This window comes from Apium graveolens, chromosome 5, assembly GCF_009905375.1.
Source record: "Apium graveolens cultivar Ventura chromosome 5, ASM990537v1, whole genome shotgun sequence".
NCBI lineage: Eukaryota > Viridiplantae > Streptophyta > Magnoliopsida > Apiales > Apiaceae > Apium > Apium graveolens.
This window is the reverse complement of record NC_133651.1, coordinates 21014827-21086915: the sequence shown is the minus strand read 5'-3', so window position 1 is coordinate 21086915 and position 72089 is coordinate 21014827. Positions and strand designations below refer to the sequence as shown.

General features: G+C 35.1%; 4 protein-coding genes across 9 annotated transcripts; 3 read left to right on the top strand and 1 right to left on the bottom strand.

The window, feature by feature from the left end:
- The first annotated feature begins 19657 nt into the window (after positions 1–19657).
- On the top strand, positions 19658–23797 carry LOC141661397 (putative methyltransferase PMT2). The gene is made up of 7 exons (XM_074468399.1): positions 19658–19842; positions 20026–20677; positions 20989–21199; positions 21665–21953; positions 22227–22601; positions 22914–22991; positions 23244–23797. Exons 2-7 carry the CDS (start codon positions 20036–20038, stop codon positions 23476–23478), a joined length of 1830 nt encoding a protein of 609 aa, XP_074324500.1. The 5' UTR covers positions 19658–19842; positions 20026–20035; the 3' UTR covers positions 23479–23797.
- Positions 23798–24571: 774 nt separating this feature from the next.
- Positions 24572–28265, top strand: LOC141661420 (uncharacterized). 5 transcript variants are annotated; one of them, XM_074468431.1, is made up of 5 exons: positions 24572–24955; positions 25131–25794; positions 25929–25993; positions 26738–27049; positions 27194–28265. In XM_074468431.1, the coding sequence occupies exons 4-5, from the start codon at positions 26767–26769 to the stop codon at positions 27670–27672; spliced, it is 762 nt and encodes a 253-aa protein (XP_074324532.1). In that variant the 5' UTR covers positions 24572–24955; positions 25131–25794; positions 25929–25993; positions 26738–26766; the 3' UTR covers positions 27673–28265. The 5 variants fall into 5 exon arrangements, with proteins under 5 accessions (XP_074324532.1, XP_074324530.1, XP_074324529.1 ...); XM_074468429.1 differs by having other exon boundaries at positions 25131–25219; positions 25593–25794; positions 26738–28264; XM_074468428.1 differs by having other exon boundaries at positions 25131–25219; positions 25526–25794; positions 26738–28264.
- Positions 28266–29542: 1277 nt separating this feature from the next.
- Positions 29543–34229, top strand: LOC141723621 (NAP1-related protein 2-like). The gene is made up of 10 exons (XM_074525470.1): positions 29543–29814; positions 30942–31064; positions 31205–31255; positions 31358–31429; positions 31520–31633; positions 31711–31772; positions 32309–32369; positions 32480–32536; positions 32623–32658; positions 33993–34229. The coding sequence occupies exons 1-10, from the start codon at positions 29695–29697 to the stop codon at positions 34071–34073; spliced, it is 777 nt and encodes a 258-aa protein (XP_074381571.1). The 5' UTR covers positions 29543–29694; the 3' UTR covers positions 34074–34229.
- Positions 34230–34752: 523 nt separating this feature from the next.
- LOC141723620 (microtubule-associated protein RP/EB family member 1A-like) lies at positions 34753–39802 on the bottom strand. Of its 2 annotated transcripts, none has more exons than XM_074525468.1 (8): positions 39528–39802; positions 38135–38203; positions 37944–38030; positions 37694–37800; positions 37469–37605; positions 37307–37383; positions 35755–35868; positions 34753–35123 (listed from the first exon to the last, which is right to left on the bottom strand). In XM_074525468.1, the coding sequence occupies exons 1-8, from the start codon at positions 39633–39635 to the stop codon at positions 34980–34982; spliced, it is 843 nt and encodes a 280-aa protein (XP_074381569.1). In that variant the 5' UTR covers positions 39636–39802; the 3' UTR covers positions 34753–34979. The 2 variants fall into 2 exon arrangements, with proteins under 2 accessions (XP_074381569.1, XP_074381570.1); XM_074525469.1 differs by lacking the exon at positions 39528–39802 and adding an exon at positions 38760–38909.
- Between the last annotated feature and the right edge of the window lie 32287 nt (positions 39803–72089).

Sequence of the window (72089 nt, the reverse complement as noted above, 5' to 3'; positions counted from 1 at the left end):
CCCTTATGTTAGGATGAAGTTGTAGAGCGCAAGATGCTCGGACCCGCAGTAGTCCAAAGGACCAGGGATATAATAGATCTAATCAGAGGACGACTGGTAGTAGCCAGGAAGGACATAAGAAGTATGTCGATTTGACACGAAAGGACAAGAATAGGAAGGAGGCAACCTTGTATTGTTAAAAGTATTCCTTTGAAAAGAATTAATGAGATTCGGAAAGAAAGGAAAGCTAAGTCCACCAATTGTTGGACCCTTGGATATATTAAGAAGTATTGGGAAGTTAGCATATGAGCTAGCCTTACCCCAGAACATGTAGCAAGTCATAACGTGTTTCACGTATCAATGTTAAGGAAGTGTAATTCGGATGCCAGATAAATAGGGGCATAGGAGCGCATAGACATACAACCAGATGTAACCTATATGGAGCAACCAGGAAGGGTATAGATTAAGAAGGAACGAGTGCTTAGGAGAAGGGTTATCAAACTAGTAAGAGTTTGATGGTAGAACCACAATGTGGGAAAATTGACTTGAGAGTTAGAAAGTGCAATACTAAGAAAGTATCCCTATTCATTTCTATCTGATTCCGGGACGGAATCCTTTTAAGGAGGGGAGACTGTAATAACCCCAATTTTTGGGAATTTTTTTTTTGAAACCCTTATGAATAGTGTTTTTGCTGATTGAGAAATTTTTTTTCATGCCACACTATGTAGGGGTTCTGATATGGATATTCTGAGGTTTTATTAGTACTCTATATGGTATATAAGTGTATGCAAAGATCGTCAGAATCCAATTACGAACACTTTGATTTTTCCCGGAAATACACTAGATACGGAGAGAATTGAGTATAAGGTAACAGGATAAAAAGGATTTAAATTAAAGGATTATAATAGAGGATCATAAAAAGGAATATAATGTATTGAGAAAGGTTAAGGGAACCTAAGTAATAAGATCCCGGGTATGATCCCTCAAACGATAAATGAAAACGAAAGTTAAGCGAACCGTATAACAGATCAGCGGTCATTAGGCAAACAATTAGAAGCTAATCAAAGAGATTAGAAGGGATGATGACATAGCAATGTGACATAAGCATGACATAAGGAGAAGGAGATGTGGTTGATTTAAAACCACACAAAGTCAAGGCTAGAAAAGTAATTAACCAAAAACAAGACAAAAAGCAACCAACCAAGCCAAAACATTTCATTTTCATCAAAAAACACAAAACCCCCATTTTCTTCTTCAAGCTCTCGGCCTCTTTTCTTAAAAAATGAAAGTCCAAGCTCCTCCACTTACTATTTAGCAAGGTAATTATCCTAGCTTCTCCTAGTTAAGTTACATACTTCTTATAAGTTTAAGCTTCTAATTCCAAGCCAATCTTTTTCTATAAATCAAGAAAGAAGATGGTGAATAGTACTTTCTTGCAATTAATTTTTGTGTTCTTGATTTCTTTGAAAGAACAAGCTTGTAGGAGGTTAGATTAAGGCTTCCATGGGCATTCCAAGGATCTTTTATGGATTAAAAGCTTCAAGGAAGGTATAACTCTTCATGATCTTAGCTTTAAGTTTTGTTGTTTAGATTTCCTAATGTTTAGATGAAGGGTTAGGGTAATGGGTGTGTAATCATGTTAAAGCTTGTTATGAGTATTTTAGTTGGTGAGAGGCATGATTATTGTGTGTTTAGAGATTGGTTGATTTTGTGATATTTTTGGAGTTGGAAATCTTGGTTAATTAGTCAATGAACTTAAGTAAAACTCTTAGTTCATAATTGAGAAATAAGTATGAATTGGTAACATTTATTTGATGGGGCTGTTGGAGTGTGTTTTGGATGGATGTTGATGGTATGATTGATTTGGGGTTGAATTGTGGTTGGTTTTGAATGGTTTAAATTTGGGAAATCACGTAAACATAGCCGTCGTAACGTCCGATTTTCTTTAGACTGTTTTTGTGCATAACATTAGGACCCGAGAACCCCCTGATATATTATGACCATTGCCATGTCTAGATAGCTCGTTTTACGAGCTTCGTTTTGATATGTGGTTCGTTCGATTCCGATGCACGGTTTAGGAGAAACGATCGTTTAAGTAACGGCGTTTCGCGAACGAAACTTTTCCCCTCGCCTTACTTTGAAACATAGGTTAAAGACCAAAAAGGGTTAATTAATGTATGAAACAATTATGATAAGAGTGTTAGGCAGTTGGTAAGACACTCGCGAAGGAATCGCCTTAAAACTCGTAAAGGTTAAATTATTAAAAATGGTGGAGCCGAGGGTACCCGAGTGACTTAGAAGAATCAATAAGCGCAAAACAAGCGTTAGAGTCTAAGTTAGTTAAAGTATTGATTTACAAGTGACTTTGGTTTAATTCCAACTTACTTGTTGTTTATAGGTTACCAGACTCGTCCCGAGCCATTCATAACCCCCAGTCGCTCAGGCAAGTTTTCTACCCGTTATACTGTTGTGGTGATGTATATGTGTATATGCATTATCTTGTGATAGTGCATGATTGTTATTAGCAAATTTTGCGATATATTGGAGCATGCTGATATGGTATATATGCATGTCTGTTTCATAATCTGGTTATCTATCTGTTGATTTCAATGTTTATAGTTGCATAATACCTATGCTAGAAATAAGCAAGTAGTTGCGTATACCCTTAGTATAGGGGATAAAAGGTGAACATATTTATAAACCGGGAGTCGATGTTCCCGAGTATATTATATATATATACATATATTTATATATATATATATATGGTTATAGTTTTTAAAACTATTGATCGAATAAGGTTTATTCAATACCTTTATTTTACTTAATTGAATATTAATTCGAGTATTCATTCGAGGGATTATGACTCAGTTCATTTTATTATTTGAATATTATTTGAATATTCATTCGAGGGCTTATGACTCAGTTTATATTATTATTGAATATTACTTGGATATTCATTTGAGGATGTATGACTCCTTTATTTTATGAATATTATTTATAGTATTCATTCGAGGTATTATGACTCCGCTTATTACTTAATAATATTCTTTATTGTATTAAAGAATAAGGTGTCGATAATCAAACTTATTTTTGATTATTCAAATAAAGAAATTACTTTCGTATAAGTATATCTTTGATTATTTGCTATTCATTCGAGTATAAGTTTTCCAACTTCTACCTCCATTATTCTTTATGGGAATATTATTTAAATAATAATATTCAGATATTTCTTTCATATTGGGACTGATTTATTTCATAAATCGGCATTACTCCAAACATTCTTAAAAATGTTTTCGAGTCTTCAAAATGAATTTAAAAAGGGTAGAGCGGATCCCAAAACTTGTTTTCAAATTCAAGATCTTCCATTTTAAGGGGACTTGAATACTCGCTCAAAAATCTAAGGGATCCGGCTCTATGGTGTATTTTATATTCGCAACAAGGTTGCAGTTTTAGTTAATGAATTGATTACTTACCCAAGGTTCGGGAAGTAAGTCCATCTATTGAGTCGGCATAAGCAACATGGGCTCAGTGGGAGTCCATGATAGTGTAAGTGGCTCAGTGGGAGTCCATCAAATGCATAAATGGCTGAGTGGCAGTCCAGCATAAGGTCCTATTGCGACCAGGGTGATGACCAGTGGGGAATTCGTCCATCTACTAGTAGAAAAGGTTACTTATTGGTATCTTTGCCTGATCAGCAAGATATCAGGTTTATGCCAAAATTCTTTCCTTTCCAAATTTATTGGATATTGCAATTCTGTTCATACTTCACATGACAGAGGTTTTCAGGAAATGTATAAAGGAAAATGTATATGTGGATATATATTTAGATATATATATATCAGAACTTAATGAAGTATATCATAACTTCATTTCCTTTAATAATATTTTAAAGATTTAATCTATTCAAATCTTGTCTTGTAGTCTCATCTATGTGATGAACTGTTGAAAGCTCATTATACTTTGAACAATGGTAGTTCAAGTAGCTTTATAAATGATATAAGTGTAGTGAAGTATTTGGTAACTTCATCTTTTAAACTTATATCTAGTTAATAATTGTCTTATGAATGACAAAGATTTTCAGAAAAACGTTGAGACAAGGTTAGATATATGAGATCACCTTGCAACGATATTTTTTATACAGTTATACACTGGAACTCTGTGTGTATTATGCATGGAAGAGGACTTCCAAGATTTTGAAAAGTATATATGTATATATACTAAATATTTTGCGACTTCATCACATTAAGATATCAACTTGGTTCATTTCTTTTGACCAAGACTTTCATGAGTACTATGAGAAGGCTCATATACTATTAATCATTATACATATTATTTTGGTGGGCTTGCTGCTCACCCTTGCTTTCTTCTTTCATCACACAACAACAGATAGAAAATATGAACAGGACTAAGCTCCCAATTCGCTGGCGGATAGGAAATATTCCGCAGTTTCCTGTAGGCGTGGATGTCGCTGTAGCTGAGGTAGGAACTACCAATAGGCTAGGTTTTCAACTTATGATGTACCAGACTTATGTATATTTATGAATTATAATAATGGCAAAGAAAATGTAAATTTATTCAGAAAACCTTTTAAGGTGTATTGGCAGATAATTGTGGAATAAAATGACTTGTGATTATTTTTGGATGTTCATCTCTGAGACTATAACGTGTGGTGTGTGTGTTTATTGTGGGGTCACAGTACAGAATAGTTGATTTATTATTAAGATTGGGTGTTATTAGGGGAAATGGAACTCGTGACAACCCGGATCCCCGACCCCGGATCTGGGGGTGTTACAGAGCTTCTAAGAAAATTACTTCAGGCACAACCAAGTTTTGAACATCAATATCAGCACTTGTGCCTGGATCAACAGGAGATACAGATGGTGTGATGATCTTTTCAGAAACAGCTTCCTTAGATGGAGTTGATGAAGAAGAAGTAACTTTAGCAAATTCCTTTTCTTGTGAGATCAGAGATTCCTGATCCCCTTCCTTAGTTGCTTCCTCTTCATCATCTGAAACTGGCCTATTTGCCCTCTATTTCTTGTATCTCTTTGTAGATTTGGATTCCTTGAGAGTTTCAGGAACTGTCATTCTTCTAAGCCTCTTGAGAAGCCTAGATCCCCCAATTCCAGAATCCTTCTGCGAAGTCTCTTTCTCAGCTTCATCAATAACAGGTTCTGAAGAAGGAACCTGTTCCTCAGTATCAGATTCATCTCTCAAAGTAATCTTTCTTTTCTTCTGAAGTGTTTTAGGAACAGTCTTTGTCCTCTTTGATTTGGAAGATGAAGGCTTCACAGTAGGTGCTGATGATGAGGGTTGAACTGTCTGTGAAGTGGAGAGATAGGATTTGATATATTGTCTGAGGGTTCGTTGAGTAGAATGAGTGGTAGGTGTTGATGGTTGTTGTGATTTTTGGGAGGTTGTTGTTGGTTGGACATCAGAATAAACAGATCTATAAGTATCAGGATCAGCATTTACTAAGATCTGTTTTACAGACTGAGGAATCTGTAAAGGTCTAACCACCGATTTCTTAGTGTCAGCATTTACCAGGTCATTAAAGTAGCGTTTTGCAATTTTAAAAGGTGGAGTTGAGGAACTGACTAATTGAGGTTCATCAGTACAAAAAATATATATAAGTTGACAGAATCTAGCAAAGTACACAACATTCCTATCCTCTGTCATCCTATCCCCAATAAAACCAATTATACCAGTTGCAAAATCAAAATGAGTTTGGTTTATAATAGCATACCCGATGTGCTGACTCAAAATTGGGATAGCATCAAAATTCGAACATTTGTTCCCAAAAGCTTTAGTGATGCAGTCGAAGAAGAAGCTCCATTCTCTTCTGATATGAGCCCGTTTCAACTGCCCAAGTTTTGCCAAACTCTGTTCATACCCCAAATTGGCCATTAACTCCTGAAGAGCTGATTCCTCTGGAATTGAAAAGGTACATCCTTTTGGGAGATGTAGAGCCTTGCGTATTGTACCAGGAGTGACTGCATATGAAGAATCACCCACTTCGAAAACAATACTAGGAGTGCCATGTCTACCACCATCATCAAAGTGCCCAGTCCGCCAAAATGTTAGAACTTGTTGGCTTGAAAAGACTGAAGGCTGGGTCAATGCATACCCAATCTCACTGTGTGCAAGAAGATCTTGCACAAAATGCAATTCAGATGGAGCTTCAACATGATCAAGAATTGCAACATAGTTATTTGGAACAAACTTAGCTCCATCAATGATTAAATCCTTAGGTGCCATGTGAAAAATTGAGATTTAAGCGTGCCTATTAGGTGTTTGATAAAATGTCTGTATGAAAAACCAACGTGAGAAGAAGAAAGAGAGTAAAAGCAAGGAGAGAAAAAAAATATGAAGGGAAATAAAAGATTAAAAAAAATCTTCTATCTTTCTTACTTATACTCTAAAAAAATGTTACCGTTGGACACCTGTCAGACATGCAGTAATAACGGATAGTTACTGGGCTCGAGAAAACAGTAATCATTACTTACCCACTTGCCGTTTTTCAAGGAAAACCCGTTCCACTTACCCAGATATTCCATTAATCAAGGTGAAACAGTTTTAATTCAAAATGAAACCGTTCCCACTTATTTAATTATTTTTCACTGCATCATTAAGATTCTGAAAATAAATCAAGTGAAAATGACCAAGATAAATCAGATGAGTAAGTACTGATAAAGGAAAATCAGAACTTAAATTAAAACAGAAGTTATATGGTCATCAGAATATGACTATGTATCAGGATTTATCAATGCATTACAAAAGAACTTAGAGACAAAATCTTGAAACAAAAACAAATTTCATTAATATATCAAGTGAATACATTCATGAAATTGAAATTACATCAGAATTTATACAAGATTTCCCTAAGCTGCTAAACCTAACATCAACAGCCTTAGTCCTAGCTCAAGAAGCAGGGCAAGGCTGATGATGAAGAAAAACAGGAAGAAGAAAATAAATCATTTCTTCTTCCTACTCTCGACAAACAGAATGGCGAGTCGAATGATTCGCTCTTGCTGGCGAAGAGCTTCCAGCCTTTCCTCCTCCAATCGCTCCAGATGGCGATGGTAATCCATATAGAAGAACAGGAGGTGGGTGAGTACCTCCTGTGGGACAGAGTCCCATATCTCATCAGGAATGGCAGTGACGTGCCATTCCTGCTGCCAATCGGCACAGCTTAGCTCCATATTGAATGTTTCGTAGTTCAAAAACATGTTGTATCTGACCATGATGTTTTTGAAAGAAAAAGGATGAAGGTAAGATGAGTTTGTGAGAAAGGATTTGATGGGAAGGCTGATGTGAAGTGGTTGCTTATATAGGCAAGAGAATGCCAGGAGACGCATAGAAATTTAATGCTGACAGGTAGAATTAATTCTACCTCGTCTCCCCAGACTTGGAAAAAGAAAAACATTCATTGGAAAGAGAAAACATGGTTTAATGCACACAAGAAGCAATTAAAAGTTGACTGTTCAAGTACGAATACCATTAACCCTAACCATAGTGACTATTAATCTTCCACTTCAACATATTCTAGTTTGAACCGAGAATGTTATCAAATTTTATCCACAGATAAGTCAAGTAAAGAATTAGACTGTAATATCAGAACTTAGACTTATATCAGAACTTAACAGTCATCAGAACATAATTTCTTAACTCGAAAAAGGAATGCCTATCTTAGTAAGTCCTCATACAAGTTCTGAGTTATATTCTTCAGAACTTAATCATCAGAACATGCAACCAGAACTTGTCCTCATAATTCGTGCAAAGTGACACAATGACTATTTATCTAAAACAACATAGATCACCACAGTAATTTTCATCATTCATATGGAGTGATTAGTGTGTGCATTAAGCTAAATGTCAGACAAAGAGTAAAGTCTGATTCACTTCAGTACATCTTAGAAATAAGGCATAACTAAAACTTTGCTAAAGAGCTGTCATTATTCTGAAACCTACTGTTGAATAAGTTCATGCTTGAGTCCACCTCAACTATTTTGTGCTAATTTTATGCATCTTTTTAAATTCCATTTCACAGTGGCTTCTCAGTGTAAGTGAGTCACGACTGCTTATCAGAATTTATGCTATTATCAGAGTATTTCTCCAGTAATCATAGAGTGTGAAAAGTCATCAAGAAAATATTTTGCTTTTTTAATGCATATTTACTTAATACCAGCAATGCACTTGGGTCGTCCCTTCCACATTTTTACTCTAGATCTCAAAGGAGTACCTGATTTTATTCTTTGATCCTTTTGCTTTTTCTTTTGATAAGTGAGGTTTATCAGCACTTAGTGCATTCAGCAGATTTACTAGTATCAGAACTTAACAGATGAGTAGCATTATTCTAACTTGTGACTTAGTAATAAGATAAACAAAGTAAACTCAACTAAGCTCAATTATCAGAATTTGCTTGTGTCAATAGATTTCCACACAAATAATTACTTCTTACATGAGATCATTTGTTTATTGAAGACTACTAGGTCAGCATCTAGCACAGTTATCCTCATAGGATTGAATAGTTACTTAAACAGACATATCACTTATCAGAGTTTAGAAACATATATCAGACAACAGTCAGTACTTAAACACATTTGTCAATTAAGCACAGAATACACAAAGAGATTAAATTCTGTAAATACTGATCATAAAGTCTGATGCAACAGAACAAAACTAAGCAGATTTAGAAAAAGAACCTGAAACCATTCCAAGTTCATTTACCAATCTTGTAAAGGTAGCTTCACACAATGGTTTTGTGAAGATATCTGCTAGTTGTTGATCTGTTGGAACAAAGTACAACTCCACTGTACCTTCATCTACATGTTCCCTGATGAAGTGGTACCTGATGCTGATGTGCTTTGTCATAGAGTGTTGAACTGGATTACCTGTCATAGCAATAGCACTTTGATTATCACAGTAAATAGGGATTTTGAAATATGTTAACCCATAATCCAGTAACTGATTCTTCATCCAAAGAATCTGTGCACAGCAGCTTCCTGCAGCAATATACTCTGCTTCTGCAGTTGATGTGGAAATTGACTTTTGTTTTTTGCTGAACCAAGAAACTAATCTGCCTCCAAGAAATTGGCAGCTTCCACTTGTGCTTTTCCTGTCAATTTTGTAACCTGCAAAATCTGCATCTGAGTAACCTATTAGTTTAAAATCTGATTCTCTAGGATACCACAATCCCAGATCAGCTGTTCCTTTAAGATACTTAAAAATTCTTTTCACAGCTGTTAAGTGAGGTTCTCTTGGATCTGCTTGAAATCTTACACAAAGACAAGTAGCATACATGATATCAGGTCTACTAGCAGTTAGATAGAGTAGAGAGCCAATCATACCTCTGTAATTAGTAATATCTACTGATTTACCAGTATCCTTATCCAGTTTTGTTGCAGTGGCCATGGGAGTGGATGCACTTGAACAATCTTGCATTCCAAATTTCTTCAGCAAATTTCTGGTGTACTTAGTTTGACATATAAAAGTGCCTTCTTCATTCTGCTTGACTTGAAGGCCCAGAAAATAGCTAAGTTCCCCCATCATACTCATCTGATAGCTTGACTGCATCAGTTTGGCAAACTTCTTGCAAAGTCTGTCATTTGTAGACCCAAAAATGATATCATCAACATAAATCTGGACAAGAAGTAAGTCCTTTCCATGGTTGAGGTAGAACAATGTTTTGTCTATTGTTCCTCTGTTGAATCCACTTTCCAGAAGAAACTGAGCTAAAGTCTCATACCATGCTCTAGGAGCTTGCTTAAGTCCATTAAGTGCTTTATCAAGCCTATAGACATAATCTGGATGTTTGGAGTCTACAAAGCCTGGAGGTTGTTCAACATATACTTCCTCCTCCAATTCTCCATTGAGAAAAGTACTTTTCACATCCATTTGAAAGACAGTAAACTTTTTGTGAGCAGCATAAGCCAAAAATATCCTTATGGCTTCTAACCTAGCAACTGGTGCAAATGTTTCATCATAATCAATTCCCTCCTGTTGAGAATATCCTTTTGCAACCAGCCTTGCCTTATTCCTTGTAATTATGCAATCACTGTCAGTTTTGTTTCTGAATACCCACTTTGTACCAACAACAGATCTATTCTTTGGTTTTGGCACTAGGGTCTGTTTCTTTCAAATTCATTTAACTCTTCCTGCATTGCTTGCACCCAATCAGCATCTGGAAGAGCTTCTTCCACTTTCATTGGCTCAGTCTGAGAAAGAAAAGAATTGTAAAGACATTCGTTTGAAGTACCTGTTCTAGTTCTGACACCTGCATCAGGATTTCCAATTATCAAATCAGGTGTATGTGATTTTGTCCACTACCTTGCAGATGGAAGGTTTTCTCTAGAACTAGATGCTCCCCCATGATCCATGCTGTCTTCATTTTCATTTTCTGATGCTCCCCCTGAAACTATGCTCTCTGAGTTGGATTCTTCAGAATTTAGATTTTCAGCACTGTCAGAACTTGGCTTATCAGAACTTGACGAATCAGAACTTGAAGATCCAGACGTATGCTCTGAAGTTTCTTGAGATATGGTAAGATCTTGAGTATGCTCCCCCTGCACATGTGCATCTTCCTTTGGCGTAGTCACCACATTTTCAATAACATCAGAGTTTAATCCATCAGAATTTACAGTATCAGGACTTAGACTGTCAGGATTTTCAGCCTCAGAATTTGAGTCTTCATTTTCAAATCTCAGCTGATCATGGTCAATAAAATCTTCAAGACCAGTAATCTTCTTGTCATCAAAGGAGACATTGATAGATTCCATGACCACTTTTGTTCTCAAATTATAGACTCTGAAGGCTTTTGTGGAAAGTGGATATCCAACAAAGATTCCTTCATCAACTTTTAGATCAAACTTTGATAGCTGTTCAGGATGAGTCTTGAGAACAAAACACTTGCATCCAAATACATGAAAGTACTTCAGATTTGGCTTCTTTTTCTTCACCATCTCATATGGTGTTTTTCCTTGCTTGTTAATGAGTGTTGCATTTTGAGTAAAACAAGCAGTCTGCACAGCTTCAGCCCAGAAATAGGTTGGAAGCTTTGCTTCTTCAAGCATTGTACGTGCAGCTTCAATGAGAGTTCTATTCTTCCTTTCAACAACTCCATTTTGCTGTGGAGTTCCAGGAGTAGAAAATTCCTACTTTATTCTATGGTTTTTGCAAAACTCTTCCATTATCAAATTCTTGAAATCAGTGCCATTATCACTCCTTAAGGTTTTCACAGAATTTTTGACCAATTTATCCAGATATTTGACATGATCAATCAAGATAGATGCAGTTTCACTTTTTGTGTGCAAGAAATACACCCATGTGTATCTAGTGAACTCATCTACTATGACCAATGCATATTTCTTCTTTGCAATAGACATGACATTTACTGGACCAAATAGATCAACATGTAGTAGATGATAAGGCTCAAGAATTGATGATTCAGTCTTGCTCTTGAATGAAGATTTTCTTTATTTGGCCTTCTGACAAGAATCACAAAGGCCATCAGGAGCAAATACTGACTTTGGTAGTCCTCTCACAAGATCTTTCTTGACCAGTTCATTTATATTGTTGAAATTTAAATGAGAGAGTTTCTTGTGCCAATTCCAGCTTTCTTCAATTGATGCTCTACTCATCAGATAGATTGTAGAACCATCAGTACTTGTTGAGAGCTTAGCTTCATAAATGTTACCATGCCTGTATCCTTTCAGAACAACTTTGCCATTAGATTTACTCACAACTTCACAGTATTCTTCAAAGAAATCAATATGCTAACCTCTGTCACAGATTTGACTTATCCTCAGAAGATTGTGTTTAAGTCCTGAGACCAGAGCTACTTCTTTAATGATGACATTCCCAAGATTGATATTGCCATATCCCAATGTTTTTCCAATGTTGCCATCTCCATAAGAAACACTTGGGCCAGCTTTCTCCACAAAGTCTGATAGCAGGGCCTTATTTCCAGTCATATGTCCTGAACATCCACTGTCCAGAACTAGAATATTTTTTCTGTTGCCCTGCAATCACAAAGACCACTAATTATTAGTTTTAAGGACCCATACTTGCTTGGATCCTTTGGCCTTATTAAGTTTGTTAACATTTGCAGCAGATTTAGCATCAGAGTTTATGTTAACATTTTTCTTATCAGAACTTACACTATCAGACTTTGAATCAGAATTTATACTAGAAGGAACAATGGAAACTTTCTTCAAAGAAGGTTTTAATTGATAACAATCATAGTACAAACTATGATATTCCTTACAAGTATAAATGGAATGCCATAAACTACCACAATGAAAACAAGGATTTTGTGGTTTATATCTAACAGACTGACTCTTAACTCCTGATTTTGAAGGTAAGGAGTTAATGTTCTTATTCTTCCTGCAAAAAGAAGCCAGATGGTTAGAACTTCCACAGTTATAATATGTTTTCCTAGGAGCATCAGGAACAGTTTATAATCATTGGTTTTATTCACACCTTCCTTTCCATTCCTATTTTTCCTAGGTGATTTTACCTTGTTTGCATTCTTAACATCTTTCAGCTTATGCTTAAGCTGCTTCTTAGTCATTAAGCCTATGTTTACTTCAGCTGTCTTTTCCTGTTTTAGTTTGTCAGAAGTTAATCCCTCTCTAACTTCTGATTTATCATTATCAGACTTTTCAGTTACAAACTTAACAGGTTTTAACTTTGGCTTTTGCTTAACAACAAGCTTAATTTCTACAGTTCCTTTATCATTCTTATCCTCTCCATAACCTAAGCCCTCTTTCCAATTTTCACTACTTAGCAAATTTTGAGTTGTTCTGCCAGAGTTAGTCCAAGTCCTGATTATCTCTCTTTCCTTTTCTAAATCAGTTTTTAGAGATTCATTCATTTTTAGCACTTCATCCCTAACATAAAGAGCATCATCTCTATCCTTCTGAGTTTGATGGAACATAACTAACTCTTTTTCTAAGAAATCATTTCTTTTCTTAAAAGCAAGATTTTCAGAAGTTAATCTTTCACATGTTAAAGTTTGATCTCTATAACTAACAAACATGGTTTTAAGATATCTTCTCAACTCATTATTATCATCAGTATGAAAAGCATAAGTAGTCTGAGGTACCTTTGTTTCAACAGCTTTAGAACTGCTCTCAGCACTTTCTTTATCAGCATTTGCCATCAATGCATAGTTCTCCTCACTTTCAGAGTCTGAGGTGTCTGTCCAGCTTTTCTGCTTTGTGACAAGAGCCTTGCCTTTGTCACCCTTTACCTTCTTGCAATCAGGAGATATGTGGCCTTTCTCACCACAGTTATAGCATTTGACATTGGTATAATCTCCTCTATCAGACTTTCCTCCTCTGCCTTCAGATCTTCTAAAATTCTTCTTATCAGAACTTATGCCTTTCCTGGAAAACTTCTTTCCCTTCCTGAACTTCCTGTATGCAATCTTTGTGATCCCTTTCACCATAAGAGCACACAGCTTCATCATCTCCTCATCAGCATCAGTCTCAGGCAAGCTTTCAGAATCTGAGTCATCATCACTTTCAGAACTTGATGACTCGGTATCAGTCTTTGTGAAAAGAGTTTTACCCTTGTCTTTCCTTGAGGTAGCTGCCTTGGGGGATTCTTCTTCAGCCTTAAGAGCAACTGTTCTTGACTTTCCTCCTTTTCTCTTGCTTCTTTGTTCCATCTCAAGTTCATGAGTCTTGAGCATTCCATAAATTTCATCAAGATTGTAATTATCTCTTATTGTTGTTGCCTTCAAATCCCAACATTCAGGAAGAGCTAACAGGAATTTAAGGTTTGAATCTTCAAGATCATACTCCTTATTAACCAGTGACAGATCATTCAAGAGTTTGACAAATCTATCATATAAATTAGTCAATGATTCATTAGCCTTTGAATCAAAGTGTTCATACTCTTGAGTGAGTATTGTCTTCCTGTTCTTTTTAATCGTATCAGTTCCCTGACACCTTGTTTCCAGAGCATCCCATATCTCTTTAGTAGTCTTGCAGTTAATTACCCTGTTTGACATTACGTTATCAATGGCACTATGCAGTAAGTGTCATACCTTAGCATCCTTAGCAATTGATGCGATATCTTCAGCAGTATAATCACTCTTTTCCTTTGGTACAGTTTTTGCTGCTTCACCTGCAACTGCAACAGCGAGCTTGGTTGGTTTGTGAGGCCCTTCCTTGATTCTATCAAGATAATCTGGATCTGTAGCTTCCAGAAACATGGTCATCCTCACCTTCCATATGGCATATTCAGATGGTCTCAGTATGGGAACTCTGATGGTTTCATACCGACTTTGAATTTGTGTCTTTGGAGGTTCTTCAGTTTTGGTAGGCTTAGTTGGAGTTTCTGTGTCAGACATGATTGTGTTTGGATCTTTAACTGTATGTGTGTTAACAGATAGGCTCTGATACCACTTGTTAGGTCACACACACACTGTAGAGGATTGAATACAGTGTATAATACAATCAAATCGAACTTTAATATCTTGAGTAACAGAAAACAAACTTTATTGAAACAATAAACTCTGTTACAGTATGGAACTGTTACCTCTCAGTGATGAACAAATATCACGAGAGCTGCTAGAGTTACAATGAATAATCTTCTCGAATATGATAACACTTATAGTGTAAACCCTATGTCTGTGTTTATATACTACACGGTTACAAGATAATCGCTAATTGATATGGAATATAATTCTGCTTCCTAAAATATATCAATCAGATATCTTTTCTTCCAAGTATTCCATTCTTCACGGAACTCCTTCTTCATGCATATCTCTTCTTATGTTTATCTCGATCTTCCTTCCTTTAATCAGCTACTTTCCTTATCTAATCGTCCTTCAGCACTTAAGTTCTGATATCCAACTTCTGATGATTATCTCCTGATAATATAAGTACTGATATCCTTAAGTCCTGACTTCCAGTATAAGTACTGATTCCCAGTTAGGTACTGATTTGTCCTGTTAAGTAAGATCTGAAAACTAAACATAAATCATATTAGCCATGACATTATCAAATATATCTAACACGGCCACATTCCAATTACATACAATCAACGCATGTGACTATCAAGTCACTATCAACAACTATTTTGAATTTGAACATCCGTTGGAACTTCAATGAATCATCCGTTGAAGCTGTACCTAATCATCCGTTGATACTTTGGTTGATCATCCGTTGAAGTTTTATCTGAGCATCCGTTGAAGCTTGGCTGAACATCCGTTGAAGCTTTGTAACTTATCCGTTGAGACTTTTTTCTTGATAGTTAACTCCATTTCACTTATACAGGATTTCAAGCCATCATCTATTTACAATTGACCAACCTATCTTGTATATCAATCTAGTAGTCAACATGATGTAATATCCGGGGTATATCGTGCAATTATTTTTGCCAATAAATAATTATTATCTGTGTTCAGTATCTATTCTGTGAATTAATTGTTAAATGTTATCTGTGTTTGGATATTTAAAAATAATATTAATTGAGTATTTTAATTTTTATATGTCCAAAATAAAATATAGATAATGGTCATATCTTCCTAATTATTTTTATGTTGATTTATGGATTTATAAGAATCATATGAAATTTATAAAATCTTTTTTCGAGTATTTAAAATCTATTTTATAAAAACGGGAACCAACCGACGTTATCCGTTGTTACGTTTTTGGAACCCGAAACTCTTCCGAGAACTCCTTCCTAACCTAATTGTAATATTTCGAGCATTTTCCATGTTTTGACTTTTTCGATCCGGCGTACGGTTTGTCCTGCGCGGGTCCCGGCGCAACATTTTCGATACAATATTCGTTTCGGTAAATCAATAAAACTCGTATTTTCGATAAACGGGAGCTTTTTATTAAACTATCACAATTATCACCTCGTAATACGTGTAAACAGGCGTTGAGACCAAGACCGCAGTACAAATTGTACTTATTTGGATAATTATCCCGAAAACCAATATCGTTTGGATCAGTTTTTATAAATAAACGTACCATTTTATATCCGGAATGATCCAACGGGATACTAATTTTCCGTAATTATAAATAGCCTTTTCCCGTATTTTATTTCGTATCAAAATCATTTGTAGATAGTAATTATATAATTTTTCAGAGAAAAACCCTAATTTCATAAACTGTTCTAAGAATCAAACAGCAAAACGAAGGCGTTATCGATCTCTGTTTTCAAAGCTTGAGTAACCAAAATGAAGGATTTGAAGAGTACTATCAGATTCTGAGCTTCATTTTACTGCATAAATCAAGGTTATTTTTCTATATTTTTTATTTAATTTCGAATTATTTTTATTAAAAATATGAATTTTTGTTCGGATGATTGTTTGTATGATTTGATGATTGCATGTTGTAGAGCTTGTTTTCCTGATGATTTTGATATATTATACGTCTGATTTGGAGTTCAATAACATGTTCAAATTTGAGTTTGATTTTCGAATTTTACAATTAGGGTTTATAACCCGTATGAATGTTCTTAATTGAAATTTGGGGGTTTCTTATTTTGGAATAGATAGATGTTGTGGTATAGTGGGTTGTGTTCTCTGTGAAATTTGCAATCCAGTCGTACAAGTTTTATGAATCAACGAGGTCTGTAGAGAAGGGAGTTGTGATTTTAAAGTTACGTCGAGTTCGCCGGAAACCGGTGAACTTCCCGGCCATTTTCCGGCTAATTCAGAGATTGTTAGGAGGAATTGATTGCATGGTTGTGTTCCTGGTGTTGTGTAGTGTTGATCTGGAGGTGTTGGTGGGGTGAGGACGCCGGGATCGTCTTCTCCGGCGAGACAGAACGTTTTCCGGCGACTCCCCTGGAAAATTACAGTTTAGTACCTGTAGTTTTAGAAACGATACAGTTTGGTTCCCCAGGTTTCCAGAACTTGCAAATTTAGGATTTCTGTTTACAAATTATTTAAAAATCATATTTCCTATTTATTTTTATTATAAAAAATCGTTTTTAATTTCTGAAAATTTTAAAAAATATATTATTTTAATTCCAAAAAAATTATTTTAATTCAAAAACAAATCTGAATTAATTAGTTAATTAATTTCAGTTAATTTTTAATTGATTAATTGGTCAATTAATTCGAAAATTAATTGATTTAATTAATTATTAATTGATTTTAATTAATTATTTAATTAGATATAATTATTTAAAAATGATTTAAAAATTCTGAAAAATAGTTTCGAGCTTTAAAATATTATTCTAAATTATTTTCAAGGCTCGATAATTATTATAAAATTATTTTGAAGTCAGAATTGGCCAACCGAACCCTGTTTAATATTCCGAAACTGATCCAACGACCTGTTTTACTTCCGAAAAATATTTTAAAAATCATTTTTAATACCCGAGAGCCTATTTATGACCCGAGTCTCCTTTATAAATGATATATCATTGATTATGTGACGTGTTATGTGTTATATGTGACTTGTTGGTTGACTATCAGTCTGTATATTTGATGTTTACTTGTTTATTGCATAACTTTCAATCCGTTAATCGGATTTGGGCGAAACGAAGGGTAGATAGAAGTATGTGTCGAATGAAATCGTATGAGTTGAATATTGATAGATGCTTATGATATGTGAGCAGAAGAGTTAAGACGTAGGAAAGGGAAACAAGTAGTTGAAGAGTAAGACGGTTGGAATTGGAAGCGAGTGCAGTATAATAAGCTAATATCAGGCAAGTGTTCTGAACTCTCGAGATATTATAGTGATTGATAAACCTGTTCTATATTGCAAGTGCTTTGAAGCACTGAACCCTAACCATGATCCCAGTTTTGATCTTGAGCCGTAAACCTGATTCTTTCTAGACCATTGATTATTGTATACTCAAAGACGAACCACAAATATACGATACTACTCCACAAATACATACAAACTAAATACCAAACACTGAATCGAATTACCTACATACTCAAAACATTGTATCTTATGCTTTGAAAGACCAAATCCTTGAAACCCTGAAACGTTGATTCCTTTGTTATCCAATTCTTTCAATACCCAGCATCCAAGCTTTGAAAATGCCATATTGATCCCCATGAAAATTGAAACCATTTCATTATGACACATCCAATGTTGTTAATGATTCTGTTTATTGTTTATTATTGTTTATTATGTTGTTATGTTAGAATTGGATTGTTTTTGTAAAATTGTGGACCAGATTCGAGGTCAGACCATATAATGGTCAAGTTAGGCCAATGTGTGCCTTGGATCCAGTAGTTAGAGCAGTGTTGTGTGCTTTGCTCGGGGTTAATGCGTGACTGGTCAGCAGCCTAACCTTGGTTTTTAAAATAAAAGTATAATATCCAATTCAAAATCAAAATCCATTGTTCACTTGATGTCATAACCATATTCACCTGATGATCATTATTCTCAGTTTTGTCATTGTGACTTGCTGAGCTAGTTAGCTCATTTGTGCGATATTGTTTATATTCTTTTCCAGTTAAGAAGGATCCCCGGTCCAGCGCGAGAGCTAGGGGTTCAAGTTGAGGAAGTTGAGCTAATAGGCTTCTTTTGGGATAATTTAAGTTTGTAAAAATTTGTAATAATGTTTAATACTCAGTTTTGAGTTTGAATAGATGGGATTTGATCGGTATGTAATATAATAGTGTGTTTGGCTTGTGTGCATACTTTAACCTGTTGCGGTCCGTGGTGATTGGTAAGTAGGGTCACTGCATATTATTATTATCTTTATTATTGTTATAAACAGGTTATAAATAAGGTGTATTTGGACCCCAAACTTCTGACCCGGGTTTGGAGGGCGCCACACATGACTTAAACATTTCTCAGAAATCTAGTTCACTAAGCTTATACAAGTATGCGAAAATGTGCTACAAAACTTATTTTACATAAGTTACTCTTTCAACGGATAGTGAAAGTGATCATCTGTACAAAATCACTAAGTTAAATCTACTAAGGTGTTTTGTTCAACTTATCATCAAGTACACAATATATTCCTAACAGACTTTATTTTTACTCTAAAACTTTAGATTTATTTATTTTATCTTTATTATAAATAGAAGAGAGTATGATTAATAAATTTATCCATCTCCTTCCATTACAAATAAAAAATAATTTAATATGATATAATTCCTAAATTTATTTTTTAATTAAATTTGTTTTCTTATTAAGATAGAAATAGTTTTTATTGGTATTTTTTTAATTAATCTACTTTTCAAGTACTTTTCAAATACTTCATCCGTCCCAAATTACTTCAGTTTTTGACTTTTGCACGTAATTTAAGATGTATTGACCGCATATGTCTCTTGGTTATTTTTAAAATTAACTTTTTACAAATAAAATTTCAAAATTTATTTTTTTTTCACAAAAAGAAAATTTAAAATAATAGACAAAGAATATTAAGTTCTTATTCTAATAAAATATAATCTTAATTGTATATTTAAAATTATTTGATGGTGCTTGAACAAAAGTTTTGAATTATTTTTTTTCCCGGAAATATAAGGATATAATATTTATTTGAACCATTAGAAAAGGAAAATTTGCACGTCTTAAAAAAAAGAAAATTGCAGTTAGTCTTTCACCCGAATAGAAAAATACGTGAAGACATCCCCCACACTTAAAATAACAAACACTTCTCCGTACTTATAGTGAGTGTTGTCATTTGTCTCTGTCTATCATCTAGTTATACGCTAATTGAAGTACAAGGTTCATCATTACATCATGATGAGTCGTTAACGTAGATTTTATCATCTTCAAACTGTCCTAAACAGACCAACAAAACGCATCATTGTAGGTTCTCTTTAATAATTACAATTGTTGAATATGATTGTGGGAGAATGATAACGAAAGCAACAGTTTTATAATTGGATCTTCAAGACACGCATCTCTGTGATCTATACAATTCGTAAGATTTTCTTGTTCTCTGTGTGTTATTTCATATTTGTCATTTGTATGTTTCGAATGTTTTGTACTACATGCAATATATTGTTATCATCGCTTTTTATTCGTGAATGTGTTCATGTAAGAATGATGTTCTTGATCAATGCGACTGATTTCGACGTTTTTTTTAACAATGTTGTGACGATAGTAGGCGAATTATGGGCAATAAAGGGAATGCAGGGGATCGTAGAAGCAAGGGCCAATTGTCTTCTATCTTAATTGTAGCTGGATTGTGTCTTTGTTTTTATGTTCTTGGTATATGGCAAAGGAGTGGTTTTGGCAAGGGAGATAGCATAGCTGTTGAAATTATGAAAAAGGCGGATTGCAACTCGCTTCCTACTTTGAATGTGGAGACTCATCATGGTCATGAAGCTAAACAACTTGATGACTTTCAAGTTAAGGAAATTCCTCCTTGTGATGATCGATTCATTGATTACACGCCTTGTCAAGATCAAGCGCGTGCTATGACCTTTCCTCGAGAAAATATGAACTATAGGGAGAGACATTGTCCTCCAGAGAAAGAGAAGTTGCATTGCCTTATTCCAGCACCAAAAGGATATGTAACTCCCTTTCTATGGCCCAAAAGCCGTGATTTTGTACCTTATGCAAATGCACCATACAAAAGCTTGACTGTTGAAAAGGCTATTCAGAATTGGATTCAGTATGAAGGCGATGTGTTTAGGTTCCCTGGTGGTGGTACACAATTTCCTCAGGGGGCAGATAAATATATTGAACAACTTGCTGGTGTGATCCCGATAGACAATGGAATGGTTAGAACTGCATTAGATACTGGCTGTGGGGTAAGGATGACTTATATTTGTATCTTTGATCATTTCTCACTATAATTTATCTACACTGCATTAAGGACTCCTATTTTTGCTTCTCATTTAGATGCACTAAATCATTTTGCTAATAGCTCCTTTAGCACAATGTTACTTTGTTAAAAATTCCCTAATCCTATTTCATTCGTGTGACCTCTTCTTGTCGCGTATCTGTAACTATATCTGTGCAGGTGGGTCTCTGGCCAATCATTTGAGTATTTGTTGCTGCCCTTTGATTTTTCTATTTTAATTTATTAACAATATTTTGTTGTTTACGTTTTTGTTCTTAGGTTGCAAGTTGGGGAGCATACCTGTTCAAGAAAAATGTTATAGCTATGTCATTCGCACCAAGAGACTCACATGAAGCACAAGTTCAATTTGCTTTGGAAAGAGGTGTACCTGCAGTTATTGGTGTTCTTGGAACTATAAAGATGCCTTATCCATCTATGGCTTTCGACATGGCCCATTGTTCTCGCTGCTTAATTCCATGGGGAGGAAATGGTGAGTAGTGGGATGAAATACATTGTGCATATATTCCTGGAAATTCAAAATTCTGGGAAATACTTTGCTGTGACTGACCAATGCGAGCAAGCCAAATTAAGCTTATGCGACTATGTTTTCTTTTGCCTATATGCTAAGCTTCGATACTGAACATCAAATGTTGTTACTGTTTGTCGAAAGCAATACAATTTCCTGTTTGTTAACTGAAGAAATTGGAGTGGTGTGATGTATGTTTTGACTTATAGTGGTGAGACCCTATATGCTGGCGGAGATTAACAAATAAGTTGACGAGGATTGACTATAAAACATTGCTTTAGAAGTTATGTGCATCTTGTTTTTGCTGACTTGCGACTGCTTTGTTTACATGTGTTTCTTCCTAGGTCAACAACAATCTGTAGATATATTAGTTGAGCACCGTATCTCTATATATAAACATATATTTCTTACCTTCCTTTTTTTTTGTAGGAGGAATGTACATGATGGAAGTTGATAGAGTTCTTAGGCCTGGCGGCTATTGGATTCTTTCAGGCCCTCCCATCAATTGGAGGACCCACTTTAAAGCATGGTTGCGTCCTCGGGATCAACTTGAGGCGGATCAAAAGAATATTGAAGATGTTGCCAAACTTCTTTGCTGGGAAAAAATATCTGAGAAACAAGATATTGCAGTCTGGAGGAAACCATTAAATAAGCAAGACTGCCCTGGACAAGATGCTGGTGCTCCAATGTGTGAAACACAAAATGCAAATGATGTCTGGTACATATTTACAAACTTGAACTGAATATTGAACGAGTCATGTTCACTTTGGGGTTTTCTTTCCACTAAAATTTTAAAGGAAATAAGTACACTGAGTCCATCCAAAAGCTCTGCCTGTAAATGACATTGATAAAATTAGTTAATCTGATATCGGCCTAGGCCTTAAGCAAAGATGTTCTGGTTGAGACACATAGTATCAAACGAGTCTTGAAACATTTACGAAGCTTTATGATGGGTTTAGTTAATAATATACTTCATTTCATCTTCATGTAGGTACAAAAAGATGGAGGCCTGTATAACTCCTTATCCAGTGTCTATAGATTCCATGGAAGTAAAGCCGTTCCCAGAAAGACTGAATGCAATTCCTCCAATATTAGCTAGAGGAGCCATTCAAGGAGTTTCTATTGACTCATTCTACGAAGACACCAAAGCTTGGCAAAATCATGTGAAGGCTTATAAAAGGTTCAATAAACTCCTTGACTCTGGGAGGTACCGTAATATCATGGATATGAATGCTGGACTAGGAAGTTTTGCTGCTGCAATTCATTCTCATAAACTGTGGGTTATGAATGTGATGCCAACAATAGCCGAAAAAGACACTCTAGGCGTAGTATTTGAGCGAGGCCTCATTGGTATATATCATGACTGGTAACTTCCTGAAAACAATCTTCTGTCTAGCCATTTGTCTGTCAACTCTAATAGTCTGCATCTGAAATACTAACTTCTATTTTGGAGTTTGGTACTCTTATAGTTTGCGCTAGCATTTTTTATGTGGACTATAATTGATGTTGTTGCTAAGTATGTTTCTGTGAACTAGTAGCTCATTTTGACACCAGTCTGTTAGCATTTTGGTTCAATTGGTCATGACATTCAATTCAGATGGTTTTGTCTTTCTTGTTCCATGTTCATTACCTTCCCTCTATACAACTTCAAAATGTGATTCATATTTTTCTTTTTCAGGTGTGAAGCCTTTTCTACATACCCTAGAACGTATGATCTTATTCATGCCAGCGGCCTTTTCAGCTTATACAAAGACAAGTATTTTCTCAACTTTGCTTTACTCTTTTGTTCACCACTTTTTAAGATATTTCATGTAAACCATCATTTCGGGAGAATAACTGATCAGTTAGTAAGACTTCTGCAATTCTAGTTGTTAAGTTCCTTAATATTGGAAAATGCACAGTCTGCTGTAGATTAAGTGGCAAATCAATCGCCTACTGAAGTACAAACTCCTTTTCAATGCTTTCTCTGCATATAGCCTCTAGTTGCATTTAACAGAAGACCATGCAGGTGTAATGCAGAGGACATTCTCATAGAGATGGATAGGATTCTACGACCTGAAGGAGCGGTTATAATTCGTGACGAAGAGCATGTGCTAAACGATGTGAAAAGAATTGTAGATGGCATGAGATGGAACACGAAAATGGTGGATAACGAGGGCGGTCCTCTAATCTCTGAAAAAGTATTGTTGGCAGTTAAACGGTACTGGGTTGCTGGTGAAAAAAATACAACCGCCACAAAGTAATAAATCGGGGATTTTTTGCCAGTTAGCAGTAGGCAATGCTCCTATAAGAGATCCACACAAAGGACTGACAAATTTTAACACTGAACAAATCATAGATGTAGCAACTGGAGTGAAGCTAGTGCCCTTTTTTTGGGCGCTTGTTGGTTGTATTAGTTTTTACACTTTTACTTTGAGCTAAAGATGTTCAATTCTAATTTGCCATTTCCTCACTTTCTGAATTTTCCTTCTTCATTTCCCTGTAGTTCTTCAATGAGATTCTACAAGTTGTGTAAACATTGTTTGATGTTCATTAAGATCAATGGTGCATTTAGTTTCAAAATCTGTTGAATTCTTCTGTAGTATAGACATTCGAGTAAAATTCTTGATATTTTCTTGACAATTTGACAAGTACAAAAAAAACATGAGAATTTTATGTATTTTTCTGTGCAGTTAAAATAAAATATTTTCAATTTAAAATGTTCTTTTTTAAAAAAAAGAATTATATAATATTAAAAACAATGTGTGTGTATGGTTGCAAACTAGTATTATTAATTAAAGTCTGAATTTTAAAATTTAAAAACGTCTCTAAACTAGTATTATTAATTATAGTTTTTCTTATTTTAGTTTTGTCAATATGTAATTGAATTTTGAATTAGTTACAGTAGAATAATACGTGGTCGTGGAAGTAAATTGTTACTAATTGAAAAGCAAATAAACCAATTTGGAATTGAAAAGCAAATAATCCGATTTAAAATTATAGCCTTGCAAGTTTTATGCTCTTTACCAGAGTTGAATACACACTGTGTACCTCAAGTTTCCACATTCTGCATTTTGTGTACCTCTATTTTACTATCTAGCAATGTGTGTACCTGTAGTTACAAGATTCTAGCAGGGTGTGTACTTCTGTTAGAATCCATTTAACAGCGTTAAAGCACAGCTGGAAAGGAAGGGTAAATCAGTCTTAGCATCATATCAGCAATGCCATTTGTGTTTTCGTATCTTCTGCAACTAATATTGGATAAATAACTGCATGAACTGCAATATATAATATCTCAAGTTTGTAACTGATTTGACTCTTCATTATGCATGATATAGGTACGAAGAAAGACGGGAGCAATGCACATTACTTCTATAAATCTATGAATGCATATGCCTCTCCTGGTTCTATAAAATATGTAATACCAAACCTGTGCTGTAGAATGCTGTAACAGAGGGGTATAAGAAAATTCTGGTTCTTTATAGTACCGTAACAAAGGGTTCCGATCATGTCAAAACTAAATGGGTGATGTATCAGTATCATCTTGGAACTGGGGATGACGAAAATGAAGGTGAATATGTAGTTTCCAAAGTGTTTTATCAACAAAAGCAAGTCAAAAAGGTGGGAAATTCTATAGCCAAATAGGTTTCAGTTCATTCAGTGGAAGATGTTTCAATTCCAAACAAGCAAGAAACCTCAAATACTGAAATTAAGATTGATATCGTTCAGACACCTGCACAGGTCTTTAAAAACACTTGAAATTCTACATTAATTTTGTTTAAACCTAGTGCTTCTGTGGCAATGCTATCAAAATTCAACTAATCATTCCTCTGATTTTATTCCCAATTTAGTTTCAATCATACAGTCTGTAAAGCTATGTTAATTTATTTAAATGGTTGCCCTGTGTGTTGATCAGGAAGTGGAAAATCATTAAGAAGATACCTCTTACTTTTCCATCTCGATATGATTCCATATTTGAGACTGAGTTTCCCTCTTGGTTTGCAGGTAAGTTTCATAATACAATTTGAACATGTATAAGAAGGCTAAAATACTTTAACAGACATCAATGGAGAGTAGTATCCAGCAATCAGGCCCCTGGCCCTTAAGCTTTTTCTTTGAAATTGTATTTACGGTTCTCTCTTCTGTACTTGCGGACTTCATTTGCAAAACACACAGTAGTAAATATAGAAATCCTAAATTTCAGTCAAAGAAACTTTACATAACAAATTAGTTTAAAACCTCGAGTAACTAGGCAGCTTGCTATGTGTGTGATCCAAGAGCTGAAAATACTGTTTCGCCCCTCCTTTACAGCTGTGCTTTAACACTGTTAAATGGTTCTAATGGAAGTACATACTCGACTACAATCTTGCAACTACAGGTACACACGTTGCTAGATAGTAAAACAGAGGTACACAAAGTGCATAATATGAAAACTTGAGGTACACGGTATGCATTTAACTCTTAAAAGAAAAAAAGCCTTTAATTTTTCTAGCAAGTTATTTCGTATTGAAGCAGGAGGCACAATTGTTTTCTTACCGAGGAACTTCGTATTGGTGAATCCAAGGTCTTGCATGTTTCAGGTATGTCTTTTAATATTTTATAGAGTTGTAAAAGTTGTTTAACATTTGCTAATGTTTGTAGTGTAATATTAATTAGTTCATATTAGTTTCATGTCTTGATGCTAATAGTCTCCCCTTGTATCATATTATCTTAGAATTGGAGGACTCGAATCCGAGACCTTGCCCTAAATGGAGTTTTGATGCAATGTTACTATATTAGGTAACTAGCCTGTCTAAATCCAGCTTGTTACTTAACCGGAATTAAGACTATTAGAAAGCTTACCTTTGTCAATCAACAATTAGTAGATAGATAGTACTAGATAGAAACAGAGCACATCCTGTAAAAGCCAAATCACTTGTTCAAATGAGTCCAGGCTTTGAAATTTAATTAATTAATTTATTCTAGTAATAAGTGTTAGCTCCCTCGGTGCTGTGATCTGGTGTTCGCTGTAGTGAATGTTGTCCTCGAATTTTGGTTCATCAGAAATTTAAGTTACAGATGTTTGGATCTAGAGTTTCTGTTAAATTCAGTAGTTACTTAGCTGTTTTGAAGTCTGATCTTACACTATATTTCTATGTTGCAAGTTAGAAGGTGATCAAAAACTTTTAAACAATTATCTGTGGTAGGTTCCATTATTTTTGCTATATTTGTCCCTTCCCTATGTCTGCTCTTGTTGCACTCTTCTTAGGAATTAAACATCACCTAAAGCCTCTGACAAAACGCAACATTCTTCGTAAAAGGCCTGTTATCTACATTTATTTATCTCATTGATGTCTCATTGTAGAGCTCCCAACATTTATCATGCAATAGTTTTCTTCTGAACATAAAAATCTTGTGCTTGCTTGTTATGTTTGCCACTTCGTTTATTCGCATGTTATCTAAATTGGAAAGCAGTTTATCTGTTTTATAAAGAATTTCTAAATTCACTTCCACTGTGCCATTTAATTACGTTTTATCTTCCAGGGTTAATTCTACCTTTGGATCCCGATTACATGGATAGGGAAGATATGTGTAGCCATCTCCGTGTTCCCTCTTTTTCTTGTTACCTTGATTCTGCAGAAGAAAGATTTGTGTCCAAGCTCACTAAAGCAAGTCCACTTTCATCTTCTCCAGTCGTTTCTCCCGAAGAGTCTTCATGTTCGAATAACTTGGAAAGAAATGACAAAACTAAACCTGAAGTTTGCATATTTGGTGCTCACATCAGCAACAAGAATGAAGTTTTCATGAGGTGCTGCAGCATTTTTGCTTGTGAAGGGCCTTGTCTGGAAAAGCAAAGTGAGTACCTTAATGAAAGCACTGATCATGGTTTACATGGAATGGTTCAGTCTCAACCTGGAATAAAGAATGTAGAACAATTTTCATTTCCTGTTCTCAACTCAAAGATAGAAAATCTAAAAGTGAAGAAGCATGATAATGCAGATTTAGCAGTACTTCAAAGAGACTTGCGGAATTCAGTTGAGATGCTTGACTCTGGAACGATCGAAGAGGTAGATATTGCAGTGAACTTGGCAAAACAATTCTCCAGGCTGACATGGGATGCAATTCCAAGCACTGGGAGTCGGAGCATCATACCAGCCTCTTGTGGGAGCAGTTCCTGGTGTGACGACACTGCTAGTGATAATAGCTCAGATTTGTTCGATATAGAGAGCACAAAGCCTGATGTACTAAGCAAAGGCCAAACTTTCGTTGGTGTTTCTGAGAAGTCATTAACTGTCTCTGATGATGAAAAAGTAAAGTTTAACTGTGCAGGAAATACGAGCTCCATCTATAGAACCAGAAAGTCAAAAGTATCATCTTGGATCAAAAGTGGAGGCTGCTGGCTGTTGGGTTGCAGAAGTGTCAATGCAGTTAGAGTTGCAGAGAATACTGGCAGGACTAGTGAGGATGCAGAATCCTAGCAAGTTCACTATTGAGTTGCACTCTTGATGAATTATGTGTTTAGTTTTAATAACTTTTAATGAAATTCCCAAGCTGAGGTCTTCATAGAAACAATCTCTCTGTTCACTGAAGCAGGTTTAAGATACGTTCTCAAACTCTATCTTAAGGTGACATTCGGTTTAATTAGTCATAAAAGAATCGTTATTACTATTTTTACCAATTTTCCAATTCTTGCATGTTCCATTTTCTTGCCATTCTGCACTATTTGAAGTCGAAAATGTTTCTGTTTTGTCTCATCGAGGATCGGATCTGCATCTCATATGTGATAAGACATCTAGTCTTGTCCAATTTGTAGAACAAACACAATTAATCAACAGCAACAGTAATAGTCTTCATGTATGTGTAAATGACAAAATTGATAGGGAATATGTAAACCAGAGCAAATAAACAAAGGAGAAGGATACTAAAATGTTCAAAATACATTATTCATATATTTATGCATTACTTGTATGCGCCTGTTAAAAAAATTATTACGAAAGAAGGCATATATGTATTACTCGATATGCGCCTATTTAAAATGCTGTTCAAAATGACTTTTTTAATATAATATTGAAATCCATATTTTTCAACATCTAAACTCTTTTTAAAAAGGCGGAAAACAAGAACAAGACCCCTCTTGTCTTCACAAGTAACAACACTTAAATAATTTTAACATGATCCTTCAACTTTAATGGGTGATGAGTTTTAGGAACATGCAATCTGCTTTTAGAAGGCCAGTCTTGCCTTGCTTAAAAGCCTACAATTCTACGTGGATTACTCCCTCCGTCCCAATTTATCTGTTTTGTTTAATTTTTTACGGTTAAATTAACCCAACTTTGACCGAAAATTTTATATAATATAATATCAAAAATAGTTATAAAATTTATATCATTAGAAAATATGTTTAATATATTTATATATGTATATTTTAATTTTTCAAAATAATGAAAAATTAAGTTTTTATTTACGGTCAAAATTCAGTTAATTTGACTATCAAAAATCAAACAAGACAGATAAATTGAGACGTAGGGAGTAGTTAGGTATGCATCCGAAATTCATACGGAAGGCCCTACAATTATCCTATTACTTTTTAGAAAATCTTACATTTGTGATACCCAAGCAAAACTTTTAGCACTTTTAAAATAATTGTCAATAATCCATCTTACTTTAAAATCTCAAGAAAAAATAAATAAATATAGACAAATCCTTAAATCTGCTAAATAGCTTTGTTTAATCTACCATCTTTGATATTCTATCTCAAATCTGTTTCTAAATTTTATGATGTCACTCTGTCAGGCTTGTCCAGTTTAACTAATTTGGGCCTATTAACTGTTTGGGCTAACTCTGCTTATGTCTAGTATGGCTATTTAGTAGAGTCCAATTGAACCTATATTAAAATTATTCAGTGTAAAATATAAATTGTTTTAAACTTTTAAATATCATACATCATATAACCCTTACTACTATCTAGTATGGCAAATATTTATCATAAAAAGAAAAAATAATACACTAATATTAAAAAAATCTGCTTACTGTTATAAAAGTGTATGCATACAAAAAAAAGTACAAATAATCTGTGTATGCAACAAATTGCCTCTAATTCAGTAGTTTGTATTTTAATGATAGTTTTAATAAAATTTTTAATTAATTATATAATTATGTATGTAACCTTGTGAATTGAAAAGACAAAATTAACATTTGAAAGGATACAGTAAATTCATATTTTGTTATAAACAAAATTTAATAATGGACCAATAATTAGTTATGCATTTTTTAAAAAAAAAAAATTCTGACAAAATTAAAAAAAGGGGAAGTTAAGTTGGGCTAAAAAATCTAAGGCAGATAGTGGATCGAGTTTTGTTTTTTAAGTCTCCCCAAAACCCTAACACCTTTGTTTTTATTACCCTCTCTCTTAAAACCCTAAACTTTTACATCTATACACACAACTCTCCTTGTATCTATCTATCTATCTCTCTCAAAGCTCGATTAATTGAATACTAGAGATGGTGGCAGATAAGGGCAAGAAAGTGAAGGTGGGCGAAGATGATGTTTCTGACCAAATTGATGCTGAGCTTGTTCTTTCTATTGAGAAGTTGCAAGAGATCCAAGATGAGCTCGAAAAGGTCCAATTATTTCCACTTTTGAACTACCCCCTTTTGTTTTGTTTTCGGGTTTTCGTATCGTAAATTGAGACGGTGTGTTTTGATTGTGATATGATGGATATAATTTTTTGATTTGATGGATATAATTTGTTTGGAGGTTAGAGTTGATAATTTCATTTTGTAGCTAGATGATTGAGTTATCAAGTGGCTAGACATTACTGAATTGATGTTATGTGGGGAATATAATGATGTGTGATGTATTAATTAATGTGAATTTGTGAATACTTTCCTGTCCCGACTTTATAATTGGATACTATGCTGTGTTCTCAACTTGTGATTAGTGATGAGCTCAATAAGTGTATGTACTCGAATTTGCCTTTGTTTTGTTTCCAAATTTGTAATATGTAAAATAATTGAAGTTAAGGTTTAAATAAGTTTCGATTTTCTCATTTACTTTGATTTGTGGACTTGGTTTGGATTTTTTATTGCGTTTCAGTTATGATGCATGTGTGAATAGTTGAATGTGTAAGATTCTTGTATGATCCTTGAAGATATTGCGATGTGTGTATGCCGTGTGATTATGCTTTTTTGATATCAAATGCCCGTGACAAAGTGGAAGTTTGTGGTGTGGTGCACAACAAGTTCTTAATGATACATGATATATCATAGTACACTTCTTTGATATGCCAGTCTGCCTTGGTGAAACCGTGCATCAATCTTTCCCTTTGTTATATATAAAATGTTTTTGTTGTATCTTTGTTTTAAATTTGATGTAAGAAATTTTAACGATGTTGGTAGCTATATATTGACATTTCTAGCTATGAGGATTAAGTTTTTTTGCAGGCCAGAGTCGTGATTTGCTTTTGTGGCAAAGTGATTTTGAATCATCAACTTTGCCAGGCTCTATAAAACTGTAGTTGTATGTGCAATATAATGTTCAGTGTTATATGTATTACTAAGAGTACAATTGCCCCACCTAATTGACACAACCTTTAAAATAGATGTGTCTCAGCACTATAAGAATGTTTTCCTCACTATTATCTCAGTGCATGAAGTTTAGATGTCAAATTGCTTAACTCGACTCTACATCTGCAGCATCTGGAATATGAACTTTTATGTTAATACTATTTTTGCTGTTTCCCCTTCAGATCAATGACGAACAAAGTGATAAAGTTTTGGAAGTTGAACAGAAGTACAACGAAGTCCGTAAACCTGTCTATGATAAGCGACATGAAGTCATTAAAGGCATTCCTGACTTCTGGTTCACCGCTGTTCGTAAACCTTCCTACTCCTATTATATGCACATGTTATAATATATATAAATATATAATATATATATATAACTGTAGTTGTTTTGATATTCTTTGTAACACAATTTTTTTGTCCAATTTATCTCCTTTATATCATGCAGTTTCAGAGTCATCCTACTCTCTGCGAACTTCTGAATGAAGAAGACGAAAAGGTTAGCTTATACACCACTTCCCCATCATTAGTTTGAATTTTTTGTCTTGAACTGAGTTGCTTATCTAGTAAGGTGAGCTTACCGTTTGTTCTGTAATTTTAGATCTTCAAATATTTGAGCTCCATTGAAGTGGAAGATTCTAAAGACGTGAAATCTGGTTACTCTATTTCATTCGTGAGTCTCCAAAATCGTTATTTCTACTCTATATGTGTTTTTTTATACTTACATTATTAATTCATGTGGTTTTTCTCCCCGCTCTTTAAGATCTTCAATACAAATCCCTACTTTGAAAACTCAAAGCTTACGAAGACATTGACCTTCCTTGACGAAGGAACAACAAAAATAACTGCTACACCAATTGAGTGGAAAGAGGGAATGGTATGTCTTCTTTCACTTGCTTAGATATTTCATTCAATATTTATCAACAGCAGATTGAATATTGTCAAATTCTTTAGGGCCTTGCGAATGGAGTTGCTCATGATAAGAACGGGAACAAACGTCCTCATGATGATGAAAGGTTAATATTGGGTCTTTTGCTACTAGTTAAATCATTATTTGCTTAATTCAAAGTTTAAGATTTGTTTATGTTGTTTATGTCTAGTGATTTTATAAACGAGCAGATCTTAACAACAATACTTACTCTTTATTTTGTTGTAGCAATTGGTGATTCTTTACTTGCATGCTTGTATATATATAAAACAGATTACATTAGTCTTTTTGTTAGTTATTTTTGAATATGAATAAATCGATTGTTTTTAACCCAAGTGCTATTGCTCTAATTTACTTCTGTATTCCTTCTTATTTATAAATTTTATGTATTTATGTTTCACTGTGATAGGAAAATATTTGTGTCAGCCACTACTTGCACCGTCTTGGTTTGGACTTTAAGTATCTATTCATAGGATGGTTTTCATAAGAAAAACTGCGCATCCTCAAAATTATTATGTACAAGTTTAGCAAATATTTTTCGCATTTAAAAATTTTATATAATGACTTAAAAAATATTTGGTTTCATATTCAAGTTTGTAATTCTTTGTATTTTTGTAAATGCAGCTTCTTTAGCTGGTTTAGTGAAACTGAACACAGAGATAATATGAATGAGGTTCCTGATGAGGTAAAAGTCTGCACTCGAGATTTACCATATGTGATGAAGTTGTATCTTTTCTGAAGAACAAAACTTTAAAGTACTAGTCATGAATAGAGATAAATTCGTTCTTGCTGCAGATTGCAGAGCTAATTAGGGAAGATTTGTGGCCCAATCCTCTGAATTATTTCAACCAAGTAAATGCCTCAACTTTGTTGCTTCACTCTTTATTTTTTTTTAACTACAAGCTTATAATTTCAGTAATTGCTACTACTTGTAACAGGAGGCTGATCAAGAAGAGTTTGAAGGTGAAGAAGAGGTAACATACAATAACAGATGCTCTTATAAAAATATTACTATATCGAATCCTAAATATGTCTTTGACGCTGCTTTTTCTGTTTTAAATAAGTTTTTTACACAGGCACTTCGTGTAACTATGCATCCTCTCTCCCCCCTCCCATTAAATATCAAAAAGAAAAGAAAGTGAACAGCAATTTTGTTATTACTCTGTGAAAATGTTGAATATGAAATTTTTAGATCTCAGTTGATATGTTATACTGGTGAGCATATGGCAGGTTTAGATGGATTCTCCGTGTTTCCCAGTTGAAAGGTTTTTCTTTGGGAGGGTGGTGGTGGGAGTATCTCGCTATAAAATATAGATAAATATATGGAACTCATAGGAAATATACAGGTTTAAAAACTATAACTTCTGGGTATTTTCAGCTAGCAAATGCGTTCACTGTTGGGAGAGATGCATTTGAACAGTATATTTAAAGTCATATTTATGCATTCTAGACAGTTAATAAATAATTGTCAAAATCTTCTGAAGCAAATAATCAAGTTCCTTGCTTTATAAGAGCTATAATCAAAATTCCTTGCTTTATAAGAGCTATAATCAAAGTTCCTTGCTTTATAAGAGCTATAAGTTCCTGTGATTCTACATCCTGGATGACTAGGTCTAAGTTCTTGGGAGTTGGTAGGATAGGAGCCAAATTGGTTTTTTGTCTGAACATTTTGCACAGGACATGACCTTTTTCTACGTGCATGCCTGTGTAAAATATAGGTACACATTATATACCTTATAAGTTGCCAAATAGTGAATTAGAATGCGGATTATAGCTTAAACTATTCTAAAGCAACATCTAGTTTTTGTTTTTTCTGGGCAATAGTTGATAAGCAGTATCTTTTTTAAGGGGTTATGTGAGATTGTGAGGTGGGTTGAGAGTTTCTGGTATCTACTTCGGATCTGTTAGAACCATTATCAAAGGGATGCTCAGTTAATAATCTGTAGTAACTGCAAACTTTACTTGATAGTTCAGTTTAGTACCCAAAAACAAAATAATTCAGTGGCACCTTCCCGACAGAATTTGGAACGTATATGTGGATACTTATGTGATGGGTTACATACTTACTATGTCTACAAGAGGAGCATTTTAACCTATTATTATATTCGGTAGTTAGTATTGTTACCAACCCTGTTAGTTTTGCTGCACTCTCGACATGTGCTGTGCTTATTTGATTTCATGTTGATGCTGTTGTGTAGTGAGAAACCTAATCTTGCTCTGGCCAAATTTTATTTATTCACTTTTTGACATTGGTGCTCGAGGCTACTAGTTTTATATACGGCGACTGAATAAAGATGTTCTGTAACAGGAGAACGGCAGCGATGGCTCTGAAGATGATGACGAGGAAGATGGTGACGATGAGGAGGGTGAAGAAGATGAAGACAATTAAATTATTGTCCACCTTAATTTAGCTAAAAATTGTCTAGCTTTTCGCTACTTGGGTAATGGAATGTGTAAAGTGGTATCTAAAGTTGCAGTTTGTTTGGTAAGAGGGGATGGATTGAAATCAAAATACCATGTTGCAGTGAGCAGAGTTTTTCCTTAATCTTGTCAAATTATTGGTCTCTATCCTTAAATTTCTGTTGTCATATTATAAGCAATTTTGGTGTCAAAGTAAGTACAACCCAACTTTAAAAGTTGCACGATTTTAGTAAATACACCGAAAGTTGCACCTTATTTGTTGTAACACTATAATTCGGTGCAACTGAAGGAGTTTTCAAGTTTTTTAATTAAATCCCAGTTATCTTTTTTTTATTGAAACAACTTAGTCCCTTGTTTTCACTTATATTCTGTTAAATTTAATTTAATACCAGTAATTGTTCCCTGGGTAAAAATTATTTGCATGATGTCAAGTTATTTCGAAAGTGTATTGGTGTGGCCACTGTACTAATTTGATATATAAAAGTAGTCCTGCAAAAATGTGGTGAGTTTTAGATGTTTATTGACAGATGGAAGCTCTACTTGCTATTTGAATGATGGAAAAGTTTAGCACTGATGTAGTGTTGTATAATTAGATGGCTGAGGCAAGTTTAGCTTGTTGTGAGCTTATTGTAAAGTGACGGATAATATGATGGAAGTAAATATTAATTTCACAGAGAATAAACCTCAAAAACCTCAAAGTTCAATTACAGCCTAAACAAATCATTAAGCACATGCAAGTTGTTACAAATATGGTGATACTTCGTTGAACAATTTGTACTTCTGGAATGTAGGAAAAATCAGAAAGACAGAATCTTATCAGGTTAGTTGGAATGCTCTACTAGCATCTTGCATTCAAGAACTAGGTTTATTCTGCTTAGTTGTCTCTGATATTTTCTCCATCGCCACCACGTTCAACATCTTCAACATCTGTACTTTGCCTTACGTCTTCTTGAGCTTCTGCAAGTTCAGAGTCCTCTATCTCAGAGGCATACAGTATCTTCTTGATTGCCACTGACATCTGCAACAGTTTAAGCAAGAAGACTAACTGACAGCAAATCTAAAACTAGGAAAGGCATTAAATTCATCTACTAAATCATCTTCTGCAAAAGCATTTAGTGGCAAGGAGATGCCATCAGGTTTTCGACTGAAGAAAAAAAGTTGTACAAGTTTTAATATTAATTCAGGATAAACGTCATAGTGAATATAAAAAGATATGAGACAATAAAAAAATATTCATTTATATAAAACTTTTATGATAAACAAATTTAAGAAAAAGTATTAGTAATATATAACTAAAGCAAACCAAGAATAATAAGAAAAACAACTAAAGGCAAGAACTTGTCAGATACATGAAGCCAAAAAATATCAAATAAATTGCTAGAGCTTTGGTTCCTACTTATTTTTAAATGGCAAGGTCCTTGAGAATCATTCTAGCAGTTCACAGTTATCTCTGATATCTCTCAATGTTGAAATGGTCTATAAGATGTATACTTCACATAATAGGCACAGCTAATAGATAAGGGAACTAAACAAAAGAACTAGACTTCAATCATGACAACAGATCACACAAACATGAATAATAAAACTAGAATGGAAAACAAGGACCTGTGTAAGGAGACTGGGAGAGAAAGGCTGTGACAAAAATTTACCGGGAGATTCTCTTCTTCAGGAGTCTGACATAATATTTCAATATCACGTAATTTCGTGAAATAGAAATCTCTCTCCTTTTCCAAAAGGTCAACAGAAATCTTCAATTCTGCAATCTGGATGATTAATTGACAAAATTATCACAGAAAGAGGAGCAGATTAGACATAAGTGAGAATGCATCAGATTCTTAACAGTTTATTAAGGGGTTAAATATCAAAGTGACCACTCAAGTGAAAGCCATATATCAGTTTCATCATCAAACTTAAAGGCGTATCATTTGAATCACTAAACTGATAATAAATATCAAACGGATACCTCAAAATATGTGCTTGAGAATTAAAAATTATTTTTATGAAGTTCTAGACATTTTTCTTGAATTCTATTACAACCAGATTAAAATGTATGAATTCTAGTATTTTCGATAATATAGTGAGATTTTTAAAAATTGATCTACTATTTATTTTTATTTTTGTAGTGATATTTTTCATTTAAATAACATAAATTTTTAAAAATCTCATTATATCATCTAAAATACTAGGAATTCATAAATTTTCATTTGGTTGTAATATGATTCAATAAAAATGTATAGAACTCCATAAAAAGAATTTTTAATTCTCGAGCACCTATTTTGAGCTAGGAAGCACCGACACCGATACTGCGACACGGGACACGGGATACGGGGATACGTCAATTATCGAAGTGTCCTGGATACGGGACACGACAAAAAAAAAGTAATAAAAATATAAAAAATATAAGATTTGTATATGTCAAATATTGAACTACTTCATTCATAATAATAATAGAGTTTCCTTCATAATATTCATTCATAATATTGATAAACTAGTGGAAGATCTATTCTACATTTTCATTCAAATGATCATCTATAAAACAACAGCAGCTATACGTGTTATATATATATATAGATAGATGTATGTATATATTTGATTGTATAAAGATAGGGTTCTGTGTTCAGATGAAAGATGAAGAGGGGGGTTATAAAAGAGAGAGACACAAAATTAGGATTAATATAAGATGAGTTGGGCTTTTAAAAAAAGATTTTGGGCTTCTTAAAGATGATTTTGGGCTTTTTTTATGGGCTGAGTCGGTGGGCCGTGTCGGTCGCGTGTCGAACTTGTGTCGGTCGCGTGTCGAACCCGTGTCGGTCGCGTGTCGGTCGCGTGTCGGTCGCGTGTCAGTTGCCTTTTTCTGTCGACACGCCACATGGCGTGTCGGACACGTATTCAGCCGTGTCGGGCGCGTGTCGCCGTGTCGGAGTACGGAGCCCTTTTTGAAGTGTCCGTGCTTCCTAGATTTTGAGGTATCCGTTTAATATTTATTACGACTTTAGTGATTCAAATGATGCCCCGTTAAATTTGTTGATGAAACTGATATATAGCCTTCAGCTGAGTGACCACTTTGATATTTAACCCGTTTATTAAGCACCAAGAAGACAAAAAGGCTTGATCATATTTAACAAGTTGATATCATGTATATGACCTATTCCTATGTGGTAGAAACCCTGGAGAATGACTCAAAAGTTTGAAACAAATTACCTCCTTCGTCAAATACTCTCTCTCCCCCACGAAATTAGTCCCAATTGCTGGCACAGGTACTTTTCCATGCTTGGTTCCTTGCAGTAAATATTAAAACTGAAACTTAAAAGTTGAATAAATTACAAATTACAGTCACTTTAGAAGAACATGATTTGAGCTAACCAGAAATTTTATCCACTCCATCCCACGAGTCAGAGTTATGTGAGTTGTTTGCTTGTAGTGACTTACAGTTCTTGTTAAAACTTTTCAAAGTCTTTTCCTTCCCCAACTTACTTCTGCGCTCAACAGGATTATAGTTCCTGAATGGCATTGAAATATCAAAATTAAACCTTAGTTGGAAATAGTTCTTTTAGCATTTATAAGTGTTCTATTTTTTGAAGGTTGTACTCATTCATCATTCCACCAGTTACAGAGTCACAGTAATGTTTCAGCCACTGTAGAAACTCCAAGTTATCCAGTGGTCGGCCTTTGACCAGTCTGTTAACTTCAACATGCTGTCACATCACACATGAACTACATAATCAATTTGTATGCAAGAAATCTTTTATACTTAAAAACGGAGTACAAAGAAATGACAAGTTCAGTGCTACCTCTTCCTAACATATTGTTTTAGGGTCCTGGGAAATTATCAATTTACCTTGTGGATTTTGAGTTTATTGAAGACATCTTGAAGCACCTTGTAGTTTTGGATCATGTCATATTCTGTCTTTGCATTAAAGTTCACCTAAAAATACAAGAACCGTAGGCAATGCCAACACCATATAAATAGGTAACTAACATAAAAAAAAGTATACTCGCTGAGGAAACTCAGAGCGGAATAGAGATTACCTTGTGCATTGGAACAACTCCAGGATGGGTCATATCCATCATCTGGCATTGAGCAGCACCAGAGGCAGCCTAGTAAAATAGTTCTAGTCAACATAAAAATAATTGAAATTTAACATATATTTGTGTCGGGTGAGGAGAATATCTTATGCAGTTAAGATACCATCATGAAATATGTATATGATTTTATGCAATTGCAAAAGGTTATATGGATATAGTGACCAGGGCTGGTCACAAAGTATGATGAAACTTTTTTCAGATCAATATAGAATCCCAAACTCATTTATTTCATATAGATTAGCTTCAGGTTCATGTACAGGAAACGATAAGATATGGAGAAGCATACGTGTTTCTGAATTCTGACGCCAGATAGCAGCAATAATAACATATCACATATGGGATAATGAAATATAATTTGTACTTGTGAAAGATGGTTTGGATGTAAACGGAGATTGAGTATTACAGGCTTTACCCAGGAATTTAATATGTTTTTGTTTCATTTTATTTTATTAGCTAGATAACCGTCCAGTACTTGCGTTATTTTGTTTTAGTTTTGTTAAAGTTTTTCAGTTATCCACTGATCCTATTACTTAATCATTTCCCAGACTAGAAAAAAAGTGTCACTTACCAGAATTTTAAGAAAAGTCCATCCTCATCCAATACATGGGAAGTGGTGATTACGGCCGACTACGTAATGTAACTGAGGGGCCAGATAGTAGTAATTAAAAATAGGTTCACTTTCTCTTAATCACTTCAGCATGCATCATTGATAACCAAAATATCGAGGATGATTCACGAGTTCTACAATTACAGATAAAATTAAAGGATCACGGCTAAAACTCGACAATTGCACCTAAAAAACTTGTCATTTAGGAATACATTTCAATAGTATTGTTAGTAATTTCGCAATCATGTCAGAACTAAAGCTAAATATATATTGAGAATCAAGAAGTGCCAAGTGGTCAAGAAAGTGTTCCTAGTGCTAGAAGAAGTACAAGAATTCGATTCTACCCTTCTCTCCTCCTCCAACTGCTTAAAAATCTAATACATTGAAAAATAAAATGCCATTCATGGTGCACTACAATCTGAATACGGAACCCTGTGTACGAGAGTAAATAGAAGCAGTTCAGTCATTCTGATGACCCCAATTTGTAAATCAACGATTCCTTGCATCAGATAGAAAAATTAAAAGCAAACAAACAGACCATGGTAGAAACAAAGACTCATTACTCATAGTCTAAATTACAATTAAAAGGGCCTTTTTTTAACTCAAGAACAGAAAACTGCAAGAAAATAAGGGTAGTTATAAAATTCAAATTGAGTAACATTACTGTATATAAACAAGAAAGAAAAGGAGTGTAACGGATGCAAGAAAATGAATATACAATAAGGGTACCTCCTCAATGCGAGAGAGATTGAGATGAAGCCTAGTATTGATCCATGAGAGAATCTCATTCCTTCCAACAAAGTAAGCACTATCCATCATCCCTATATTCATAGCCATATTGTGTGTGTGAGTGAGAGAGAGGGAGAGAGAGAGAGAGAGAGAGAGAGAGAGAGAGAGAGAGGGGAAAATAAAAGGGGGGGGGGAGGCAGGCCAAGTAAAAGAAAAACAAGAAATGGCGGAAGTGTCACCGCCGGCAACTTGAATGAAAAGAAGCTGCGGGGTGCCTGTCTTTTCCTATATTTATTGTTTGTTTTTTATTTAATTTAAATAAAGCACAACCTCTCGTGTTCTGCCACATGTTTACATGTAAAAGGAGTCGCCATTTTTGTCTACTATAATTTGCAAGGTTAGGCAAAAAATACAAAGGCCCTGTTTGATAGAAGTAACTTTTTGGTTATAAATTATTTTTTTAAATAAATTAAACATTTGACCAAATAAAATTTTAAATATTAAAATTTGGTGGTTAGTCTTTTATCTTAAAAAGTTAATTTAAAAAAGAGTAATGCTAAATGCACAAAAGATAGTTATAAAAAATTATCACAAAATAATATGGTACGGGTGATATGACACAATAAAATAATTTAATTGATCCTATTAATATAACTGCATGGGGTCCATTTATATTTAGTCAACCAACATGACATGTGTCATTTATGTCATTTGTAACTATTTTAGTGACTCATTTTGTACCTTTAGCATTGTCCTTAAAAAAATACTATTTATACGAGTTTTTTCAATTCATGTATACGTTAACTTTTAAATATTAATATTTGGTTGTTAAATTTTATCCTTAAAAGTTAATTTAAAAAATACTATTTATATGAGTTTTTTCGACTCATTTATATAAAAAGTTTGAAATATTTATTTATAAAACAATTATATTTGAAATAATTAAATTTAAAATCCTAGTTAAAATAGATTACGCATACTCAAGTATTATGACATCATGAAAAGATCGAAGTCGGGATCTCAAATTCCTAGTTTGTCTACGAAAAGCGGGTCCAATCAAATAACTATTTGCGATCCGAAATTCTATTTGTCTACGAAAAGCGGGTCCAATCAAATAACTTTTTACGATCCGAAATTCTATTTTATCATCATCCGTAATCACAGACTTTCTTCAAACCAATCATAAATAGTTAATTCAAACCTTTACAAATAACTGTTAATTATCAAATGGGAACCTAAATTAAATTATCCTCGAGCATGACTACTTAAGATTAACAAAACATTCTACCATAATGATCGTGCCCTGTCACTGCACTCTATCATCCTCCGTTAAGAGCATCTCAACAAACTTCTAAGTTTTAACGATATTCTTAAATTGTTATTAATATAAAATAATAAATTAATAATAATATTACTAAAACAAGTAAACTAAAATAGATGTAATAATTGATTTCATACTTTTTTATGAAAATCATGTGAACCAAGATAAACTGTACTTAAGCGATATGTTCTGGTTCAGGAGGCATAATCATAAATTTTTCTCACGTGGGATTCGAAACTATGACTAAGAGGATAATTATCCCTTTTTTAACCAACCGAGGCAACCCTTGCGGGCTTGATTTCATATTTTCATTTTCAATGCTTTGGTTAACGCATTTGACATTTGACAATCACTTGCATATTATGGTAACACTCCCTTTTATTTGTTAAATGTGAGTTTATTATTAGGATTGAATGCCTCGTTAAACCTTCCAAGAAAAAATCAAGTGGAATAAAAATCTTGACGAAGGAAAAAATGCATACCCCCCTGAAGAAAACGTCTCACAATTTGGTATCTTGTTATTGCAATGATTTCAGTTGTCGCAATGACAAAGAATAATGTATTTTCATCAACAAGAAAACCAATGAAGTTGCTCTAAAAGGAGCAAGGAAAGAAAGTTTGTTTGTTGTAGACTTGGACTCAACAAATGAGGATGATATTTGTTGTTTCTACACCAAGGCATCTATAGAGCAAAGCAACTTATGGCATAAGAAACTCTCACATCTAAACTACAAGGCAATCAATGCTCTGGTCAAGAAAGAGTGGGTGAGAGACATGCCAAAAGTAGAGTTTGCTCAAATTGAAGTTTGTGAAGCCTATCAGAAAGGAAAATTGAAAAGATCAAGTCACAAGTTAAAAATTGTCAATTCCATAAGTGCACCATTGCACCATATCAATTTCAAGAAACAAATATGCACTTGTGATGGTGGATGATTTCTCAAGATACACTTAGATAGAATTTATGCACTCTAAAGATGGAACTCCACACATCATAATTGAGCACATCAAGAAGATAGAAAAACAGGTTGAATATCATAATTGTGTAAAGAGATTGAGAAGTGATAATGAAACAGAATTTAGGATTGCAACATTGAGTGAATTCTGCAAAAACAAAGGCATTGTTCAAGAATTCTCAGCTGCTAGAACACCTCAATAAAATGGGGTAGTTGAAAGAAAGAATAGAACATTGGTAGAAGCTTCTAGGACAATGTTGCAAGATGCCAAGTTGCCAACAAGTTTTTGGGAAGAAGCTGCTAACACTGCATGCTATACTCAAAACAGATATCTCATTAATAAGGTACATGGAAAATCACCTTACTCAATCATGTCTAAGAGAAATCCTACTATAAAGCATCTTCTTGTGTTTGGAAGCAAGTGTTATATTTTGAAGGACAACTCTGAATATGTGAGAAAATTTGACTCAAAGATTTTTGAAGCAATTTTTCTGGGATATTCATTGGAAAGAACTGCCTACAAGGTGTATGTAATTGATCAAAAGAAGATCATGAAAAACACAGATGTGACTTTGATGATGACAAGTATCCAGGCTTGGAATGCCTTGATGATAATGAAGTTGAAGCACTTTCATTTGAAAATCTCAACATTAACAGTGATTCTGATGAAGAAGATGAAGTCAATGCACAACAGATGATGAATGAAGAGATTACTGAACAAGAAAATCATGGAAATGGAAGCTCATCTCAAACACCTGAATTTGATAGCACAAACTCAGGGGGAGAAAGAGAAGAAGGATCTACAAATCATACCAATAATGAAGAAAATGATGAAGGCACAAGTCAACAAACTCACACAAGGAAGTGGGATAGAAGTCACACTAGAGAAATAATTATTGGTGATCCAACTGTTGGTGTGAGAACTAGAAGTGTAAATGCTAATGGGTGCCTACATGCATGCTTTCTGTCTCAAGTAGAGCCTAAGAAAACTGAAGAAGCTCTGATGGATCCTGATTGGATATCTTCTATGCAGGAAGAACTGAATCAGTTTGAAAGAAACAAAGTTCGGGAGTTAGTTCCTGCACAAAAAGAGAAGTGTAATTGGAACAAAATGGGTGTTCAGGAACAAGATGGATGAAAATGGTATAGTTACCAGAAATAAGGTAAGGTTAGTTGCGAAAGGATACTCACAGGAAGAAGGAATTGATTATGATGAAACTTTTTCTCCAGTTGCAAGACTTGAGGTAATAAGGATTTTTCTAGCATTTGCTGCACATTCAAATTTCAAAGTGTATCAAATGGATGTCAAGAGTGCCTTCCTAAATGGTGAGCTAGAAAAAGAAGTTTATGTGCAACAAACACCTGGCTTTGAAGATCCGGAATTTCCAAATTTTGTGTACAAGCTACTCAAGGCTCTATATGGACTAAAGCAGGCACCTAGAGCTTGGTATAATACATTGTCAGAATTCTTACTTAAACATGGTTTTACTAGAGGCACTATAGACAAGACTCTCTTCTACAAGAAGTATGGTGATGATATGATCATATTTCAGATTTATATGGATGATATCATCTTTGGTTCTACAAATGAAAAGCTTTGCCAAAGATTCTCCAGGCTTATGCAGAGTGAATATGCAATGAGTATGATGGGGGAATTAAGTTAATTTCTTGGACTTCAAATCAGTCAAAAAAGTGATGTAATCTTCATCATCCAAACTAAGTATGTCAAAGATTTATTGAAAAGGTTTGGTATGGTTGATTGTTTACCTGCATCTACACCTATGTCTACAACAACAAAGTTGGATGAAGATAAAAAGGGAAAAAGTGTAGATATTTTAAGCTATAGAGGGATGACTGGATCACCGCTTTACTTAACTGCAAGTAGACCAGACATCATGTTTGCTACATGTCTGTGTGCAAGATTTTAAGCCAATCCAAAAGAATCACATTTGATGGCTGTAAAGAGGATTTTCAGATACTTGGAAGGAACTCTAAACTTGGGACTATGGTATCCTAAGGGAACTGGTTTTGAAGCTGTTGATTACACAGATGCAGATTTTGTTGGATGAAGGGTCGACAGAAAGAGTGCTAGTGGAAGCTGTCAATTTCTTGGACAAAGACTTGTATCCTGGTTTAGCAAGAAACAACAATCTTTGTCAACTTTCACAGCTGAAGCTAAATACATAAATGCTGAAAGTTGTTGTGCTCAAGTGCTTTGGATTAGAAATCAGCTAATGGACTATGGTCTAGTGTTACACAAAATTCCAATTATGTCTGACAATACTAGTGCTATATCTATAGTGGCTAATCCAGTTAATCATTCTAGAACAAAGCACATTGATGTAAGGTACCATTTTATTAGTGAACATGCGACAAATGGTACCATTGAGCTCATTTTTGTACCAACAGAAAAATAATTAGCTGACATTTTTACTAAACCTCTGGATGAAGTATCTTTCACTAGACTTGTAAGTAAAATTGGTATGCTTAATTCTTCATCCTAATACAAGAACTCAGCTAATGTTTTGCAGCAGATTAATTTCTGGTAAATCAATATTTATTTGATTTAATTGGAAATTAATTGAAATATGAATTATAAATATTTCAGAAATCTCTGTATATTTAATTTTCAAAAATTCAAAATTTACCTTGGGATTTTTCAAATTCTAAGCAAACTGCTCAATTTTTAATTTACATCCTCAATATTTAAAATTAACATAAGGCAAAATCAAAGTGATCAAAAGTATGTAGAGAACTGAGTTCTCGATAAGTGTAACTAACTTATCGAAAAGTCATTTTAAGACTTCTCGAGTGAGTTCTCGATAAGACAATTTACTGACTTCTCAAGTGACTTCTCGATAAGCTTTATTATGACTTATCGATAAGTCATTGTAGAGTTCTTTATAAGTATTAACTTACGGAGTTCTCTACAAGTATCTTTTAGACTTATGAATAACTCAGAACTGAAATACTTTAATTCAATAAATTATTTTTGTAAAGTACTTTTGGCAACATTATTCTGATTTCATTTTGATTTATTCAAATAAAAATCGGAAACAATGCAGTCCATTTTGGATAAACTGGGTATTTAATTGACATCTCGATAAGTTTATTTTTAGTTCACTACAAGAATAAATAAAATGACTTATCGATATTTTTTTATTTCAAAATGACTTCTCGATAAGTATACTCCAAACGTCTATTTTTGACTTCTCGACAAGTAATTCGCCTTTACTATAAAACCCAGACATCTCGATACATATACATACTTACACCTTCGAGAACTCAAGTGACCTAGATTTTCAATCGAAAATCGATTTCTCTCTCGTTTCAACTCCTTTCTCACTAATTTTTCTTACCCATTCAATCTCACTAAACAACAATGGCACTCAATATTGTTAGAGCTACTATTATAGAGAAATGAACCAATTACCTAGCTTTTATTGATGTTAACCAAGCCCCTGATAGTTTCAAGGAGTTTGTGAAATTCTTGTTTGAATCTTACATTACAGGAGCTTTAACTACTAACCCGGTCATGTACTTGGATGTTCTGCATGAGTTTTGGACAACAATTGTGGTAAGGACTATTATGAGTGACAACTCTGTATCTTTGGTGGTAACTTGCACAATTGGAGGCCAACAAATAAAGTTCAATGAACAAGATGTGAATATAGCTTTGGGTCTGCCAACTGCAAAGTTAATGGAGGTTCCAACCCAAGATGAACTGATTGAGTTCATGGATTTCATCAACTATGGTGGAAGAATCAACTTGTCAAGTTTGAACAGAACAAACTTAAGCAAGGAATGGTCCTTTATATTTGATTTTGTAGTGAGGGCCTTCATATGTAGGAAGATTGGGTATGACAATATTTCAAGTATGGTGCAGAAGCTGGTGTACTCAATATCCCACGACAGACACTTGAATGTTGGTCTATTGATCCTGGAAAACTTGCAACCACGCTGACCATGCCCCAATATGCTAGAGGTAAGGAAATTTTCTTTCCTAGATTCATTTTGTCTACTTTAAGTCATAAAGTAACAGACATACATTTGTTGAATGGTATAGATAGCACTAAAATAGGAAATTGTAAGCAAGTGTCCAAAATAATATTTGGTTCACTTACTACAAAGAACAAGGTAAATGTAAGTTTGAAAATTACTCCATTCATGATGAAAAGGTTTAGGACTTACCCTTACCTAATGCCTGACATGAGATCAAATGCACAGTCTAGCACAGCTATGATCCCTGAACCTGTGAAAATACAAACACAGGAACACCCACAGGGACCTTCCCCAGCTGAAACCATTTCTTCACAACCATTAGCAGCTAGGAAACCAACTACTTCATCCTCTCAAAAGGGTGAAGTGAGTAAAAAGAAGAGAAAGGAGATAACCTTAACTCTTATGAATTAGAGTGGTGAGGAACAAACAGAAGCTGAGTCACCATTGGTCAAAAAGACAAAGAAGGGTAAGAAATATGAGCTGACCACTCAAACCACCTCTGTATCCTTCCAAAAGGATGCAGTTGTAAAAATGGGGACAAAACAGACTCTAGATACATCCTCTCAACATGGTGTATCTATTGAAAAAAGCATTCTCCCTAATGCATCTTGTATAGAGTCTGCACAACCAACACTTGATCAAATTCGAGTGTATGGTAGAATAAATAAGGATGGCACACACAATGAGTATAACATCCCATATTTTTATGGGCTCGTGCTATTATTATTTATTTATTTTGGGCTTATAAAATTTTTGTTATTTTTTAAGATGAGAAATATATATGTTTGTAATTTATTTTTTTTATTTTTTTTTGTTTTATAGATATATATGAGTTGATTTTGAATCAAGTATGTATTTCAGAATTGGACTATTCGTGAGCAGATTTTTAGGTTGGTTACTCTATTCAATATTAGGATAAACTCATCTAATTAGTTATTATATATAACCGGGGTTATACCTCTCTTTTAGTGTGCAAGGAGAAGAAGGTTGTCCATAGAAGGTACCAGATGATTTTCTTGTATTTATTAATATTCATATATTTATCATATATAGTTCTCATATGATTTCTTTATTTTATTTTATTTTTTTTCAAATTGCCACTACTCTGCTACTTTGTCAATGACAATTCGTGATCCTCTGTTTTGCTCCGTGTACAGGTACAAACTCATATGTTATACTTCAATATTAAATCTCTCGGTATATACTTGTACTTGTTATATTTAGATCTAATATCAATTGTCCTAATATTTATATTAGTCCTGCACAATTTTTGGTCAAAGAAATTATTTAAGTTTTTAATTATAGTTCATGATGTATTCAAATATTATATATTATAAAGTCTTTGTTTTTTTTCCTGACTAATTTGATATTCTAGTTATGCATATAATTTATATAAAAAAATTGTTTTAAATTGGTTTATTATTTTAAGTAGTGCCATGTAATTGATAATTTGCATTTTATGATATTTATCATACTTAAGTTGCTCTTATTTATTTACACCTTTGTAATCTTGTATATTTGAATATTAAATAATGTATTGAATGTGTCAATCTCTTAAATGTATATTTATTGAGTTATGAAATTATGTTTTATAATTTTTTAAAGGAGATGGATTTAATTGTCATCAAAGTTAAATTAGATCAAAATTAAATCAGATAATTATCTGCTGTGATCGTGTAAACTCAACTAGTTATAAAATCATGTGTTTTTAAGACAATCACAGTAACATTAGTGGTACGTAGTAAATTGGTGCATGAATGTGTGCATGTCTACCTAGTCCCGGTGTTTATTGTTATATTCAGAATTTCGCCACGACATGACATGATCAATACAGACGACAACTCAGTTGACGACAAGATAAGACGGGAAGAAGTGTGACATGATCGTGACCAGACAAGACAAAAAGGTGACTGATAACACAATATGGTGGACTAAGTCAGAAACAAACCGAGTTTGTAGGCACGTGAGCTACAAAATTGAGTGAAGTATCCAACTGAAACGAAGGTAGTTAGCAGAAAGGGGGGATAAGGACGGAAGTTTAAAAGGAGAGAAAAACAAGGGATGATGAGGGGAGGCCAAGAAAATAGGAACAAAGTGGAAGCTAACGTGGATAAAGAAGAGGGGGAGCAACATTGTGAGAACACACGATCCAGAGCTAAGAAAAAGAGAAAAAAAGACACACAAATACTACACCCGAAACCTCAATATACAAACTTAGTTATGAACGTCTTAAACATGATGAATGTATTTGTTCATGTACATTAGCTGAAATTCATTATAAACAAAATCATTCAAATACTGGATTACATTTTTGGTTGGGTACACAATCTCGCCCGCGGTTTTTTCCCATTTACGGGTTTTCCGCGTTAACAATTCTTCGTGTCAATTGCATTATATTTCTTAGGTGCACATTAACATTCAACTAAAACATACCGATCAAGCTTAGCATTTAACCCAATTATTTCGGTAAAAACAATTAGCACCGTCTGTGGGAAATTTGCTAAGAATTTGATTAACACATTACAATAGAAAATGATGGAGAACAAGTCACGAACCAGGAAGGAGAAGCTGAGAATAGCAGAGAGATGGCTGCGACATTGAAACAGTTGCAAGATGAAATTGAGAAGATGTGCTCGAAAAACGAAGCATTGAAGAAAGAACTCACTACGACTAAATCGAGAACCAAAACTACGACGAAGAAAACCATTCCAAGCGTAGTTAGACGCTTGGACATGGATGAAGCAGAAGATCACAACCAAAACGGAGGGACTTGAAGAATCAAGTCGCAGAAGAATTTAGAAAGGAGCTACAAGAAATAAGGGATTTGATTGAAAGGATACCTGGCGTCCCAAAACCGTTGGAAAAGGAAACCCCAACAAGCTACGCTGATTCCCCTTTTCATGACAACATCGCCTTGGTAGAAATACCAAAATGTTTCACAGTACCATAAATGAGATCGTATGATGGAACTAGCACATTGCACAATTCAAACAACGAATGTTCACAGTACCAATTACACGTGACTTAAAAGAGGCCTGTATGTGTAAGGGTTTTGGTTCTACACTATTAGGACCAGCTTTGCAATGGTTCATGAACCTTCCACAAGGAAACATCAAGACGTTTGATGATCTGATAGATGCATTCAACTTACAGTTTGCAAGCAGTCGGGTGTTTGAGAAGACAACCAGTGATTTGTACAAGATTTTCCAACGAAGTAGGGAGCCTTTGCGTGATTACTTGACGAGATTCAACAGGGAGAAGGTGACCATCACCAACTGTGACGTCCCTACAGCTATCGAAGCATTCAGGCGGGGATTAGAACGAGAATCTCCACTTTATGAAGAATTGACAAAGTACCCATGTCGAACAATGGATGATGTGCAAGCCAAAGCCATGACACAAGTAAGATTGGAAGAAGACAGAACGGAGGAGGACGAGAAGTACTACAAGCCATCAAGAAAAATTACGACACCAAGGTCCAGGGAGTACAAACCCTATACTAGGCCTAACAGAGATGAAGTACACGTCAACTCGACACGAGAGTCTAATGAATGGAAGAGAGAGGAATGTAGTGACTGGAGGAAAGATCGCAATCTGTCGCCAACTTATGACAACTATGGCTTCACGATAACCCCTTCATCCATGGTGAAGGAGTTTATAAGTTGGGAGGAATAGTGAAGTGGCCGGTGAAGAGCAATAAACCTAAAGCCAACCCGGATTCCAAACTATGGTGCGATTATCATGGAGATTACGGACACAAAGCTTATGACTGTGTGGCCTTGCGAAAAGAGCTATAATTTCTGACCTGGAAAAGATATCTCACAGAATTCATGGCATCAAAGAATACATCTTATGTTGGGAATGATGTGTCTCCAAGAAGAAACAACGTGACACCATTAAGACAGCCACCGCCTCCACCACATCACAAGGTGATCAACTTCATCTCAGGAGGGTCAGAAATATGTGGATCAACATATTCACAGGCTAAGAGAGCATCCAGAGAAATAGACATATGAGTCATACAAGTGGGGGTTGGCAATGACAATCTGCCATCCTTAATATTTGACGAATCAGATAAAAAGAACATACGAGAACCACAACAAGATGGGTTAGTCATCTCATTACCCGTGGGAAATTGTTTAATCAAAAGAATATTGGTGGACAATGGGAGTGCTGCCAACATCATGATGCTAAGCACATTGACACAAATGGGATTAACAGAAAGTGACATGATCAAGAAGTCGACAATATTAGTGGGGTTCAGTGGTGAGACAAAATGCACATTGGGGGAGATCACGTTGCCAATATATGCCCAAAGGGTCATTCTCCTGGAAAAATTCTGCATAATTGATGTGGATTCGAGTTACAACATAATCATGGGAAGACCATGGATACACAACTTGAAGGCGGGGCCATCAACATATCATCAAGTATTAAAATTCCTAACACCATGGGGGGCTCAGGAAATAAGAGGTGATCAAAATATGGTTCGGGACTGTTACATGATATATCTGAAACCAACCGTCCAACTTCATGGAAATGAGACGCCTGTAGCTACAATAACAGGGCCGGAATGATTAGTTGAGGTAGATTTGAAGACAGGAGACAAGAAGGTATTAATAGGTGAAGACCTCTCTCCAATGATCGAAGCCAATTTGGTAAATTTCTTAGCCACAAGATTGGACGCTTTTGCATGGGAACATGATGATATAACGGGAATTGATCCAAATGTCATTACACACAAGCTAAATGTGGATCCTAACTACACACCCGTCCAACAAAAATGAAGGAAGTTTGCAGCCGAGATAAACAAGATAATAAATGATGAGGTGGAAAGGCTCATCAAGGCTGGCATGATTAAAGAAGTTGATTACCCCGAATGGTTAGCAAATGTCGTCATCGTACAAAAGAAGAATGTGAAATGGAGAGTTTGTGTTGATTACACAGATTTGAACAAAGCTTGTCCTAAAGACCCTTATCCATTGCCTCACATTGACACCATGGTGGATTCGACGGCTGGTCACGAGCTACTCACGTTTCTGGACGCGTTAAGTGGCTTCAATCAAATCCAAATGGAGCCGTCTGACTGCGAAAAGACTGCGTTTATAACAAACAGGGGGATATATTGTTATTTGGCCATGCCTTTCGGATTAAGAAATAATGGAGCTACATTTCAAAGACTTGTCAATAAAATGTTTAAAGAACAAATAGGACGGACAATGGAAGTCTACATTGACGACATGGTTGTCAAGTCTGTTAACGCAGAAAGTCATGTACGTGATCTTCAAGAAGTGTTCGATATACTGAGGTCATACAACATGAAGTTGAACCCATCCAAATGCAACTTTGTAGTGTCATCAGGAAAGTTCCTTGGACACATGGTGACAAGAAAATGAATTGAAGCAAGTCCAGAACAAGTTAAGGCGATCTTCGAATTGAAAAGTCCATCGAACGTCAAAGAAGTATAGAAACTGACAGGACGAATGGCAGCCTTGAACAGGTTCATTTCACGTTCATCTGATAGGTGCCAGCTTTTTTATGGCGTGTTGAGAAAGAATAAAGGATTTTTGTGGTCTGAAAAACATGAGACTACCTTAAACAACTTGAAGAATTATCTGACTATACCACCACTTCTGTCCAAACCCATTCAAGGAGAGGACTTGTACGTGTATTTGTCTGTAACTGATCATGCAGTAAGTGGCGTTCTTGTTAAAGAGAATGAAGGCGTCCAGTTGCCTGTGTATTACATCAACAAGAGCTTAGTAGACGCAAAAACAAGGTACACATCTGTTGAAAAGTTAGTACTTGCATTAGCCATGACTTCCATTAAGTTGAGACATTACTTTGAGTCACATAAGATACATGTCATGACGAACTTCCCTTTGAGGAATGTCTTAAGTAAACCTGATTTGATCGGGAGAATGGAGAAATGGGCAATACGACTAAGTACTTATGACATCACGTATGACACGAGAACTGCGATAAAGTCGCAAGCTTTAGCTGATTTTGTGGCTAATTTTAGTCCAAGCCAAATGACAGATGTTGAGCAGGAGTTTCAGCAAGTTCTTTCAAGGGTAGACGTGAAGCCTTGGACATTGTATACAGATGGGGCATCTAATGTCAATGGAACGGGATTGGGGCTTGTCCTTAAATCGCCACAGGGGGATATGATAGCCCAATCGATATGTTGTGACTTCAAAGCCACGAACAATGAAGCTGAATATGAGGCATTAATCATGGGACTCACAATCGCTAAAGACATGAAGATCAAAAACATTGATGTCAATTGTGATTTATTACTTGTTGTCAATCATGTCAAGGGCTCTTATGAAGCCAAAGATCCTAAAATGGTGGCTTACCTCGACATCATGAAAGGACTAACCAACTACTTTGACAACTTCAGCATAAAACATGTCCCAAGGGAGAATAATGTACAAGCTGATACATTGGATGGATTGGGAGCTGTGTTTAAAAACTTAGACCTTAACAACATCCCAGTAGTCCACATCATGAAGCCTGCTATGGAAAGACTAGCTCTTGGGATAGAAACAATGACTCTTGATCAACGTAATGACGACACTAGTGAAAATGTAGACAACTAGATAAAGATATTCAAGGATTACTTACAATTTGGAACAGTGCCAGCTAACAATAATGAAGCAAGGATTCTCAGGATGAAGGCATCAAGGTTCACGATTATAGATGGGGAGTTATTCAAGAAATCTTCCACAGGGCTGCTATAAAGATGTTTGCAAAGGCATGAAGCAGACATGATGTTAAGGGATACACACAAAGGTGAATGCGGGAATCATACTAATGGAAGAAATCTGACACAATTCATCAGTGACAAGATGGAAGCATTTTTCAAATATTGGAATATTGATTTGATTAAGTCGACGCCGAGATATCCTTAAGCCAATGGGCAAGCCGAGTGAAGCAACAAGACCATAATAAATAACTTAAAAAGATGGTTGACGACATGCAAAGGAAAGTGGGATGAGGAATTACCTTGGGTGTTATGGTCAGACAGGACAACTCCAAAGACGTCTACAGGGCAGACACCATACAGTCTAGTCTATGGTATCGAAGTTGTGTTGCCAACAGAGGTCATGATATTGACAGCAAGATATGGACTCTTGACAAATGATATGAATAACGTAGAGTTATTACACGACAAAGACACAGTGGATGAGCTGAGGGAAAAGACAAAAATTAGGATAGCTTCTTATCAACAAAGAGTGGCCAATGTTTATAATAAACATGTTCACATAAGGATTTTCCGTATTGGTGACATGGTACTGAGAAAAACATTCCAGAACACTATGGACGTGATGGCAGAGAAGTTTGCTGACACTTGGGAATGACCTTATTTCATAGATGTTGTCGTGGGACGTGGAGCTTACCGACTGTCCATTATGGATGGGACACAAATACCAAGAGCCTGGAACGCTTCGCACCTAAAACTTTATCATGTGTAAAGTTTTCTATCTTATATTTTTGAATTTCTATTCTTAGAAGTCGTTGATCAATAAGTTGATTAGGACATAGATAGTTTTTGCTAGTCATTTGTGTTTGGCATGACATTGTGTGCTACTTGTTATTATTTGCTTTTGGTAGAACATCAATGGGAGATCAATTTTATGATTCAATTCGCTATGAGTTACTTTACTATGCAATGTGATTATGCTTTCAAAGTTGTGAATTACTTGGGTAAGATATATAAGATTATGCTTGTAGACCCTATGTACGTTTGCACTTTAATTTTATAAAATTTTACAACACCACTCTACGATTGTGTAAAATAAAAATTTCAAAGGGCTGATCACCTAGTTACAATTTTTGCTAATTTGCAAGATGCACTTGAGAATTCAGTTGACAATAAGAGCGCTATGACGTCCCTTACAAAAATTACAATATTTAAATCACAATATTTACGTACCTATATCACATTCTATGAATTTACACATATAATAACTTGGTGTGTTTTAAGAGGGAATAAGGCCTTTTAACCACCCTACAAGTGCATGCACCTACGTAAGAATTGTTGGATTTTAATCGCAGCGGAGGCATGATAAAATACTTTTACACATACAAAATCCAAATAAAAGCATATAAATCAAGGTAAAAACATATGGATCGATTACTAACCTTTAAAATGCGATCCAAAAGCAACGATCGGAGATCCTTAGCAGTTGCTCCTCAAACGTGAAGCAGTCCACCGGTATCCAACAAGAAAACGACGTTAAGCAGGAGGAGGAGGTGGAGAGAATAAGGTTTTATAAAAACTTGGGGTTAGAATAAAAATAGGGTTTATAATAGTATATTTATAGGCAAAATTTTCAGCTGAAATTTTCCCATAAAATATTATTATTATTAACCCATTTATTATTCTCATTAATAATTAAAACACCTTTTAATTATTAATCCTTTTTCTAAACACTTTAGAAATAATTCTCTCTCTTGATTTAATTTCCAAAAATTAAATTTTTAATTAATAATATTAAGAACTTTTCTTAATTAATTTATAATCAATTAAATCTCATTTAATTAATTATAAAATTTGCCAATTAATTATTTATTTCATAAATAAATAATTATTAGCCATTATTAATTAATTCCTCCACCATTAAATCATTCTCTTTTTATGGTGTGACCCTGTAGGTTCAATATTAAGCCGATAGTAGAAATAAATAATAATAAAACTATTTTATCATTATTTATATAAATTCTCTAATTTATTAAATATGATTAATTAATTAATCACATTTATTCTACATCGTGAGGGATACTTCTCAGCATATCGCGACTATCCGGATAATATGAATTCACTGCTTAGAATACCAAGAACCTATTCAGTGAATAGTTACCGTACAATAAACTCCTTCTACCCTACAATGTCCCGATTAAATACAAGACATGGATCTCGTGTCAAGCCTATCTAATCTAATCACTTGCTTACCATTTACTATGCTTAGTTCTATGCAAATTAGAAACTCCTTTCTAATTTCATTCACTCTGACCAGAGATTCCTGAACTAGCATAATTGGATCATCCTTGAACATTCGCTTCCTTCACTGGAAGGGGTAGATCATTTATTGATCATACACTATCTTCGTGTACAAATTCCTATACCCAGTAGAGCCCTAATAATTGTCCCTGGAGACTAAGAACTAAACCAAAGCATAGTTCAGTGTACACAAGATAACTATGATGACCTCAAGTCTAAGGATACTTGTACAACTATCACTATGTGAACAACTGCTGACACGTGAGTGAACTCCATCAGTTGTTCCGCTGGGCGAGTCATGTTCAGTGAACTTATTCTATAATAAGCACCTACATACTAGCTATAGTGTCACCACACAAATGTCTATGAGAACAGACATCCTTCTTAATGAAGCAAGCATAGTATGTACCGATCTCTGCGGATTATTAATTACCAGTTAGTAATCCTACGACCAGGAACTATTTAAGTTTAGAGTTATCATCTTTTAGGTCTCACTATTATGATCTCATCATAATCCATAAAGAGCTTTACTCTAAACTATGGTATATCTTATTTAAACACTTAAATAGATAAAGCCCGTAATAAAAACAAAACAAGTCTTTTATTAATATCAATGGAATCAAAACAGATTACATAAAAGGTTATTCCTAAATCCTAATACCTGATTGGACTTAGGACATATTCCTTTCAATCTCCCACTTGTACTAAAGCCAATCACTCTGGTATCTAATACCCATCTAGTCTTTACGACGATTAAAGTGACTTTCAGAAAGTAGCTTTGTGAGTGGGTCTGCTATGTTGTTATGTGTGTCAACTCTATTTCAATACAATACAAGAAATATTATCGCGCTCTCACTAACCCTTTTGTAGACGCATGGTTCATCTACGTTTTTGATAAAATCAAACTCTTTGATTGTCTCATCAAAACAGATGTTCCATCTACCAGAAGCTTGCTTTAAACCACATATGGTTCACATCAGCTTACACACTAGGTTTTCATTTCTCTTGGAAAGAAAACCATCTGGCTATTTGCCAGATCTCATAGTCATAGTAAGCAGCATTCGCAAGCAAAATCCGAACTGATTATAACATGGCTACAGGTAAAAGGTTTCGTCAAAGTCAATCCATTGCCTTTGTTTGAATTCTTTTGCCACAAGCCTGGCCTTAAAGGTCTCCACCTGGCCATCTGCTCTAATCATTCTTTTATATCCCGTATACATAGATTTCATTCCGGATTTCATGGCACTATGCTATTTCTCTGAGTCAAGACTACTCATAGCCTCATTATAGGTCACAGGGTCGTCATCATCAATGATCGACAAGTCTTTGTCATTCTTAATGACAAGGCCATATTACCTCTCAGGTTGGCGAGACACTCTCCCTGGCCTACGAATGGGCTGTTCCACAGAAGTTGTTCAGTCAGAATAGGTGTTTCCACTTGATCCGTAGTAGTTTGTGCTTCTTGAACTTCATCAAGTTCAATTTTGCTCCTACTGTTTCCTTCAAGGATAAACTCCTTTTCCAAGAAGGTAGCATGTCTGGAGACAAACACCCGATGATTGGTGTAAAAGTAATACCCTAAAGTCTCTTTAGGATATCCCACAAAACTACATTTTAGGGATCGATATTCCAGCTTATCTGGGTCAACTTATTTGACATAAGCTGGACATCCCCAAATCTTAACGTGTTTAAGACTCGGTTTCCTTTCTTTCCATATCTCATACGGAGTTTGAGGAACAGATTTGGAAGGCACCTTATTCAGTAAATATGCTGAGGTTTCCAATGCATAACCCCATAAAAATACTGGAAGATTCGTATAGCTCATCATGGACCGAACTATGTCTAACAAAGTTCGATTTCTCCTTTCAGATACCAATCTGGAGGAGTCCACTGAGAGACTATACCATTTACTTTGAGATAATCTAGAAACACTCCATTAAAGTATTCACCACCTCAATCTGATCGAAGAGTTATAATACTATGTTTGGTTGTTTCTCCACTTCATACTTATACTCTTTGAACTTTTCAAAGGCTTCAGACTTGTGTTTCATCAAACACATATCCGAATCTAGATTTATCATCTATGAAAGTAATGAAGTATGAAAATGCACCCATGGCTTGCGTAGACATTGGTCCACATACATTTGTGTGTACCAATCCTAGCAAATCTGCAGCCCTCTCTCCATGTCCACTAAATGGAAACTGCAGTGCCACAATAAAGTGAGATTTTCATCATCCCTTTTCTTTTATTAGTTTGTTCAATCTGAAGTAAATCATGCTCTATGTCATATACATACAGACCATTATTTAAAGTACCACGCCCATAAAGAATATTATCTCTAAGAATAGAACATTCATTATTCTCAATAATAAATGAAAATCCATCCAAGTCTAACATGGGAATAATATTCCTCACAATCGAGGGAACAAAATAATAATTATTTAAAACAATAGTCTTGCCCGTAGGCATATGTAAATGAAATGATTCTACATCTTCAGCAGCAACTCTTGCTCCATTTCCATCAGTAGAATCACCTCCTCTTCCTCAAGAGTCCTACTTCTCCTTGGTCCCTGCAACAAATTGCAGATATGAGAACCACAGGCGGTATCTAATACCCAAGTAGAAATTTGATTTAATGACATATTCACTTCTATCATGAACATACCTGAATCAGAAGCGGTAGTCTCACTACCCTTCTTCTTCAATTCTGTAAGGTAAACCTTGCAGTTCCTCTTCCAGTGCCCCACCTTGTTACAGTGAAAGCAAACAACTTTGCTCTTGGGGTCTTCAGCTTTTGGTGGAACCGGCATTTTCTCACCTACTATCTTCTTCTTGGAAGGGTTCCTCTTCCTTTTCTTAGGATTGGAACCTTCACCAATTAGAAGAACATAACTCTTCTTAGGGGGAAAATTCGATTCCGCAGTCTTCAACATGTTGTGGAGTTCAGGCAGGCTGACATCCAACTTATTCATGTGAAAGTTCACAACAAACTGCGAGAACGAACTTGGAAGCGATTGCAAGACCAGGTCTTGGCTCAGCTCCCCATCCATGGCAAAACCAAGTTGTCCAAGACGTTTAATCAAATTGATCATCTTAAGTACATGGTCATATACAGATGATCCCTCAGACATCCTACAACCGAACAGCTCCTTCGATATCTCATATCGAGCTGTCCTCCCCGCCACATCATACAACTCTTGTAGATGCATGAGGATAGTGTGAGCATCCATATGCTCATGTTGCTTCTGTAGCTCAATGTTCATGGAAGCTAGCATGATGCATTGAGCAACATTTGCATCATCTATCCACTTACGATACACAACATGTTCATTATTATGCGCATCGCTAGCAAGTTCAGTAGGCTTAGGTGAGTCAATCACGTATTCCAGCTTCTCAATCCTGAGAACAATTCTCAAGTTTCGAAGTTAGTCAGCATAATTAGGACCAGTCAACTTGTGAACATCTAGTATGCTCCTGAGTGATAGTGCAGAAGACATAACGTACAAAGTAAATCTGTAAATGATAAACACATAACAACACTTAGCAAATATTCGATTTCATTTTAAAAACACTATACGAATCGGGTCTTTATTCATAAGTGGCTCCCACTAGTTTATCTAATTTATTCAACCCCCTACGTGGAAAAATTAAGCATTCATAATGCTAGTGGGAATAGGGATCCTACATTCCATTACACAACCCCGGCTGTAGCACGAACCGCCATGTAATGTTCAATAGGCAGACAACTCTTGTCAATTACATCTTATGTTATTCCCTAATCAAACTTTAGCCTCTTGAATACTTGAGTCACGGCTGTGGCACGACAAACTCAATATTCTAAGTCAAGTCTAACCCAACATTCCGTACAATTGAATCAGTCCCTAAAGGCCCACGGCTGTGGCACGTAACGACCTTTAGATTCTTATTCAATGTACACATCTCTATGTAATAGACAAGTATTTCTTATTTCGAAATCAAAGCCCTCGGCTGTGGCACGAAACGACAATGATTTAAAAATAAGAACTACTTTCTATCATGTTAGAAGGCTATGACCGACACAAACCCGTTGTGTCATTGGCCAATTACTACTTGATATTATTTAATTTTAGAGGGATTATATTACGTTACAATCATAATCATATTATAAAGAGATTCTTCCTTTTAAATTAAATATTTCAAATCAATAATCAATAATCATATGATTCCCAGATCGGGTGGAGCATTGTCAAGAGGCGTCACTTAATAACCCTTTCTTACAGATAGAAATTTGTTGTTGACAGAATCATCATTTCTCTCATATCGAAAATTCATATTCAATTACGTGTTTCATAAACACAAGAATCTCATGATTGTATTCATAATATTATTATTAAGGTTATGAAACACTTTCACTATACTAGGTTGTCTAACAAACGCCTTATGTTCATTTAAGTTCACCTAAATCTATCATCACATGATAAATTAAGCATATATCACATATATAAACATGAATAAACATCAAGGTAGGCATGTTACATCATCTAGTATATTAGTCTAAGCAATATACATCTCTATGTATCACATGAAGCACTTAAAAGCAATTCAAACGATCAAAAACAGCTTTAAAACACTTATGTCAGCTATAAACAGTTCGAAACAATTTCATAAAATATCATATAATATACCATTAGAAGCGTCTCGAAAAGACGAATCCAACGACACCAAACACGCCCATTTATGAGCTTCCACGCGCCCTCAGGCGCCCCGAGAAGGTGACCCACGCGCCGCCACGCGCACACGCACTGACAGGCGCGTGTCAGGCTAGAGTCCACGCTCCCCCACGCGCACACGCGCGCCACGCGCCCAACCCCTGTGCTGACGTCAGCATGACATCATCTGATGACGTCATCATGACGCAACCCGTTGACCAGCGCGTGTCTGGCACGCGCCGCGCGTCGCCCGCCAGCGCGTGAGCCCCACGCGCGCGCGCCAGTCGCGCGGTCCTACCCCTGTAACGTCAGTCGCCGTCTTTTCTGACTTGCTCGATCGCCGTGCTGTTACTCTTTAATTCCGTGCCACCAAACATTCAACACAGCAGCAGTACAGATATATACATATATACTAACAAATAATATATATATATATATGTTTATTTAATTACGAATTTTTAACAAAACAACTTCAAAAATTCATAATAAATAATCTATACATCATAAAATTATAAGAAAAATACCCAGACGATCTACAACACTTGTAGAACCCAGATCAATATTCAAAATTATTCTGAGAAACAATTTCTCATCAGACAAAATTAATCCATGATATAACTTGTAAAAATCATAATTAATTCATACAAGCACATAAAATTCTGAAATTTTTACCACAGATCTATATGCATACAACCTAAGCTCTGATGCCATTATTTGATTTTAATCGCAGAGGAGGCATGGTAAAACACTTTTACACATACAAAATCGAAATAAAAGCATATAAATCGTGGTAAAAACATATGGATCGATTACTAACCTTTAATATACGATCCAAAAGCAACGATCGGAGATCCTTAGTAGCTGATCCTCAAACATGAAGCAGTCCACCAGTATCCACCAAGAAAATGACGTTAAGGAGGAGGAGGAGGTGGAGAGAATAAGGTTTTATAAAAACTTGGGGTTAGAATAAAAATAGGGTTTATAATAGTATATTTATAGGCAAAATTTTCAGCTGAAATTTTTCCATAAAATATTATTATTATTAACCCATTTATTATTCTCATTAATAATTAAAACACCTTTTAATTATTAATCCTTTTTCTAAACACTTTAGAAATAATTCTCTCTCTTGATTTAATTTCCAAAAATTAAATTCTTAATTAATAATATTAAGAACTTTTCTTAATTAATTTATAATCAATTAAATCTCATTTAATCAATTATAAAATTTGCCAATTAATTATTTATTTCATAAATAAATAATTATTAGCCATTATTAATTAATTCCTCCACCATTAAATCATTCTCTTTTTATGGTGTGACCCTGTAGGTTCAATATTAAGCCGGTAGTAGAAATAAATAATAATAAAACTATTTTATCATTATTTATATAAATTCTCTAATTTATTAAATATGATTAATTAATTAATCACATTTATTCTACATCGTGAGGGATACTTCTCAGCATATCGCGACTATCCGGATAATATGAATTCACTACTTAGAATACCAAGAACCTATTCAGTGAATAGTTACCGTACAATAAACTCCTTCTACCCTACAATGTCCCGATTAAATACAAGGCATGGATCTCGTGTCAAGCCTATCTAATCTAATCACTTGCTTACCATTTACTATGCTTAGTTCTATGCAAATTAGAAACTCCTTTCTAATTTCATTCGCTCTGGCCAGAGATTCCTGAACTAGCATAAGTGGATCAGCCTTGAACATTCGCTTCCTTCACTGGAAGGGGTAGATTCTTTATTGATCATACACTATCTTCGTGTACAAATTCCTATACCCAGTAGAGCCCTAATAATTGTCCCTGGAGACTAAGAACTAAACCAAAGCATAGTTCAGTGTACACAAGATGACTATGATGACCTCAAGTCTAAGGATACTTGTACAACTATCACTATGTGAACAACTGCTGACACGTGAGTGAACTCCATCAGTTGTTCAGCTGGGCGAGTCATGTTCAGTGAACTTATTCTATAATAAACACCTACATACTAGCTATAGTGTCACCACACAAATGTCTATGAGAACAAACATCCTTCATAATGAAGCAAGCATAGTATGTACCGATCTCTGCGGATTATTAATTACCAGTTAGTAATCCTACGACCAGGAACTATTTAAGTTTATAGTTATCATCTTTTAGGTCTCACTATTATGATCTCATCATAATTCATAAAAAGCTTTACTCTAAACTATGGTATATCTTATTTAAACACTTAAATAGATAAAGCCCGTAATAAAAACAAAACAATTCTTTTATTGATATCAATGGAATCAAAATAGATTACATAAAAGGTTATTCCTAAATCCTAATACCTGATTGGACTTAGGACATATTCCTTTCAAGAATGATAATTCAAACAATAGAATGGTGATGTACTATATTACGATGGAATACGCCATTATAACGATGCGACGATAATTAAAATAACGTTAACTGACGTATTCGAAATCAATAGATGTATAACGGTTGATGTTATAATAGTATGTATTACAGAAAATAATTATCACAATCGATAATAAATGACAAGTATGCTCGAAACCTGAGAGCAAAAACACACAATGAGATAATGATAAAGATCAAATTCATAAACAACATACATGGAATTATGTTGAAAGTCTGAAAACCAAAATAAAAGTCACAAATCCCCCGTAACATTGTGAAACAGGACAACATTCTGACAGAGTACTTAAATAAAATAACAAAATACGAGTTCATGATATAACGCAGAAATAAAACATCATTCATTATCAAGGCCATCATCCTTAGGAGACTTCATCTCCTCATCACCATCACCCTGATTCTTGAATTCATCTAGAGGGAAAGCATCGTCTGGAAATGCCTCATTGTAAATCTTTACAGTCTCGAGAACGTTCCAAGAGGCCCATTCTCCTCTGTGATACTCGAGCATCATGTCGACCCGTGTCCTCATAATCTGCTGGTGAACCACCTTCTCAGCTTCAGAACGCATATCATGCTCAATGGTGTGCACCTTTTTGGAGAAATTATTAAACTCCTTTTGAGAGCTTTCCAGGGCAACCAACCTTTCTTCAGCCAAAGCTTCTGCAGCCTTTAGCCTCTTTCTATAATTCTTGTGTTCAGCCTCAAGTTCTTTCTTCATCTGTATTTTATGATTGTATACCTCATGGGCAACTAAGACACTCTGCAAAGCCTGTGTCAAAGACAAGAAATATGATAAGGCGAAATTATATGTGGAAAATATAGTCAGAACAGAGACAAAATTTGGAGATGCATGACTTACATGAAAGGTGTAGCCAACACTGTTGTCAAGGACATCTTCAAGCTCTTTGGCAAATAGATCCTCCATAGATTGCTGGAGGATCATGTCATCGAGTAGGTGGGCAAAGGTAGAAGGATTGGATTGAGTGGTATAACGTTAAATTAAGAGTGGTGAAGGAGTGTTTGACCTGATGGGGGTAATAGAAGGATTCAATCTAACCTTTTTGGCCATTGGGCTCACGTTGGGGCTAAGCAATGGACTAGACAGTGCTAGGGCCTTGGAAGACTCAGTTTCAGATGGCTTGTCATCACGTGATCTCTTAAATAGATCTTTACTACAAATTGTTAAAGGCTTGATAACAGGGGGTTTAAACTCTACAATTAGGAAATAGGGTTCAAGATGTGTTAAGAATATCAAAAAGGAGCAACAAAAAAAGATAAGACACGTCAATAAGAGGAACATTCGATATATACCTCTAGCGTATTTCAGCCCTGAGCTCATCTCATTCTTGTTTTTAGTTTTGGGACTTTCCATAGATTCTGAAGAAATACTGTGAACAGACATGGAAGGCTTAGGAATAGGAGTAGACAACTTACTTCTAGTTCTTGCAGCAGCTTCTTTGCTTCCGGGAATCTCAGAGGTACATCCCCCAGTCTTATCCAGGTTTTTCTTCAACCTTGCAGCATATTCCTCAACATTCACTCTACCGACGTTGCGAATGGGGCGGTCAAGACAGTTGGGCCATAACCTTTCAGCGATAGGGAGGGCACGAATCTTAGCCGCAACTTCCTTGGCATCGATATTCTCCTCATCCGCTTCGAACTCACAACCTATTTGAGAAAAAAAAGTAAAGAGAATATTTAAATACAATTTACAGGAGAGAGGGTCATAAAGCAATGAATATACTATACGACATGATGGGCTTTACTAGTAAAATGAGACAAGAAGGTGCAGTATGATACATAAAGATGACAATGGCGAATTGAGATAAAAGCAGGAGATCTAAGCTAACCATTCAAAAACATAAAAAAAGACAGTAAAACGACATAGAAACAGGAATAGAACGTACCGCTGTTATTCCAACGCTCCAACAAGTAATTTCCCGCTTCTCCAAGAGACTTCTTGTCTACAAAAAAAGAAATCCTTCTTCCAGTTCCTGTCGTTGACGGTGTCATGATTAAAGATTAGTGGATCATTAGTATTCCTATTTGCGAAGCCAAAGCGACAGTTGCTGAACTTCTTCAAACTGTATCCTTGCTTGATTACTTCGACATCGATCTGGAGGTGGTGTTTATTTTCGATTGCATCCAAGCAGGCAAGGGTCCTCCATGCAAAGGGCATGAGTTGCCTAGGAGAGATATTTAGATTCTTCAATAGCTCCATAACTAAATTAGGAAAAGGAAAAGTGAAACCTATATCAAAGGGGTAATAGTAGAAACATACCCAATTGGTTCTATGAAAGTCGGCACGCACATCGACATCGGGAACAAATGCTAGGGCTTCATACGGAAAGAGTAGTTGAGCTTCATCAAGTTTCTCGGGCTTCATCGAGCTAGGTTGGCTGTCACGGATATCCAGTGAGTTAGTCACGACCCACCCGGTGGTATTGGAGGATGATTGGGGCTTTTAGTATTGGGGTTCTCGGCGTATTTGGAACTCTTTTTAGCCATGATTGGTAGTGAAAAGGGTTTAGAGATAACAAAATTGGGGAAAGATAATAGTTGGGAGTATATAAGGAAGGGTTAAGTGATAAGATTTGAAGAGTTTCTTGAAACTCGGATAGCTAATGCATGTATATTGAGGGAACAGACTCATACAAATCTAGAGAAGATCTAAAGTCACACGCTACTACTTCACTCAAGCAAGATAGTAATGATTAATTGATAGATTTTGTTTAATTAATCTAATTAAACAAAATTTGGGGCTATTGTTATATCCAGAATTTCGCCACGACATGACATGATCAATAGAGACGACAACTCAGTTGACGACAAGACAAGACGGGAAGAAGTGTGACATGATCGTGACCAGACAAGACAAAAAGGTGACTGACAACACAATATGGTGGACTAAGTCAGTATCAAACCGAGTTTATAGGCACGTGAGCTACAAAATTGAGTGAAGTATCCAACTGAAACGAAGGTAGTTAGCAGAAAGGGGGGATAAGGACGGAAGTTTAAAAGGAGAGAAAAACAAGGGATAAGGAGAGGAGGCCAAGAAAATAGGAATAAAGTGGAAGCTAATGTGGATAAAGAAGAGGGGGAGTAGCATTGTGAGAACACATGATCCAGAGCTAAGAAAAAGAGAAAAAAAGACACACAAATACTACACCCGAAACCTCAATATACTAACTTAGTTATGAACGTCTTAAATATGATGAATGTATTTGTTCATGTACATTAGCTGAAACTCATTGTAAATAAAATCATTCAAATACTGGATTATATTTTTGGTTAGATACACAATCCCGCCCGCGGTTTTTTTTCATTTACGGGTTTTCCGCGTTAACAATTCTTTGTGTCATTTGTATTATATTTCTTAGGTGCACATTAACATTCAACTAAAACGGACCGATCAAGCTTAGAATTTAACCCAATTATTTCGGTAAAAACAATCATTTCTTAGCAAGATTTAATGATTAGACTTATTTTATTTAATTGAGATTTGTGTGTATCAAAAGCTTAGCTAGTTGACTCCATAACATTAGTTTTAAATTATATTATTTGATCGTCCTGGTTCATTTATTAGGTTAGTGTTATTTATAATAATAAATTATGCAAACTGAGTTAAGTTGTTGTTTTGTTTGTTTTGTCGAGGTCAAGAATAAATAAATTATCTATATACTACTACTTGTTTGTATTAAATTATAAAAATGAGTATAGACCTTTTAATTTATATATGCCGCATATCTTTTCCTGCAACTTATAATAATGCATTTAATTATAGAGCTGGTTAGCTGGTTGGCGTGTTTTTCCAATTGTGTGGTTCCTCTATTTCTTATTCATACATATTTAAGGTACGAATTCTTATCATTTTCTTCTGAATTAAATTTCTTTCTAATTATCTTTATCGATTCAGGATTATAATTGTGGCCCTTTTATATTTTTTGTACACCTCTTGTTGCAAATTATTATTCTTTTTGCTTCTCATTTAAATTATAAAATATTCATTTATTTATTGTTGAGTTTATTTGCTCAATGTTTGACACTCTTCATGTACCTCTTGGTACAAATCTTTCACTCCCTTTCTTATTATTTAATTTGTCATTTAATTGTTATATATATTGTCAAGTTTATAAAATCAAAATTCTTGAACTCTCTGCATACTTTTGTAGACACTGCTATCCATTTCGTATCCCCTGTTTTAAAGTTAACATTGTCATCTCATTTATCTTTGATTCGTCTAGCAATTTTATTACGATATCACTTTGTCTTGTTCATTTCTGTAAAATGAGGTTGAAAATATTTGTAACCAATTTGCTGGCCTCTTAGACCGATCTGTGTGGGTAAATCACAGACAATGTTCACATGGAGTTCGGAGTAAAGGTGAACTAGGCACTTACTCGTATCAGTGCTGTAAGTATACGAGCGCATCTCTGGGGTATGAGATTTTGTTTAGATCATGATCGTTTCATTTTTGTAAAAATGCTTTATGCATTTCATTTATTTCTTCTCGTGGATTACCAGAGAAGAAACGCCTGGACTGTGTTTGCTTTGTGATCCAGACTTAGCGAACACAAATTATATAAGAGATCCTCATTGTACCTACCTTACTTGTAATTTAGCCTAATATTTGTTTAGTTTTTTTTGCTCATTTCATATCCTATGATCTACTTGTGTCAAGCCTATCTTATTTAATCACTTGCTTTCCCATTCACTATGCTTAGTTCTATTTAATGTAAATTAGAAACTCCTTTCTAATTTCATTCACTTTGGCTAGAGATTCCTGAACTAACATAAGTGGATCAGCATTGAACATTCTCTTCCTACACTGGAAGGGGTAGATCCTTTATTGATCATACACTATCTTCGTGTACAAATTCCTATACCCAGTAGAGCCCTTATAATTGTCCCTTGAGACTAAGAACTAAACCAAAGTATAGTTCAGTGTACACAAGATGACTATGATGACCTCAAGTCTAAGGATACTTGTACAACTATCACTATGTGAACAACTGCTGACACGTGAGTGAACTCCATCAGTTGTTCAGCTGTGTGAGTCATGTTCAGTGAACTTATTCTATAATAAACACCTACATACTAGCTATAGTGTCACCACACAAATATCTATGAGAACAGACATCTTTCATAATGAAGCAATCATAGTATGTACCGATCTTTGCGGATTATTAATTACCAGTTAGTAATCCTACGACCAGGAATTATTTAAGTTTAGAGTTATCATCTTTTAGGTCTCATTATTATGATCTCATCACAATCCATAAAAAGTTTTACTCTAAACTGTGGTATATCTTATTTAAACATTTAAATAGATAGAGCCCGCAATAAAAAACAAAACAAGTCTTTTATTAATATCAATGAAATCAAAACAGATTACATAAAAGTTATTCCTAAATCCTCATACATGATTGGACTTAGGACATATCTCTTTCAATCTCCCACTTGTACTAAAGCCAATCACTCTGGTATCTAATACCCATCTTGTCTTTATGACGATTAAAGTGACTTTGAGAAAGTGGCTTTTTGAGTGGGTCTGCTACGTTGTTATGTGTGTCAACTCTCTCGACGTTGACATCTCCTCTTTCAACAATCTCCCTAATTAGATGAAAACGCCGCATGACATGTTTGGAATTTTTATGAGACCTAGTTTCCTTGGCTTGTGTTATTGCTGCGTTGTTATCACAATACAACACAATAGGCTCTTCAACGCTAGGAACAACTCCCAACTCAGAAACAAATTTCCTCATCCAAACTGCTTCTTTTGCAGCCTCACTTGCAGCTATATATTCTGCTTCCGCTGTGGAGTCAGCCGTTGTAGACTGTTTGGAACTATTTCAACTAATCGCACCACCATTCAGAGTAAACACGTACCCTGATATGGATTTGCTATCACTTTCTGATTGAAAACTAGAGTCAGTATAACCCTCTATTTTCAACTCAGATTCACCACCAAAAACAAGAAAAATGTCCTGAGTCCTTCGCAAGTACTTAAGGATGTTTTTCACTGCTTTCCAGTGGTCTTCACCTGGATTGGACTGATATCTGCTCATCACACTAATTGAATAAGCAACATCGAGCCTTGTACACAACATCACGTACATGATAGATCCTATTGCTAAAGCATAAGGAATCTTACTCATACGCTCTCTTTCCTCAGGTGTCTTAGGAGACATTTTTTCGGAAAGGGACACTCCATGGCTCATCGGTATGAGACCTCTTTTGGACTTTTCCATGCTAAACCTTTTAAGCACTTTCTGGATGTATGTACCCAGGGTAAGACCTATCATTCTTCTAGATCTATCTCTATAGATCTTCATACCGAGAATGTAGGATGCTTCTCCCAAGTCTTTCATGGTGAAGTTCTTTGATAGCCATACTTTGACTGATTGTAGCATCAGTATATCATTTCCTATAAAAAGTATGTCATCCACATACAATAAAAGAAATATTACCGCGCTCCCACTAACCTTCTTGTAGACGCATGGTTCATCTATGTTTTTTATAAAACCAAACTCTTTGATTGTCTCATCAAAACGGATGTTCCATCTACGAGAAGCTTGCCTTAAACCATATATGGTTCGCAGCAACTTACACACTAGGTGTTCATTTTTTTTGGAAAGAAAACCCTCTGGCTGTGTCATATATATTTCCTCCTCAAGTTCCCCATTGAGGAAGGTCGTTTTCACGTCCATTTGCCAGATCTCATAGTCGTAGTAAGCAGCAATCGCAAGCAAAATCCGAATTGATTTTAACAGGGCTACAGGCGAAAAAGTTTCATCAAAGTCAATCCCTTGCCTTTGTTTGAATCCTTTTGCCACGAGCCTGGCCTTATAGGTCTCCACCTGGCCATCTGCTCCAATCTTTCTCTTTTATACCCACTTGCACCCAATAGGCTTAACACCTTCAGGCGCCTCAACCAGAGTCCATACTTGGTTGTATACATAGATTCCATTTCGGATTTCATGGCACTATGCCATTTCTCTGAGTCAATACTCCTCATAACCTCATTATAGGTCACAGGGTCGTCATCATCAATAATTGACAACCCATTGCCATTCTCAATGACAAGGCCATAATACCTCTCAAATTGGTGAGACACTCTTCCTGTCCTACGAATGGGCTGTTCCATAGAAGGTTGTTCAGTCTGAACATGTATTTCCACTTGATCTGTAGTAGTTTGTGCTTCTTGAACTTCATATAGTTCAATTTTGCTCCCACTGTTTCCTTCAAGGACAAACTCCTTTTCCAAGAAGGTAGCATGTCTGGAGACAAATACCCGATGATCGGTGTAAAAGTAATACCCCAGAGTCTCTTTAGGATATCCCACAAAATTACATTTTACGGATCGAGATTCCAGCTTATCTGGGTCAACTTTCTTGACATAAGCTGGATATCCCCAAATCTTAACGTGTTTAAGACTCGGTTTCCTTTCTTTCCATATCTCATATGGTGTTTGAGGGACAGATTTGGAAGGCACCTTATTCAGTAAATATGCTGAGGTTTCCAATGCATAACCCCATAGAATTCTGGAAGATTCGCATAGCTCATCATGGACTGAACCATGTCTAACAAAGTTCGATTTCTCCTTTCAGATATCCCATTCAACTGTGGAGTATATAGAGGAGTCCACTGAGAGACTATACCATTTTCTTTGAGATAATCTAGAAACTCTCCATTCAAGTATTCACCACCTCGATCTGATCGAAGAGTTATAATACTGTGTTTGGTTTGTTTCTCCACTTCATGTTTATATTCTTTAAACTTTTCAAAGGCTTCAGACTTGTGTTTCATCAAATACACATATCCGAATCTAGATCTATCATCTATGAAAGTAATGAAGTACAAAAATCCACCCATGGCTTGCGTAGACATTGGTCCATATACATCTGTGTGTACCAATCCTAGCAAATCTGCAACCCTCTCTCCATGTCCACTAAATGGAGATTTGGTCATTTTACTCATTAGACAAGACTCGCATGTAGGATATGATTCAAAATTAAAGGGGTCAAGTAACCCTTCCTTATGCAATGTCCGCAGTCTATTTTCACTAATATGACCTAGCCTACAGTGCCATAAATAGGTCAGATTTTCATCATCTCGTTTTCTTTTATTAGTTTGTTCAATCTGAAGTAAATCATGCTCTACGTCACATACATACAAACCATTATTTATAATACCACGTCCATAAAGAACATTATCTCTAAGGATAGAACATTCATTATTCTTAATAATAAATGAAAAACCATCCAAATCCAACATAGGGATAGAAACAATATTCCTCACAATAGAGGGAACATAATAACAATTATTCAGAATAATAGTCTTGCCCGTAGGCATATGTAAACTAAATGATCCTACAGATATGGCCGCAACCCTTGCTCCATTTCCCATACGTAGAATCACCTCATCTTTTTCAAGAGTCCTACTTCCCTTTAGTCCTTGCAATCAATTGCAAATATGAGAACCACAGGCGGTATCTAATACCCAAGTAGAAATTTGACCTAGTGACATATTAACTTCGATCATGAACATGCCTGAATTAGAAGCGGTAGTCTTACTACCCTTCTTCTTCTTCAATTCTGTAAGATAAACCTTGCAGTTCCTCTTCCAGTGCCCCAACTTGTTACAGTGAAAACAAACATCTAAATTAGGACCAGTCAACTTGTGAGCATCTAGTATGCTTCGGAGTGATAGTGCAGAAGACATGACAAATATAGTAAATCTGTAAATGATAAACACATAACAACACTTAGCAAATATTCAATTTCATTTCAAAACACTATATGAATCGGGTCTTTATTCATAAGTGTCTCCCACTAGTTTATCTAATTTATTCAACCCCCTAAGTGAAAATTAAGCATTCATAATGCTAGTGGGAATAAGGATCCTACATTCCATCACACAACCTCGGTTGTGGCACGAAACGTCATGTGATGTTCAATAGGCAGACAACTCTTGTCAATTACATCTTATGTTATTCCCTAATATAACTTTAGCCTCTTGAATAATTGAGTCACGGTTGTGGCACGACAAACTCAATATTCAAAGTCAAGTCTAACCCAACATTTCGTACAATTGAATCAGTCTCCAACAGCCCACGGCTGTGGCACGTACCGACCTTTAGATTCTAATTCAATGTACACATCTCTATGTAATAGACAAGTATTTCTTATTTCAAAATCAAAGCCCTCGGCTATAGCACGAAACGACAATGATTCAAAAATAAGAACTACTTTCTACCATGTTGGAAGGCTTTGACCGACACAAGCCCGTTGTGTCATTGACCAATTACTACTTGATATTATTTAATTTTAGAGGGATTATATTACGTTACAATCATAATCATATTATAAAGAGATTCTTCCTTTTAAATTAAATATTTCAAATCAATAATCGATAATCAGATGATTCCCAGATCGGGTGGAGCATTGTCAAGAGGCGTCACTTAATAACCCTTTCTTACAGATAAAAATCTGTTGTTAACAGAATCATCCTTTCTCTCAATATTGAAAATTCATATTCAATTAAGTGTTTCATAAACACAAGAATCTCATGATCATATTCATAATATTTATATTAAGGTCATGAAACAATTTCACTATACTAGATTGTCTAACAAACGCCTTATGTCAATTAAGTTCACCTATATATATTTTCGCATGGTAAACATAGGCATATATCTCATATATAAAATTAAATAAACAAGTAAATGTAAAGTGCAATAAAGTAAATGTGTTTGGTTATGGCTCCATCCTATGTGATCTTTATCAAGCTCATGATAAAGATCAAGGTCAATCTAATATAGTGATGGAAATAAATACAACTACTTATTACATAAGTCTTCTTCTTTGTATCACCTCGATTGGATAGCCTTCTTGAGTCTTCAATTACATTACATGATTGAAAGTAAAACTAATTTAATGAACTTACAAGAATAACTCGAGTTACATTCGAGATTTATGATTACAAAGATTGACGACATGCAAGTCGTATTTAAAACCAAAACCAAAACCATTACACTAAGGTCGAAAGGCCATAACCATCCACCATGCTCATACAACACATAAAATCATGTTAAAACACATAATCTGATCTTAACATATCATATTATCCATGATCTAATCATAAAAAGAAAATATGACAAAAA

Coding starts and splice junctions, on each gene's coding strand:
- LOC141661397 (XM_074468399.1), top strand. CDS start 20,036: ATGGGCAATAAAGGGAATGCAGGGGATCGTAGAAGCAAGGGCCAATTG. Junction 21,954..22,226: donor CAAAATGCAAATGATGTCTG/GTACATATTTAC, acceptor ATCTTCATGTAG/GTACAAAAAGATGGAGGCCT. Junction 22,992..23,243: donor TTCAGCTTATACAAAGACAA/GTATTTTCTCAA, acceptor AAGACCATGCAG/GTGTAATGCAGAGGACATTC.
- LOC141661420 (XM_074468430.1), top strand. CDS start 26,767: ATGGATAGGGAAGATATGTGTAGCCATCTCCGTGTTCCCTCTTTTTCT.
- LOC141723621 (XM_074525470.1), top strand. CDS start 29,695: ATGGTGGCAGATAAGGGCAAGAAAGTGAAGGTGGGCGAAGATGATGTT. Junction 31,773..32,308: donor CGTCCTCATGATGATGAAAG/GTTAATATTGGG, acceptor TTGTAAATGCAG/CTTCTTTAGCTGGTTTAGTG. Junction 32,659..33,992: donor AGTTTGAAGGTGAAGAAGAG/GTAACATACAAT, acceptor GTTCTGTAACAG/GAGAACGGCAGCGATGGCTC.
- LOC141723620 (XM_074525468.1), bottom strand. CDS start 39,635: ATGGCTATGAATATAGGGATGATGGATAGTGCTTACTTTGTTGGAAGG. Junction 38,031..38,134: donor GAGTTGTTCCAATGCACAAG/GTAATCTCTATT, acceptor TTGTATTTTTAG/GTGAACTTTAATGCAAAGAC. Junction 37,384..37,468: donor TGGAGTGGATAAAATTTCTG/GTTAGCTCAAAT, acceptor ATTTACTGCAAG/GAACCAAGCATGGAAAAGTA.